The sequence below is a fragment of the Sus scrofa genome, chromosome 6 (genome assembly GCF_054392235.1).
Source record: "Sus scrofa isolate SSC_HxYL_T2T_F1_AM1 chromosome 6, Sscrofa_HxYL_maternal_Yorkshire_Landrace_v2.0, whole genome shotgun sequence".
NCBI lineage: Eukaryota > Metazoa > Chordata > Mammalia > Artiodactyla > Suidae > Sus > Sus scrofa.
The window spans coordinates 39,597,464-39,669,080 of record NC_139388.1 but is presented as its reverse complement, the minus strand read 5'-3'; the positions used below and the strand labels follow the sequence as shown (position 1 = coordinate 39,669,080).

At 41.9% G+C, this 71,617-nt stretch overlaps 2 protein-coding genes across 7 annotated transcripts; one reads left to right on the top strand and one right to left on the bottom strand.

Annotated features, from left to right (window-relative positions):
• Positions 1 to 24,923: 24,923 nt before the first annotated feature.
• Positions 24,924 to 57,895, bottom strand: VPS35 (VPS35 retromer complex component). 3 transcript variants are annotated; one of them, XM_021094246.2, is made up of 17 exons: positions 57,834 to 57,895; positions 48,509 to 48,607; positions 46,351 to 46,447; positions 45,704 to 45,827; positions 44,371 to 44,553; positions 42,811 to 43,024; positions 40,031 to 40,114; positions 39,234 to 39,343; positions 36,837 to 36,933; positions 36,585 to 36,733; positions 34,160 to 34,367; positions 33,625 to 33,780; positions 30,886 to 31,008; positions 28,473 to 28,652; positions 27,381 to 27,620; positions 26,778 to 26,921; positions 24,924 to 25,890 (listed from the first exon to the last, which is right to left on the bottom strand). In XM_021094246.2, exons 1-17 carry the CDS (start codon positions 57,834 to 57,836, stop codon positions 25,711 to 25,713), a joined length of 2,391 nt encoding a protein of 796 aa, XP_020949905.2. In that variant the 5' UTR covers positions 57,837 to 57,895; the 3' UTR covers positions 24,924 to 25,710. The 3 variants fall into 3 exon arrangements, 2 of the variants coding, with proteins under 2 accessions (XP_020949905.2, XP_084816476.1); XR_014805960.1 differs by having other exon boundaries at positions 25,521 to 25,890; positions 30,886 to 31,612; positions 32,433 to 33,780; XM_084960350.1 differs by lacking the exons at positions 45,704 to 45,827; positions 46,351 to 46,447 and having other exon boundaries at positions 44,371 to 45,445; positions 47,920 to 48,607.
• A 197-nt stretch (positions 57,896 to 58,092) lies between these two features.
• Positions 58,093 to 67,123, top strand: ORC6 (origin recognition complex subunit 6). Of its 4 annotated transcripts, XM_084960351.1 has the most exons (8): positions 58,093 to 58,303; positions 58,585 to 58,587; positions 59,858 to 59,987; positions 61,624 to 61,787; positions 61,982 to 62,071; positions 64,107 to 64,219; positions 65,034 to 65,102; positions 66,560 to 67,123. In XM_084960351.1, the coding sequence occupies exons 1-8, from the start codon at positions 58,167 to 58,169 to the stop codon at positions 66,685 to 66,687; spliced, it is 834 nt and encodes a 277-aa protein (XP_084816477.1). In that variant the 5' UTR covers positions 58,093 to 58,166; the 3' UTR covers positions 66,688 to 67,123. The 4 variants fall into 4 exon arrangements, 3 of the variants coding, with proteins under 3 accessions (XP_084816477.1, XP_020949906.1, XP_020949907.1); XM_021094247.2 differs by lacking the exons at positions 58,093 to 58,303; positions 58,585 to 58,587 and adding an exon at positions 58,311 to 58,466; XM_021094248.2 differs by lacking the exons at positions 58,093 to 58,303; positions 58,585 to 58,587 and adding an exon at positions 58,311 to 58,466 and having other exon boundaries at positions 59,816 to 59,987.
• The last annotated feature ends 4,494 nt before the right edge of the window (positions 67,124 to 71,617 follow it).

Genomic DNA, 71,617 nt, shown 5'->3' with positions numbered 1-71,617 from the left:
TCATAAAATGCCTGGTGGGAATTAGTTTATCCTGAAAGTTGGTAAAAAGGTCCATTCTGTACCCAGCAGATGTTTTGTGAGGCAGAGGCACCCAGGGACCCAGGCATGGGAGGACCCACGCAGAAACTGGAGAGAGGGTTCTGGGCTTCCAAGGGCTGTTGGATACAGGCTGTTCTCCGGAGGTAAGGGGCTGCAGGGGACATCTAATACGCACAGAGAGCTTGTCGTCTACTTGGAAAAAGAGATGGTGCTCTCTGGAAAACGTATCCTGGGAGTAAAAAGAGATAGATACGTCTCTCTCCATTCACCTGACTTATATCCTCTCTAAAAAACAGCACCATCTTCTTCTTTTAAAAGGAGTTCTGATGGACTGATGGAGGATGCAGAAGAAAAGCAACATAATACAACAAGAAAAAGTCAGAGCAAGGAAAATGGTTAGTGAATTGAAGAAAACACCCAGCCAGAGGTGTGGGCAAGTTGGTGGAGTAGGAAGCCCTGAGTTCACCTCCACCCATAAGCACACCCAAACTATAACAATTTACAGAGTAACTATCAATGAGAATGACCTTAGGACTAGTGGAAAAGATTTTCCACAACTAAATATACAAAGAAAAAACCATGGGATGTGTAGGAGGGGCAGAGATGTGGTATGGTCAAGACCCAAACCTGTAAGTAGGCAACACACAACTGGAGGGTAATCACAATTGCGGAGGTTATCCCCAAGGAGCAAGTGATCTGAGCCCCACTTTGGGATCCCTGGTCCATGGATCTTGCACCAGGAAAAGTCCCCAGCATTGTTGGCTTTGAAGGACAGCCAGACTTCATAGTGAAGAAGAGTCAGAGGGCTGTAGGAAACAGAGGCTCTGTTCTTAAGTCATAAAATGAATCTCACACTCTCTGAATTCCAGAAGAGATGTGGTAATTGGAAAGAAGCCTTAGTCAGACCCACTTGCTGATCTTAAAGTGCCGCCTGGACAGGTAAGAGGCAACCAGCACACACCTTGGGGACATAAATGCTAGTGGCAGCCATTTTAGGGAGCTCATTCTACCTTGAGGGCACTGGTGTTAGAAAGAGCCAGTTTGGGAGTTCCCGTCGTGGCGCAGTGGTTAACGAATCCGACTAGGAACCATGAGGTTGCGGGTTCGATCCCTGCCCTTGCTCAGTGGGTTAACGATCCGGCATTGCCGTGAGCTGTGGTGTAGGTCGCAGATGCAGCTCGGATCCTGCGTTGCTGTGGCTCTGGCATAGGCTGGCAGCTATAGCTCCGATTCGACCCCTAGCCTGGGAACCTCCATATGCCACGAGAGCAGCCCACAAAATAGCAAAAAGACCAAAAAAAAAAAAAAAAAAAAAAAAAAAAAAGAGCCAGTTTGGAGTCCTTCCTCTAGCCTATTAGCACCAAGGGCTTACTTGCTCATCAGTGGGATGGCTCCTGTTCTGGGACACCCAAGCTGCACAGCCCAGCCACATGAGAATCTGGGCCTATCCACCAGTGGATCAGCAGTCACTGCATGAAGCAGAGCCTGGCAGGCAACCAGGCTGGGAACAAGCTCCACTTACAAGTGTACACACAATAGTCAGCTCTACCACAACAGAAAGGCCCATGCAGCCCACATAGGGTTACCTAGCCCAGAGTATATAGCTCTGGTGATCAGATGGCAGTGTATTGTTGGGCCCCATAAAACATCTTCTTTATAAGGCCACTTATCCAGGAATGGGAAACATAGCTGACCTAATAAATTCATAGAAATAAACACAGATAATTAGGCAAAATGAGGAGACAGAAGAACATGTTCCAAATGAGAAACAAGATGAAACAACAGAAAAAGAAATTAATGAAGTGGAGGTAAGCAATCTGTCTAATAAAGAGTTCAAGGTACTGATCATAAAGATGCTCAAGGAACTCAGGAGAAGAATGGATGAACATTATGAGAACTTTAACAGAAAGTTAGAAAATATAAAGAAGAACCAAACAGAGCTGTAGAATACAATAACTGAAATTTTAAAATACTTTAGAAGGAATAAACATTAGATTAGATGATAGGAATAAGTCAAAGAATTTGAACATAAAGTAAAGAAAATCACCCAAGCTGAAGAAAAAAAAAAGGCATTTTAAAAATGAGCATAATTTAGGAGTTCCTATTTTGGCTCAGTGAGTTATGAACTAACTAGTATCCATGAGGATGTGGGTTTAATCCCTGGCCTCACTCAGTGGGTTAAGGATCCAGTGTCATGACCTGTGCTGTAGGTCACAGACAAGTCTCTGATCCCTAGTTGCTGTGGCTGTGGCCAGCAGCGGCAGCTCCAATTTGACCCTGGTCTGAGAACTTCCATATGCCTCAGGCACAGGCCAAAAAAAAAAGCATAATTTAAAAGACATCTGGGACAACATCAAGCATATTAATATTTGCATTATAGGAGTCCAAAAGGAGAAGAAAGAAAGAAAGCATCAAAAAATTATTTGAAGAAATAACAACTGAAAAATCCTCTAATCTGAAAAAGAAAACAAACATCTAATTAAAAGAAGCAAAGAGAGTCCCAAACAAGATGAACTCAGAGAGGACCACACCAAGATACATTATAATTAAAATGGAAAAAATTAAAGATAAAGAATCTTAAAATCGGCAAGAGAAAATCAACTAGCCATGTAAAATGGAACTCCCATAAGACTATGAGCTGACTTTTCAGCAGAGAATTTACAGGGAATAGCATGATATATTCAAAGTGGAGAAAGAAAAAAAATCTACAACCAAGAATACTCTATCAGCAAAGCTATTATTTATATTTGAAGGAGAGATAAAGAGTTTTACAGAGGAGCAAAAGCTAAGAGTTCAGTGCCATTAAGCCAGCTTTACAAGAAAAAATATTCAGATTTGGTATTTCTTGATTTCCTCTTTGATTTTTTCAGTGACTCATTATTTGTTTATTAGCATATTGTTTAACCTCTACATATTTGTGTTTTTTGAAGTTTCTTTTTTTCTTATAGATGATTTTTAGTCTCATACCATGTGGTCAATAAAGATGCTTGATTTCACTATTCTTAAATTTGGGGGGCTTGTTTTGTGGCCTATTGTGTGATCTATCCTGGAGAATGTTTCATGTGCACTTAAAAAGAATGTGTGTTCTGCTTATTTTGGAAAAATGCTTTCTACCTACTGTAGCTGGCATTAAATATTATGCCCCTGGTATGAAGGACATGTAAATTCCTAAAACAATAGAACTAGAAAGGCCCTTATGGCAGTATTAGTTGAATTCTCTTTTGTTTAAAGTGACAAAAATCCAACTCAAAATGCTGTAGACAAAATAACAGTATCAATTATCTCATGTAATTGAAAAGTTCAGGGGCCTGTTTCAAGACACATCTGCATCCAGGGACTCAGATTTCCTCCTGTTTGTATCCATGAGATGGCCCCAGAAAGTTCTACCACTACAAAAAGCCCAAAGAAAAGAGCTCCTCTTTCCTAAACATGGGATATCTGTTTCCAAAAGCATCCCAGATTGATTTTACTAACCCAAAAAACCACATTTGTAGGAGTTCCCATTGTGGCTCAGCAGAAACAAATCCAACTAGTATCCATGATGAGGACATAGGTTCGATCCTTGGCCTCGCCCAGTGGGTTAAGGATCCAGCATTTCCATGAGCTGTGGTATAGGTTTCAGACATGGTTTGGATCCTGTGTTGCTGTGGCTGTGGGGTAGGCCAGCAGCTGTAGCTCTGATTCGACCCCTAACTGGGGAACTTCCATATGCCAAGGTTGTAGCCCTCAAAAGCAAACAAAAAACAATAACAAAAACCAACAAAAAACAAAAACAAAACCCAAAAAACAAAAAAACAAAAAAAAACCCCACATTTGTAATCTCTAATTTAACAGTATCCTAGTACATATGCTCACCCCATGTACATGGACTAGGAGTAGAAAAACAATTCTCAAAAGGAAAATCAAGGTATAATTATTAGAAGAGGACTTGATGCTTAGCAGGAAAAATAAGAGATGTTCAGTATAGAAACCACCTAGTTATACTCTGAGGCCAAGAGAAATTTGGAGGCCTGCCTGAGGCAGCAGAGAAGCAAGAGTAGTGTGGGGACCATGTGTTTTCCCAAATTGTAGAGACAAGTGATTCAGCCTCCAGTGAGCAATGTGGGCCAGCACCATGGAGAGCAGACTCTCGTACGTTATCTCTGTGGTGGCCTTGTCCCAAGTCACATGGAGCCAGTGGCCAAATCAAAACTTCTGGACCTCTTTCCACGACCCTTTGCAGTCTCTTATTTACTATTCCTTTGTTTCTCAATCAACCCCTATTATAAAATGAGTGCCCCTTGCTGATTTTAAAATATAAAGCATCAGGGAGGCTTTATATTTTCAGGTCAAGTATACTGGAATCTGGAGTTGGTAGGAGTCATGAAAGCTGGGATAAATAGGGCCTCACCCTAGAGGGAGCCCAAACAGACTCAGGGCAAGCATGGAGTGTGGACATTCACCTCCATCAGGTCCTCACCTTCAGCCCCAACACAGGAGAGAAGAGAAGAGAGAAAGGGTTGCTACACTCTGGCTTACCACTTTTCACCTCCCACTCACTCAGTCCACTAAAATATGACATCTTGACCTGGCACTCCACCAAAAAATTCTCACCAAGTTCACCAGTGACCTCCATCTGGCTAAATCCAACTTCATCTGTGGTTTTCATGTTGTCTTTCCTTGCAGCAGTATTTGACTTCTTGGTCATTCTGTCAGGCTTAAAACACCCTCTTCACAGATTTCTGTGACACATTGCTCTCCAGATTTTGCTTCTGTCAATTTGGCCTCTCATGCTCAGGTGGCTGGCAGAGCCAATTTCTTCTACTGTATCATTAAATGAGGGAATTCGTCAAGGCTCAGTCTTAAAATCTTTTTTGAAGTGCAGATTTCTTGATATAACTGACATGAAAAACAACCACGACTATAAGGATGGGGATACAGGAATCACCAAGGATGCAGTCCAAGTGCACCATAGGGTCCAAGTGCACTACAGGATCGCCCAGGTTTGATGAGGTCTAAACTCCTCTCATCCTTTTTTGTGCAATCCATTCTATCATCTGTCATCCCTCTTACCCCCACTCCGTCCCACAAACCCATCGGTTCACTTGTCCTAGTTCTCTTTGTGCACATCCTTTCACTTCCAATTTTCAGTGACCAGAGGCATGTGTTGTCCGGTGTTGGCAGGTTTGGGGCAGTTCCACAGTTGGCAGCTCCCATGCAGAAGGACTGAGTACCGAGAGGGGCAGTTGTCAAAAGGAAAATTGCTTTACTTCACAGATTTGAGTTTTGGTGACCAAAGAATAGTGAATGTGAGGATTGTGATTTAAATTAAGTCATTTTCTTTTTCAGAACTAAGTCTTCTGGTCTTCCTTGCCTTATAAACCCCTATTCAATTTTCAAGGCCCAGATTGAATGGCATCTTATTCTCTGCAGCTTCTGCTATCATGTCTCCCCTAATCGATTGCCTCCTTATCTGTTTTCTACAGTGGCAGCATCATTTTGTATTCCCACTGGCAATGAACAAGAACTATAATTTCTCCACACCCTTACCTACACTATTTTCACTGTTTCAACATCTATTACTATGTTTCCTAGTAGATGTGAAGTGGTATCTCATTGTGGCTTGATTTGTATTTCCCTTGATTTGTATTCTCAGTGATATTGAGAATCTTTTTATATGATTATTGGCCATTTGTGCATCTATTAAAGTTCTATGCCCATTGTTGAATTGTAGGAGTTTTTACATATTCTGGATATTAAACCCTTATTAGATATATGATTTCTGAACAAAATCTCCCATTCTGTAGGCTGTCTTTTTACTATGTTGATGCACAAAAGCTTTTAATTTTAGTAAAGTCCAATATATATTTTCTTCTGTTGCTCATGTTTTTGATGTCACATCTAAGAATCCATTGCCAAATCTGAGGTCATGAAGATCCCAAAACCTCGTTCCTTCTGATTTTTCTTCTCTCTCCAAGAAATCTCATGTACATTCAAGTGACACCAAAGACCTATCTCCACTCCAGACTTCTCTGTTGACTGCATATACCTGAGTTCAGCTGCTCCCTGTCTTTCTACTCTGTAGTCTCCATGGTATCTCAAATTTAGCATGTGCAAGATCAAATTCATGATCTCCCCACCCTACCCCCAAAAGCTGTCCTCTTCCAATATATAGTATCTCAATAAATGGCATTTATGCAATTCCATTCAAGTCTAGGAGTCATTCTTTTCCTCTCCCTTTTCCTGAACCCCAGTATCCAATCTACCAGTGACGGCTGTCAATTCCACCTTCTACTCTCCATTGTCCCTGTCATTTTCCTAGTCCTAGCCGCTGTCATCTCTCACATGGACCATTGCAATGGCCCCTTCTAACTACTCTCCCCCCATCTACTCTGTGCTCACTCCAAATCTATTCTTAACCATTCAGGAAGTTCCCTTCTGGCACAATGGGTTAAGGATCCAGCATTGCCACAGCTGTGATGCAGGTTGCAATCACAGTGCAAGTTTGATTCCTGGCCCAGGAACTTCTATATGCCGCAGATGTGGGGAAAAACTTTTTCAACCAGATCATCATTTCGATATGCATATGTGATATTATTACCTCTTTGCTTAAAATTCTTTAAAGGTTTTTGGCAATGCTTTTTGGATATAAACCCAAGTCAGCTTGGATTGCCTTCCCCCTGCCCTCCTTGCTCTCTGACCATCCTCAGTTCCATACACACACACCAAGTCTTCCCTTACAGCAGGCTGTTATCTGTGCCAAAATAATCAGTGAGAATCCTGGCAGGAAACAAGTTGTACATTCAAAAGGATAACTGTCTTAGTCCATTCAGGCTGCTATAACCAAATACTACCAGAGATTGGGTGGCTTGTAGACAACAGAAATTTATTTCTCACAGTTCCAGAGGGTAGAAAGTCCAAGATCAAGGTGCCAGCAGACCCCATGTCCTGGTCACAGAAAGCTGTCTTTTCACCGTGACCTCAAATGATGGAGGGGTTCTCTTTTATAAGGGCACTAATCCCTCCCAACCCCACCTCCAATGCCATCACATTGAGGATTAGGTTTCAACACATGAATGGCGGGGGGGGGGGATATAAACATTCAGTCTATAGTGGTAACTTAGAGTTTAATGTTGGGACTTCTTGCAGAATTACAAGTAGGGCTAAGGGAAACACCACCTAGGGACCAACAACATCTGGAATCACAGCCAGGTCTAAAGAAGCAAGAGGGGGGGAGCCTTTCCCAGGAACTGACAGTTGAAGATGAAGGGCCTCTCAACAAAAGCAGTTTCAGGAGTTCTTTGGTAGCCTAATGATTAAGGATCCTCTGGCATTGCCACCACTGTGGCACAGGTTCATTCCCTGGCCCGAGAACTTCTGCATGCCACAGGAATGGGCAAAACAAAAAACAGGAAAAAAACAAACCCACAGCTTTGCCCTGAAACAAGAAGCAGAGCTGGGTAGGGGAGAGCAGTTTCTCCAAAAAGCAGATGCAGGATGAGATTAAACATGGTAGGATTTTACCAGGGAAAATGCTTAAAAGCGAAAACAGGGAGAGATCTCAGAAAGGCTGGGAAAACCATCAGCCATGATGTAATTCTGACTCCAAATGAAGACTAAAGGGCAGGAAGTATGGGAAAGAGCATCCTTAACTGCTGTGCAGACTAAGGAAGTTTTTTCTAGGTTGTTGGGAATCCTTGAGCCAAAATTGGCCATGTCTCCCAAGAATGCCTTATTGTCCCTACTGCACATAGTCATTGGCTGGAGAAACCCATGCAAGACATGGTCTTGGAGCAATGCAGGGATGGATTTCGAAAGCACAGCAGCTAGGCCCTTGGTTAATTATGTTTCCTGCCCTCAGAGGTTTGACTGATGGCTGACACAGGCCCTGTGGCCATAAGGTAGAGGAATGCCACCCCAGGCAGGGAGGGAGCCAAGGGAATAAACACCATCACCTCACCTGCTCCCTCCTGCTCCTCTCTTGGGCTTACCTCCCATTGGTCAAACCCAGTTGGAAGTAAGAGCCTAGAGAGGCAGTCCCTGGAGGTCATCCCTCTCTGGGCATAGAGATGGAGAAGGGTAGAAAATGAATCCTGAGGGGCAAACTGGAGATGGGGCATGAGGACACTTCCTCTTGTACTCTCCCCACTTGAACATCCCCCCAAAACTCAGACTCCAGCTCAAACATCCCTTCTTCAGAAAATCTCACTTGGACCCTCCGGGTGGACAAGTCTCTCTGGACCTCCCCTTATTTGCACTCACTTGTCTGTAATTGTACTCTGGTGGGTGTGCCTCTTTGTCCATGTCTGTTCTCCCTCCAGAGGATAAGCTGGAAGAGTGCAGAGGCCCCTTCCTGTATTTGTCACCACTGTATTCTGAGCATCTCATACTGTGCCTGGCACAAAGTAGATGCCCAATAAACATTTCTTTTCTTTTCTCTTTCTTTCCTTTCCTTTTCTTTCGTTCTCTATCTTTCTTTCCTTCCTTCCTTCTTTCCTTCCTTCCTTCCTCCCTTCCTTCCTTCCTCTCTTTCTTCCTTCCTTCCTCTCTTTCTTTCTTTGTGCTTTTTAGGGCCACACCTGCAGCATATGGAAGTTCACAAGCTAGGGGTCCAATCAGAGCTGCAGCCGCCAGCCACAGCCACAGGCAGAGCAAGTCTAGGGATCCGAGTCACCTCTGCAACCTACACCACAGCTCACAGCAACACCAGATCCTTAACCCACTGAATAGGGCTAGGGATTGAACCTATATCCTCAAGGATATTAGTCAGGTTCGTTTCCACTGAGCCACAACAGGAACTCCACAATAAATATTTCTTGAACAAAAGAATACATGAATAAGAATCCAGAGCTAAAATCTCCCCCAAGCCTCCAAACTTGTTCATTTACTTACCTGTAAAGAAACTGAGGCCTAGAGAGAGAGTGATTTCCCAAGACAACCAAGACCAGTGCTTCTCAGAATAAACGGCTGAAGCACCATGGTTCATATTTATTTGCAATTTGCTGCAGACCAATATTAATAATATACAATAAAAATGACTTACTAGAAAAATTAAATAAAAATACAAAGACCTACACAATATGAGCCCACATTCTTTATCATTAGATTCCGCAGAAGTGAAATTGTTCTGGCAAATCTCTAAATACTTCTAATGGCTAATTTAATTTCTATGCTTATTTTGCCTTGAACCAATAAGAGACACTGACATAAACCGTCAAAGAGGGGACCCAGTGAACTCCATCCCACCCCACCCTCATCCCTAGGTAGGACTTGGCCTCAAAGCTCTTCCATGTACGTGCAGGAAGGAGCCATCAGCAGGTGGCCCCTTTCCAGCCCTGGTCTCCCTGGAATTGGGTTTGAATGCTGTACCAGCACTGGAGCCAGTTTCCCTCTGTGGTAAGTCAGTAGGGACCTGGCAGCCTCCTAGATGCAGTGCTCTGGGAGTTGTAAGGCACAAAAATGCAAGTATAGACCTGCCATCTGCCCACTGCAGCCTTCCTCTCTCTTACAAACCCTAACTCTCTCCTCCAGAACAAGGGAGCTCTGCTGCCCTCTGGCCCCCAGCAGCCTGGGGGATCCTTTTCTTGACCCTGCAGAGAAACTTTTCCAGCCTCTCCGACCATGGAGACACTCATCTGTTCCTGAGAGATGCCTGGGGGCAGCCGATGCAGCCATCACAGGCTTGGGTGCCTGAGACTGGCAAAGCCTGACTTCACAGACCAAGGCTCATTCTCAATGGAGAGACCCAGGTCCACAGAGGGTAAGGCCACCCACATCCCATGTGAAAGTGAGCAGCCAGGAATCCCCTCTAGCCTCTTCTTCGTGGTGTCATTAACATTCCTGCTGATTGCCATGTGTTAAAAGTTGCCTTCACCTCCCAAAAGGATCTCCCACATTCTCTATGGCTCCCTTTTAATCTGTTCTCACACCTGAGTCAAAAGCAGGTCCCCCTCTGCTTGAAACTTCCAAAGGCTTTTCATTGCTCTCAGAAGCAGGTGCAATGAGCCAGCAACACTTGCATGCCTCATTGATCCACTTAACCCACAAACAAAACCCCACTTCAACGTCCCAATGGACCATGAGCTCATTATAACCGAGCTGAATTTGAGAACACCCCGAGATTTTTCCTCCTCCCGAGTTCCTCATCTTGCCAATGACACCACCTTCCACAAGCTGCAGCACAGAGACTCAAAAAGTTACTTCTGATAACTTCCTTTCCTTTACCCTCTGTAGCCAAGTCAGGGTCAAATGGGTTCTCTTCCTAAGTATATTTCAAACCCATCCTCTTCTCTCCATCTCTGCCCCATCACTCTCATGTCAAGGCACCACTGCCTCTGGCTATGTGACTGGGTTAAAGTCCCACCCAAAACCACACAACCACGGATCTACTCTTTCTCCTCACTGCAGCAAGTTCCAGGTCCAGTAATGTCTCCTCAAGCCTTTCAGAGCCTTCCGACTGGTCTCACAATCAGGCTCAGCATCCTTACCAGGGCCACCTGGACCTTGAGCCACCTGCTTTCTGCCTCCTCCAGCCTATCTCTGTGACTCTCCCCCTCATTTCTCTTAGAGGCTCAAACATCACACTCTCACTCACCTCAGGACCATTGTACTCCCTGCGCTCCCTTCCCTGTCCTCTCCTCCAGCCCCAGTAAATGCCTACTCCATCTGCAGAGCCTTAAAGAGAAGGGAATTTTGACAAGGTAAAATCCCTAATGCATGCATCCGCAGCACAGACAGATGGCTTTGTTCTAGATTTTGCTGTAGAGAAGAAGCCAACCGCCCACATGCCTCCCACCCCATCACCTCTCAGGCCCGCCAGCACCTGCAAAGCTCCTTGTTGCCTACACCTACCTCCAGAGGGCTCCTGGCAGGTCCTGGTTCTGCATGAGGGAGGTGGAGCTTAAGTCCATGAGTCAGCCCAGGAGGGGACACAGGAACTGTGTTCCCAGCTGGTACACACTGCAAACCCAAGAGTGGGCACACTGAACTGGATGTTACGACACTTGAGTTCCAAGCCCATGCCAATGGGTATTGGCTCTGTAACCTCAAGCAGATTCCTCCATCTCTTGGGCCTCTTTTCCTTCACTTAGAAAGTGAATTTCATAATCCACAACTTCATTTAACTGAGATTATACAAGCTCATATGTGGAAAAGCTTTGAAAAGCAAAAAGGACTGGTCGGTCATTCAACAGATATCGAGCACACATCCTGTGCCAGGTACAGTACAATGGTGGATGTCCTTGCTCTCACGGAGCTCTCGTCTTAGCTAGGGGAGACCACGAACAAGGGAACCAATAAAGATGAATATGCTCTGGGGAAAAAAAGGAACCGTCCTACATTGTTGGTGGGACAGTAAGTTGATGCATCCATTATGGAAAACAGTATAGAGGTTCCTCAGAAAACTAAGGAGAGGTACCATATGATCCACCAATCCTACTCCTGGGCATATATCCAGATAAAACTATAATTCAAAAGGATACATAAACCCCTATGTTCATTGCAGCAGCGCTATTCACAACAGCCAAGACATGGAAACATCTTAAACATTCATGATTGGATACAATGTAGTATGTATGAGTGTGTGTGTGTGTGTGTGTGTGTGTGTGTGTGTGTGTGTATACATGGAATATTACTTAGCCATAAAAAGTCAAAATAATGTCGTTTGCAGCAGCATGGGTGCAACTAGAGATTACCTTACTAAGTGAAGTAAGTCAGAAAAAGACAAATGCCATATGATATCACTTATATGTGTATAAACGTGGAATCTAAAATATGACACAAATGAACCTATCTACAAAACAGAAACAGACTCACAGACAGAGGACAGACTTGTGGTTGCCAAGGGAGAGGGGGTTGGGAGAAGGATGGAGCGGGAGATTGGGGCTAGCAGATGTAAGCTATTATACATGGAGGGGATAAACAAAGTCCTATTCTATAGTACAGAGAACTATAATCAATGTCTTATGATAAACTATAATGGAAAAGAATACTTTTTAAAAAGAGTGTACATATGTGTAACTGAATCAGTTTGCTGGACAAAAGAAATTAACACAACATTGTAAATCAACTATACTTCCATTTAAAAAAAAAATTTCACATTGCCAAGCAGATTCAAAGAGGGAAGAAAGAGACTCCAATTACTGTCAGTGCTATTTGCTACATTACATAGTAAAACAAAGATGATGCAGGAAGCAGAAGAATTTATGACCAGATTTACAATCTACTGTAGGATGGATCGTATTTTATTCATCAATATGGGAATAGTGATGAATATTTAAGTTGCTTCCAACACACTTCATAATTACAAGAAGTGTCAGACATTTGACATACATCATTATAAATTCTAGAACTGAAATTGCTAGGTCAAAGAATTTGAGAATTTTACATTTTGATACTAGTTTATATTACCACCGCTAAGAGAGTACCCATTTTCCTGCATTTTTCTCAACCACAGCTATTGTCAATCATTAAAAAAAAAATTCCAATTGTCATGGACAATAGAAGCTATCTTTTTGTTTGCATTTTCATTTAACTTGATTAATGGTGAATGCGACATAATTTTACATGTCTACAAGTCATGCTTAGGTCTTCTATAAATAACTCTTTCTTATTCTTTGGATATTTTTGTTTGTTGCAGGTTTGGTCCCTGGCCTTGCTCAGTGGATTAAGGATCTGGCATTGCTGTGAGCTGTGGTGTAGGTCTCAGATGCAGCTCGGATATGGTGTTGCTGTGGCTCTGGCATAGGCTGGCAGCTACAGCTCCGATTCAACCCCTAGCCTGGGAACCTCCATATGCCGAGGGAGTGGCCCTAGAAAAGGCAAAAAGACGAAAAAAATAAAAATAAAAACAGTTCATGATTTCTTTTTCTTTTTTGTAACCAGATTTGGTTTCTCAGTTTTGCCTCCCTAGGGCAAATTTGAAATACCTGTGTTCCTGGGAACACTTATTGGGGCGGGGGGTGGGGGGGTGGGGGGGGTGGAGGCTGAGAAGTGCTGAGGAGCAGGAGAGAATGAGCCGAGGATTTCAAGCCTCCTGCTGATAATGCGCCAAGTGGATAAGGTAACCGTAACAGCTCCCACTTACTGAACACTTACCTCCATGCCACAAGTGCTTTCTACATAGTCACCAATTCCTCATCGCAACCCTATGACAGAGGCCCTAATACGGTCCCCTTGTATATATGAGGAAACTGGAGCCCAGAGAGGGTAAACCTTGGCCAAGGTCTCCATCTCTCACTTGGCGAGGGGTGAACCTGTATATTAGTCTGCTAACCATAGCAATATTGTTATAACAAGATACCACTGACCTAGACAGACTTAAACAGCAGAAATTTATTTTCTCACAGGTTTGGAGTCTGGAAGTCCAAAATCAAGGTGCTGTCAGCATTGGTTTCTGGGGAAGGGTCTCTTCCTGGCTTGACACCCACCTTCTCACTGTGTCCACACACAGCTTTACCCCTGTGCTGCTGGAGGGCAGGGTGGTGGGGAGATACCTTGTCTCTCTGTCCTCTTTTTTTTTTTTTTTGTCTTTTTTTGGGGGCCGCACCCACGGCATATGGAGGTTCCCAGGCTAGGGGTCAAATTGGAGCTGTAGCCACCAGTCTATACCAGAGCCACAGCAACTCGGGATCCTAGCCACGTGTGCAACCTACACCACAGCTCACGGCAATGCCGGATCCTTAGCCCACTGAGAGAGGCCAGAGATTGAACCTGCAACCTCATGGTTCCTAGTCGGATTCATTAACCACTGAGCCACAACGGGAACTCCTCTCTTCATCTTCTTAAAAGGACACCAGTCCTATCAGATCAGGGCCTCACCCTCATGACCTCATTTAACCTTAATTACCACCTTAATGGCCCAATCTTCCAATATAGTCACATTGGGGATTAGGGTCCTCAATATATATTAAGGGGACACAATCCAATCCATAACATTCTACCCTCTGGCCTCCCAAAATTCATGTCCTTGCATGCAAAATACATTCACCCCCACCCTAACAGCTCCAAGAATCGCCCCTATTCCAGTATCAACTCTAATATCCAAAATCTCATCTAAACATCGTCTAAATCAGGTATGGGTGGGACTCAAAGTGTGGTTCATCCTGAGTAAAATTCCTCTCCAACTGTGAACCTCTGAAACCAGACAAGTTATGTGATTCTAAAGTACAATGGTGGGACAGGCATAGCATAGACATTCTCATTCTAAAAGGGAGAAATTGAGAAGAAAAAAAAGGGGTGATGGTTTCCAAGCAAGTCCAGAACCTAGCAAGGCAAATTCCATTGGATATTAAGATTTGCTATGGACTGAATGTTTGGGTCTCCTTTTTCCTCTGCTGCCAAAATTCACATGTTGAACTTCTAATCCCCAATGTGAAGGTATTTAGAAGTGGAGTCTTTGAGAGGAAATTAGGGTTAGATTGGGCCATGAGGGTGGAGCCCTCATAAAGGAATAATGTCCTTATAAAAGAGGAAGAGACACAATGTCTTTGTCTCTCCAACACATGAAGAGACAAGAAGACTGCCATCTGCAAACCAGGAAGTGTGCCCTCACCAGCACCTTAACGTTGGATTTCTCAGCCTCCCAAACTGTGAGACATGTATGTTGTTTAAGCTACTCAACCTATAGTATTGTAATTATTATAGTAGCCTGAACTAAGACAAAGCTTAAGAATGATCCTCTGGGAGTTCCCATTGTGGCGCAGGGGAAACGAATCCAACTAGGAACCATGAGGTTGTGGGTTCGATCCCTGGCCTTACCTGGCATTGCCATGAGCTGTGGTGTAAGTCGCAGATGCAGCTTGAATCTGGCGTTGCAGATGCAGCTTGGATCTGCCATGTGGCTGTGGTGTAGTCCGGCAGCTAGAGCTCTGATTGGACCTCCATATGCTGCAGGTGTGGCCCTAAAAAAAAAAAAAGAATGATCCTCTGGTTGGATACTACCTTCCAGCCCATCGAGGCAGCTGTGTCAACCAGGGGCTCTTTATATCAACTCCATCCCTGAGGCACTGGGCTGGTGAAACAAACCCAGCGTAGACATAACAAAAAAGGGACTAACTCTTAAGCTTGGTCTCCTAGTTACTTAATATCTGATGGGGAGGGAGAGATGTATGCCTGCTAGACCCATTCGCCTGCCTTCCTACAAATAGACAACAGTACTACCTGTGTTTCCACCTGACCTGCCATCACCTTTCCTGGTGAGGCTGGTCTAGATGGGAACCAGCTGCAAGTGTCATTTCCACCAGCTCCAAAGTATCTTTTCAGCAAATGAAGAGGCAGTTAGAGGACAAGAAAGGTGATAAACGCTGGCTTGCTCCTTCCTTCTTCAGCTGTCAGAGTTGTTTCCAGTCCTGAACATCAATGTCAGCATGAGAAAGACAGTCATCTCCCAAATGGCCTGATCTGTCAGCATCAGTCTGAAGCCAGAAGATCTCACTTCTAGGGATCCCACTTCCAGAACACCCCAACTCCCTGGATGCCCTCAGGTGAGTTCCCATTCTGGCCTGTTTCCCTACATGTAAAATGAGTAGGTTCAACTAGTTGACTATTTCTCAAATGCAGGTTAGGAGTCAGTTGAGGATCATGTAATAAATAGAGTGGGTCAAAACCAGCATCCCAAACTGGAAGTTCCTGTTGTGGCACAATGGAAACAAACCTGACTAGTATCCATGAAGACAAGTGTTCGATCAGTGGGTTAAGGATCTGGTGTTGCCACAAGCTATGGTGTAGTTTTCAGATGTGGCTCAGATCCAGTGTTGCTGTGGTGTAGGCTAGTTGTTGGGGCCTACATCGAGGGCTCTTTTTTTTCTTTCTTTTTTTTTTTTGCTTTTAGGGCCACACCTGTGGCATATGGAGGTTCCTAGGATAGGGGTCTAATGGAAGCTACAGCTGCCAGCCTATGCCACAGCCACAGCAACACCAGATCTGAGCTGCATCTGAGACCTACACCACAGCTCACAGCAAAGCCAGATCCTTAACCCACTGAGCGAGGCCAGGATCGAACCTGCAACCTCATTGTTCCTAGTTGGATTCATTTCCGCTGCACCACGACGGGAACTCCAGCATGGGGGCTCGTTGTTAAAATGGCTCGTTATGCTGACCCATGAGACCTTGCTCAAGCGACATCCTGTTTTCGCCTCTGGTGCCTACTTTCCCAAGACTAGGAGATCCCCCTACCGTAGGACACTACACACCTCCAGCTTTCTCAAGATTATGAGAACACCCTACCATGACTTTGTCAGGACTGCATGACCACCAGAGTCCAGCTGCAGGCGAAAGATAAACTAACAACCCCCCAGCTTCAGGAAATTCAATTTCCCATCTTCAGGTGGGGGGCTGACTCTTCTCAAGGGTCAGTAACCCTCTCCTTTCCCTTTAATAAATTTTCTTCTCTTTGCCTGAATACCCAGCTCGTTCTCTTTTTCTCCACACACGCCTTACACTGGCAGCTGCAGCTCTGATTTGATCCCTAGCCTGGAAACTTCCATATGCCTCTGGTGCAGCCCCCAAAAGCAAGAATAAAAACAAAAACAAACAAATAAAAAAAAAACTAACAATAGTGCTCACTTAGGCAGCACATACATGAAAAACTAATAAAAACAGACCAGAACCCAAAGTATCAGAATGCAGTAATTAAGGGCAATTACTGTTTTCGTGAAACTTTTCTTCACATATGTGTACATGCACGTGTGTGTGTGTGTGTGTTTGTGTGTGTACACAGGGTTATAACACAAACAGTATTTCCCAGGTTAGCTGTGATTCATAAAGTTTGAGAGTTTACTGTGCAAAATGATCCCCAAGGGTCTGCTCCTGCTCTGTGGTCCAAGAATATGCATCCATGACACTGGATCCCTTTTCCCATCGAGGGGGCAAACAGGTCTGCAAGAGGCAAATAACAGGACAGATAAAGCAACCAACATTTGGTAATTTACACAGCTCCCCCTACTCCCAACACACTCAAACCACAGCAGGGGAGCTACCTGGCAGATTCCCCCAAGCAACCCAAGAGATAAGACTGTTAAGTGCAGCCCCCGACCAGTATATCTTCCTGCCCCTCCCTGAGGGGTCATTATTGGAAAGGCCATCTCCCTCATCCCAATTCTGTGATCCTGACAGTTGGTCCACTCTGAGTCAGCTCCCCACAGGGAAGGACATTCTATGCTAGGGAAACAAATGGCCAGGCTCAGAGGCAGAGGGATCGGGGAAACCAACACTCCACACCATCACCACCCCCTGCGAAAATACAAGCGGCTGTCTCAATCATAAATTAGAACAACTTTTCTGGATGGTAACCTGGCAACATGTTATAAAATAGTAACTGCGCAGTTCTCTTTGTCCCAACATTCCTGTTTCTATCAATTTCTCCTGAAGAAATTTTGGCACAGGTGAACAAAAGATACGCAAACCAAACCAAACAAACAGAGAGTTCCCGTCGGGGCGCAGTGGTTAACGAATCCGATTAGGAACCGTGAGGTTGAGGGTTCAATACCTGGGCGTTGCTCAGTGGGTTAAGGATCCCGCGTTGCTGTGGCTGTGGTGTAGGCTGGCAGCTGTAGCTCCGATTCGACCTCCATATGGGAACCTCCATATGCCGCGGGAGCGGCCCTAGAAAAGGCAAAAAGACAAAACAAACAAACAAACAAACAACAGTTAGTGGTCGACAGATTGGTCAAATATGCTCTTCCATACAAAGGGAAAACGATGGGGGCATTAAATACATGATGGTGACCCACGTTCTATATGGATGTGGCGGAAGGTGAGGAAGAGTTAGTGGAGGAAAGCCTGATATCTGGAAGAATTTAAACCGAAATATTTAAAGTATCTCTGGAAGGAGCTATGGTAGGAAATTTTACTTCTACTTGGTGACCCTCCGTATTTTTTAAAGCAAATGCACATGTTACTTTCATGATTTAAATAAATCATAAAACTATTCCTATTTGGGAAAGCAGTAATAACCTGCTCAGGCGATTCTACCGCAGGCGGAGCAGCGGGGCTCCAGCTCTGGACGCCCCGCCCCGCCCCGCCCCGCCCCGCCCCGCCCCGCCCCGCCCTCGCCCCGCCCCTTCTCGTCTCCCGCCCTGACCCCGCCCCTCCGCTGTACTCTCTCCCGCTGTGTCCTCAGCTGCCCGGCCAAGCGCACCTTGTCCCAGCCTCCCTACTCCGGCCTCACGACGTTCAGCCACAGACCGCTTGGGGCCCAACGCGTCCGGCAAGACATGCGCCCCAGGGCTGGCCACTTCCCGGCGTCGGTGGCCGAGCTGCTAGGCAATGCACAGGTCTTGGCAGCCTTGGCTGTGGACCATAGTCTGCGCTCCCTCTGCAACTATTCCGTTGCTTGTGGCAACACCCTCTGAGCAAGGCCAGGGATCCGACCCGCATCGCACAGAGACAACATCCGATCCTTAACCTGCTGAGCCACAACAGGAACGCCCTTGAAGTGGCATTTTCTACATTTCCAGGCACTCAGAGTAAGCATTGCTTAGATCCCCTCTTAGAGACTAGGTTTTCTTCGCTCTGAATTAAAGGCTTCACATACATTGCAGATATATACGGTGAAATCACCTAATTACAGTGTTAAATGTTCTGCCTTGACTCACATGAAGAATGGGTGTTCTCCACCAGTGACTCACACTCTGAAAGCCCAGTTGGAGGGAAATGGCCATCTTTAAAGAGCTTTTCATTTCTCCAGTTATCTCAGAATTTTTTCCACATACCAAAGATACAGAGCTGTGGGAAGCCAAGAATTTTTATTTCCTGCTTCTTCCTTTATACCCAGTAATAATGATAGCCCACGTTTGAAGGCTTATTTTAAGCCAGACACTTTTCCAAGAACTTTACGTGAGATTGATGTGCATCAGGTCATGACAACCCTATGGTAAAAGTGTCCCAGTTTACACATGAAGAAACTGAGGCCCACAGAAGTTAAGTACATTGCCTAGGACAAACTGCTAGCCAAGTGGTACTGGGCATTTGAATCCAAGCCACCTGACTCAAGACAGAGCCTCTGCTCTTAGCCATTGCAGTTTAGTGCCACCTGCAGGAATTATAGTGGAGCCTGAGTTGAGCAAGAGTAAAAATATTGACTGAGCACATAAAGTTGTAGGATGTACTTAGAGTTGAAAGAGGAAGATGGTATATAACACAGTGCTGTTTCACATGTGGATGTTGAGTGAAATATGTATATAATGTATATATGTTCTGGGAGGTATTGAAGATATTGTTTTCATACATGAAAGAATACCACTTATGTCCAAAGGGATAGACCTTTAGGGAGAGAAGGAGCTCCACACCCATTGCTGGGTGGCTACCTGGAGGGGTAGAGTATGGCTGGGGAAGATTTGGCTGATAGGAAGTAGGACCCATCCAACGCCCACACACTGGCTCTCTTAAATAATATTTGGCCTCATCATTGATGCCATGCTGTACCAGCCTTGGCTGTCCCTGGGACTAAAGATTTACTGCCTCTGCAGATGGACATCTGAGGCAAAGCAGTGCACTGGCGGAATGGGAGAGCATCTGTAGTACCGGGAGGCAGCTAGACCTGTCCAGCATTGAGGCCAGCAGCTTGCGGCTCTCCTGGAATTAAGCCAGTGATAAGTTGCTAGCCATCATCGAATATGTGCATGTGTGCATGTGTGGGAGTATGTGTGTGTGTGTTTGGCCTGTGCTGAGCCCCCTATATTTGCTCATGATAATGTGAGCTGCCTGCCATAGGATATGTGTCCAGTACCCTCTCTAGGAAACGTCCTTCTGAGTCCTCTGGTTGAATTCAGCTATCAGCTCTATTCTGTACCCACTTGCTCTAACACCCGAGTTTCAGAAAAGCATTCACCCGATTGCTGTGCCCTGGGGAAGCCAAGATCCACCATCATATAGTACATGGCAGAAATGCCTCCTATACTGGATTGCCTAAAACCCCTTATACTCCACAGAGGAAAGGCAGCCCCCAAACCACCCTAGGCCTTCTCATTCCCTTCTCCTTAGTGTTTGCTTTGAGGAAACATGAGAATCATCTAATAAACAAATGAAACAAGTTATTGCAAGTATGTTAAAGTGTTGTCTATGGAGCTTCCATCTAAGGCTTTTTTACTCAAAGTGTGATCCCTGCACCAGCAATATGAGGATTACCTGGAGGCTTATTAGAAATGTAGTCTCTGGAGTTCTTGTCATGGCTCAGCAGAAACAAATCTTGCTAGTATCTATGAGGATGCAGGTTCGATTCCTGGCCTCGATCAGCAGGTTGAGGATCTGGCGTTGCCATGAGCTCTGGTGTAGATCGAAGACACGGCTCAGATCTGGCCTTGCTGTGGCTGTGGTGTAGGCCAGAAGCTGTAGCTCTGATTTGACCCCTAGCCTGGGAATCTCCATATGCTGTGAGAGTGGCCCTAAAAGATGAAAAAAAGAAGGAGGGAAGGAAGGAAGAGAGAGAGAGAGAGAAAGAAAGAAAGGAAGGAAGGAAGGAAGGAAGAATTCACCGGGCCTGGTGAATTCCAGAATCTACATTTTAACAAGACCCCTATGTGATCTACATGTTTAATAAAGCTTGAAGATCATTGGTCCAGGAGATGAGTTAAGAGATAAAAATTGTTGACAAAAATGGTTTTGTGATGCTCATCGCCTGTGAAGTTTTCCTACTTAAGCCTTAAAATCACTGTGTCTCAAGTTTATGTAATTTTACCGAATTTGCACACATTATTCTATCAACCCACTTTACTCCTTGATAAGGCTCACTTCTTCTATGTGGAGTTTTATATGTGAATATTCATATAAAGTTTGTGTACATAATTAAAGACAATAGGGCTTGAAAAAAGAAGTGGTGGAACTTGTTTTCAAAACACAGCAAACACATTTTACATTTACAAAAACATATCAGACGAACGTGTGAGATTATACCCAGTGGTCAGGAAGCCATTCTGTTTTTGCATTTAGCCATCTCTGCTGAGTGAAAATGGATTTAAGTCACAGCGTAAGAACTTTCTTAGTCATAGGAAGACATTTCTGATCTGAAGTTAAACAGTGAGTGGTAAATTAGACAATCCACCTAGCAATCTTGGAGGTTTGGACCCAGTTTTCTTGGTACTCGGCAGGGTGACCTAGAAGAGTGAACAGCAGTAGAAGGTCGATTGCAGCCCACTTCCAAATGACTTATTTTGAATTATCGAAGGCCAGGAAATCATATATTTAATCAAACTTAGGGCAGGTCACTCAAGTATGTAGCAAATGGATAGAACTGTGAGGCTGAGTGTCTGCTGTCTGTCCCAAGGCCTCTCCCCAGTTCCAACCCTAGCCAGCAGGAAGCCCTCCTCAGATTTTGTCACCTGGCACCTTGCATTTATGGTATGTGGGCTGGAATTCCCATCATCAAAGACGTTTGTTGGGAAAGCCTTATGGCGCCATTTTACTTGAACTACTTCCCTTGTATTCTCATAATGAGCAAGCAAACGTATTGGAAGAGCCCTCTGAAATCTAGACTGTTTTTGATTTTTGTTTTGTTTGTTTGTTTTTTGTTTTGTCTTTTTAGGGCCGCACCTGAGGCATATGGAGGTTCCCAGGCTAGTGGTCGAATCAGAGCTGTTGCTGCCAGAGCCACAGCAATGCCAGATCCAAGCCGCGTCTGCAGCCTACACCACAGCTCACGACAATGCCAGACCCTTAACCCACTGAGTGAGGCCAGGGATGGAACCCGCAACCTCATGGTTCCTAGTCAGATTCGTTTCTGCTGTGCCACGATAGGAACCCCTAGACTGTTTTAAGATCCTCTCTCAGTGACTATGATGGTACATTCATTCCTTACGGTCTTACATTTCTCGGTGGCTCTGAGAGTGGCACATGCACTTCCTATGACTGCTCCTTGTTCCTCCTCAAAGCACTCTGAGATGCCTGACCGAGTCAAACACCTCTTTTATCTACACTGATACACGTAATCAGCCTGCAACCTTGCTAGGGTAGGGTGGTATTGCAGTTCAACCACCCCCAATCTCATGGCTAGAGGACAGTCAGAAGCATGTGTTAAGCAAAGGATCACCTAGATTCTGAGAATTGCCAATTCCCTCCCTGAGAGAGGAAAGGAAGGGCAGGATGTCCTAACACAGAATGTATCTGAGAGTAAACAGGCCTGGGAGTTGCCATCATGGCTCACTGGTTAACGAATGCAACTGGGAACCCTGAGGTTTTGGGTTCGATCCCTGGCCTTGCTCAGTGGGTTAAGGATCCGGCGTTGCCATGAGTTGTGGTGTAGGTCGCAGACACGGCTCGGATCTGGTGTTGCTGTGGCTCTGGTGTAGGCCAGCGGCTACAGCTCCGATTAGACCCCTAGCTTGGGAACATCCATATGCCGCAGGAGCAGCCCTAAAAAAGGCAAAGACAAAAAAAAAAAAAAAAAAGGAGTAAACAAGTCTACTTGTATCACCTTCCTGTGTGTCCCCTGGTCCTAGAGTTAGTGCCATTCAACACCAGGCCTGCCATAGGCTTAGTGCTTCTATCCCACCTCTGAAGGAATTCTTCCCCCAATAAAGAACTGGCACTCTTTTTTTGGTAAGATACAGTAAACACTACTAGAAAAAGGATGGGGAGAAGACATACAAAACACAAGTCCCAATTTTTTGCTAGATTCAATACATAAAACCACCAAAGTGCTTTAAGTGTTTTTAAATGTTGCCTTTTTTTTTTTTTTTTTGGCATTTATCTTATTACAGATAGGCAAGAGTTTAACTTGCTTCAGTCCATGGATCACTCTCTGATAACCTGGCTCTAGCTATAAACAGATTGCAGGTCAAGCATTAGTCTCACAAGGCTAGACAGGCTGTGAGAACTCAGATAACCCTCTCCAGGCTTTCCCCACCCCCCAGCTCCAAAGCTCTTCTGTGTGCCCCTGGGCATACCCTTATCATCTGTAACTTGTTCCTTGTTCCTCCTCAAAGCACTCTGAGATGCCTGACCGAGTTGAACACCTCTTTTATCTATACTGATACGGGTAGTTACTTTACACCCGACCAAAATCCTCAAAGCTAAGATATAAAGTGTATAAAGTATCTAGGACCCATGTCTTGCATATAGTAAGTGCTCAATAAAGAAATCTATAAATTAAAATTAGCAGAGTTTTGGTTATTTTTAAAATTTGGTGTCTTCACCTCAACCAAAAAAAAAAAATATTTTACACTCTGTACTGACATCTTTTTACCTCTGACCCATCCCATCCTCTCCTGAGCTCAAACTTGACTATTCTCTTTGAATAGTCTACTTTTCCAGCTGTATTTCACAGACCATGTGAATGAAGATGCACATGGCAACCTCTATTCCATAATCAGATTAATAGAAAGTAAACACCTGCAAAATACAGTTTGCTGGATTAACAGTTTCCACAGGAAGGCTTAGTGTACTTGATAGATTTTAATAGTACTAATTTTTTGACTTTGGAAACATTTGATCCTATAAAACCTAAGGTCTTTGTTTGGGCTGCTATAACAAAACATCACAGGCTGGGGAGCTTATAAACAACAGAAATTTACTTCTCACAGTTCTGGGGGCTGTAAGTCCAAGACCAAGGAACCTGGGGTGAGGGCCCTTTTCTGGGTTTCAGGCTGCTAATCTGTGACTACACGTAGTGGAAGGGGTGCTCTCTGAGGCCTCTTTTAGTTTCATTCATGAAGACTCCATCATGACTTAAGAACCTCCCAAAGGCGCCATCTCCTGGTATTTTTGCAGGTTAGGATCTTATGAATTTGGGGGGAACACATTCAGACCATTGCACCTAACAGGGGCTAGACCTCTATTAATGGGAGGGGCAAATGGTGAGATGGTGATGTGGTCGTTCGAAAATGTCCATAAATTCCTTGTAACTTCTCCCTTCAAGAGGTGGAGTTTAATTCAACCCTTGCCCTTGAGTATGACCTAGACTTAGTGACTTCCTTCTAACAAAGCAATAAGGCAAAATCAGTGGGTCACTTCCAAGGTCAGGTCATAAAAAGGCCTTGTGGTTTCCTCCTTATTCTCTCAGGTCACTCACTCTAGGGAAGCCAGCTGCTACATTTGAGGACACTTGAGCTGCCCTTGGAAAGGCCCACCAGAGAACAGTGACCTCCAGCTGGCTAACAGCCATGTGAATGAGTTTGGAAGTCAGCCCTAATGGGGCCTGCAGGTGACTGTGACCTCAGCCAAACTTTTTTTTTTTTTTTTTTTAGGGCCTCACCCACACAGCATATGGAAGTTCCCAGACTAGGGATTGAATCTGAGCTGTAGCTGTCAGCCTATACGACAGCCACAGCAACTTGGGATCCAAGTGGTGTCTGCAACCTACACCACAGCTCACTGGCTAGGCTGGATCCCCACCCACTGGGCGAGGCCAGAGATCAAACCCTCATCCTCACAGATACTGGTCAGATTCATTTCCACTGCACCACAACAGGAACTCCTCAGCCCAAATCTTGACTGCAACCTCAAGAGACAACCTGAGCCACAACCGCCAGCTAAGCTGCTCCAGACAAATGTACAAATATTCGTTTTAAGGTTTGGGATAATTTGTCAGGCAATAGATAATATAGGTGGGTGAGCCTTTTGGGAGTTGATGTGGAGGAATCGTGCCTCGGACAGCAGCATAAGGCTGAGGAGAACAAACGAGTAAGCATGACTAAAAGAGCAGATGGTGCCTTGCTTCATAAACATTTAAAACGAGCGAGACGTTCCCCGGTGGCTCGGCAGGTTAAGGACCTGCTGTTGTCACTGCTGTGGCACAGGTTGGATCGCTGGCCTGGGACCTTCTGCATGCTGCAGGTGTGGCCAAATAAATACATAAAACAAGTGAACAGTTGAACAAGTGAGCGCTGTGAACATGACGATGCCTATTAAATTCCATACTCATTCTACCAGTTCCTTTATGAATCAAGATAGTATGAAAGGGAAAAGGTCCACAATTGTTAATAGCAACTTTATTGTTTCACTGGTGGAAAAAAAAAAAAAATCATAATTGTATGATGCATTTCCCCCTAAATTTACAACAATGAAGGTTATACATAAATTATATAGATCACAAATTTTCTATTTTATACTATTTAGAACAAAAATTATTTTGATAAATATGACCAAAGGACAACAAAAGTTCTTGATGGATGGCTGAGTCCAAATATGCAAAATATAGCTTCTGGTTGGGACCATGGTGCTTTAAAATTCTCAAAACATGCATTAATATACTCTAACTTTAGGGAAAATATTACACATGGCCTTATCTTGCATTTCTGGAAAAGCCCAAGCTGAATTTCACATACAGTATTCCTTTTTCTAAATTAATCTCGGAACAAAGAGACAGACACTTCCGGGTTAGTACTCCCAAGTAATGAAGGAAATCACACACTCAACGATGGAACGAAACAGAAAAAAAGGAAGGAGAGCTTCATTAGTAACAGAGATAAGTGGGGTTTTTTTGGCTTTTTATTTTTTTAAACAGATCACGGGAAATTTAAATAGCAGATCCATCATGCTACTGAGGGTGATCAGACAGACCTGAACACTTATGAAGTGAATAATTTTATTAAGGTCTTGAAGGTGAGTGTCCGGAGGTGCTGGGTAAAACACACCACAGGTAAGAAACGGGAAACCTACCTCAGCATTTCTGAAAGGCACAATCTATGGAAGGGAAGCCTAGTATAATAAAACCCTTACTGGATGTACATGGAAAGGAGGGTAGTGAGCCTGTTTCCGTTTTTAAAGGATGAGCCCCTCATAAATTGGCCCCTCAGATTCTGGTGATTCCCGCCTCAAGCGCAAATGCTCCAGTGTGTTATGAAAATGTTTGTTAATCTGCTCTGTTTCTTCGCTGGACTCAAGATTTGGGAGGTCTTCTCGAATCTTTTGGATAAGCTGGTTCAAAACCTGAATTGTGACCTACAAAAGATATGTACAATTGCACAGTCAAGCATGTACCACAAAAAAACCCCATAATTTAATAAAAATGTTTTGAGGAGTTTGTGTTACTCTTATCAAAATTACCAAAAAAAGAAAAGAAAAAAAAAAAAAAAAGATGAGAATACAATCCCTGCTTTGAGCAACAGCTATTGGCTATTCACCTTCAATTTTTTTTTAAAAAACCCAACCAACAAACTTGTAGAAAAATATAGAACATCATGAACCAGTAAAAGAACAGAAGCAAAATTTTATTTAATCTATAATTTTTTTTTTCTCTTTTGTCTTTTTGCCTTTTCTAGGGCCGCTCCTGCAGCATATGGAGGTTCCCATGCTAGGGGTCTAATCGGACCTGTAGCCGCCAGCCTACGCCACAGCCACAGCATTGCAGGATCTGAGACGCGTCTGCAACCTACACCATAGCTCACAGCAACGCTGGATCCTTAACCCACTGAGCAAGGCCAGGGATTGAACCTGCAACCTCATGGTTCCTAGTCACGACGGGAACTCCTAATCTATAAGTCTTGATCAATCTTTTATTTAGGAATTACTCTAAATTTATTTGTGATGACAAATGGGCTTACTATTCAGCATTTATAAATTATTTTGTATTTTTTAAACAGTGACACTTTTATTATATACTCATAAGCAAAAAAGATAACAATTTTCTTGGACATAGTTTTTCTGTTAGAGAGCTCCATCTATATAGACAGAGAAGAATTTTGGAGAATAAAAGAGACCACTTAGGTAGATTCTCCAAACTCTGATCCTTGTAAACCAAAAAGAAAGTATTGGGATGAAAAACTTTTGTATCTATCAAATCTAAGAGCAAGAACGGAAAATATGAGTTCACTAACAAGTTCACTTACCGCATCATTTTCCTTTTCATAAAAATAGATATATCTGTTCAGAATTTCTATAAAAAGTTGCACTTGTAGAGAGGGGTCCATGCACTGATTTGCTATTTTTAGGGCTTTCTTTAGGCATTCCATTACCCTCTTGCCTCCATGAAGCTAGAAGGGAGAGGGGGGAGCATGAAAGAGATTAATGAATCACAAACGTCCCATTTCACACCAAGAAATAAACACACACAGCGGCTCTTTCATATTTTCAAGAGACACAATAAATTTAAATCCTCTTCATTTGCTTACGTACACAGCTACATTTTAAAACAAGAATGGTGCTTTGTATATGTATATGTTAAGTGTTTTGTATTTACTGGATGAGGTATGTTCTTTAAACGTAGCGGTACAACTTGCTCTGTTAGAATATCCTCAAAGTGGAGGCCTCACCACAAGATGGAACTCTCCATACATTACTCCATTTCATTCCTTTTAACCAAAATTGTTCTTTGTCAGGTTGCCCGGCCCTCCACATGTTTCACCTCCAAGGCACAAGGCCAAGACAGCATTCCCTATTAAAGGTCCCTTCGGTAACCCTGTTGGTCAGAAGGACCACCCCTGCCACCTTACCTCCTCCCCATTTTTGTCTGTGTTTCGGCCAGACCAGAAGAGATGTGCGCACGTGCTCACAGCTCGGCCCTGATCAGGTTTCTTCAGAAGTTTGGATGCAGCAAGAGCGCACTGCGTCCTCAAGGGTTCATGATTCTCTTCGCTGAAGCACTTCATCCTCTCAAAAGTACCAATGATCAAGGTGATGGCAGCCAGCTGTGCTTTGGAATCACTGATCTCATCCTCGTACAGAGAAAATGCCTGGTGCACGCAAAGCCAGAAGTGACCTTTAGGGACCAACCGTCTGCTAGAGCATTTTCCAAAGTATTTCCCATCAAACCCCCACCCTCTCCAAGAGATACAGTACCCTCTCTTGGAGGGGCACAGGACAAAGAGGGTGACAAGCTGCAGTAAAGACACTTGTATGAACTTTTGTTAAATCCAGGGTTCTTAAACTGGATTAACAAAGGAAATTTTTTTCCCCATGAAACAGTTTTACCATGACTCACTTGAAAATATTAAATCTTATTAGCACCCAGTAACGGATCAATTTTCCTGCTCCAAACCAGTCAATAATTTGGGAGTTCCCTGGTGGTCTAGTGGTTAGGATTTGGTGCTTTCACCACTGTGGTCCTGGTTCCAGCCGTGGTCTGGGAACCGACATCCCACATCAAACCACTGCATGCCCAGCCAAAAAAAAAAAAAAAAGGCATAGCATTTCCCATCAAGATGGTGGGAAAGGGGTAGTTAAAATTCAGAGAAGAGTAAATCCATATGTACCATCACCACTAACTACAGGTGACTGAACACAGCAAATGAATTTTTTTTTTTTTTTAAAGGGCTGCACCAGCGGCACATGGAGGTTCCCAGACTGAGGGTTGAACTGGAGCTGTAGCCACCAGCCTACACCACAGCCACAGCAACACGAGATCTAAGCCAGGTCTGTGACCTACACCACAGCTCATGGCAACGCCGGATCCTTAACCCACTGAGCGAGGCCAGGGATCGAACCGGCAACCTCATAATTACTAGTTGGATTTGTTAACCACTGAGCCACAACAGGAACTCCTAGCAAATGAATTAAAACCACCCAGAAAGAAAGCAGATCATCACCTGGGACATAAATTCATATGCTACTGTTTCATGATTTTCAAAACCGATTTCTCCAGCAGCTAGAGCACCCTGAAGAAAAAGTCTTAAGGGTAATTCTGCCAGCTCTGCCTTGATCAAAGCACTGATAGTCTGGTGAGCAAATGAAAAAATCTTCTGGCATTTCTTTTCCCATTTGTCATCCTAAAATAAGAAAAAAAATAGTTTCAATGACCTTACGTTCAAGATTAACTTGCTCAAGAATGTTCATTTTTCTATAAAACTTCTATATAGAACAGACAGAGTGACTAAGTGGAGTTCACAGTTTCCTTCTATCTTGTCTCATTTTCAGAGCACACAAATGTCTTCTCAAAACATCTATTTGAGGTTAGCAGCTTTGCAGTTTTTACATGTTTGGTATTTGTTTTTTTGTCATCAGAAAAGTGACACATTCCTAAATTGGACAAAATTAGGAAAAGCCACAAAAGAATTTCAAAAATTAAAATCTTCCCTAAATCTATCGCCCAGCAATAATCACTGATAATATTCTGATGTTAATGTTTTTTCTTTTCAAATATGATGTAACTGGGATCTCTCTGTATAGTTTTGTTTTCCACTTTAAAGTACTCACTGAAAAGACTATGTTCATGCTGTAAATAATTTGCATTCAACTTCTTTTCTGTCACTTATTTTGTCATAATTTTCCTCATGATACTAAAAGTTATTAAAATCACTTTAATTGCTAGAAAATATTCCATTGACAAGACAAGATAATTCACTTAACTGCTACCTTTTGGAAATAATTTTAATATCATAACAAATACTCTATAAACACAAAATTTTATTGAATATCTAATTTTTTTCCTTAGTATAAATCCTTAGAAGTAGAAATATTGGATCTTTTAAGGCTCTATTTATATACTGCCAGGGTTTTCTGGAACAATTGTAGTAATTCACATTCCCACCATTACTAGATAAGAAGGAACTCTCATCACACCACTGCCATTGCTGAACCTTACTTTTTTTTTTTTTGTCTTTTTGCCTTTTCCAGGGCCGCGCCCGTGGCATATGGAGGTTCCCAGGCTAGGGGTCCAATCAGAGCTGTAGCTGCTGGCCTAGCCAGAGCCACAGCAACGCGGGATCCGAGCCGCGTCTGCAACCTACACCACAGCTCACGGCAACGCCGGATCGTTAACCCACTGAGCAAGGGCAGGGATCGAACCCGCAACCTCATGGTTCCTAGTCGGATTCGTTAACCACTGCGCCACGACGGTAACTCCTGAAGTTAAATATTTCACTCATGTTTGACTATCTAAATTTTCTGTTACAGCAATCAGTTCTTTTCTTTCTTTTTTTTTTTTTTTTTTTTTTTTTGGTTTCTTTAGGGAGGGCCACACCTGTGACATAGGGAAGTTTCCAGGCTAGGGGTCAAATTGGAGCTACAGCTGCCAGCCTACACCACAGCCACAGCAACAGGGGATCTGAGCTGTGTTTGCAACTTATACCACAGCTCACAGCAATGCCAGATCCTTAACCCACTGAGCAAGGCCAGGAATCAAACCCATGTCCTCATGGATACTGGTTGGATTCATTTCCACTGAACCACAACAGGTGCTCTTAGCAGTTGCTTTTTTTATTGTTACATTCACAGATACTTATCCACAAAATGCTAGGAAAAAAGGTCCAACGTGAAAGACTGGCCAAAGGCATGCTACGTCATGCTGGTAGGGCTACAGAATACATCTTGCGTCCCCATTATTAGAAAATCATTTACTGACATTTGTTCCTTTACATAAACCTGTCTGCCCAACTTTCAGGGACATTAGACTGGGATATTTTCAACAAAAGTACACCACTGAAGACTTAAGCCATGATTCTGATTGTAAAAGGGATAAATAAGCTCATTAGAAAATGTACACAACTTATAAAATTATAGGCTTTTAGAAAGCACTGGTTATGTAATTCTGGGTCCTTTCATTAAGCAAAGCTAACCTGAATTAGATCTTTCTTGTTATGTATTGCAACCTCTGAATGAGATTACTGCATCACTTTAGAACTGGTACTTAATAAAGATTCCAAGAAAATAAAACCATTGTTGAAAAATTAAAGCATTCTGAGCCAATTTTGTAATAAACTTATCAATGTCTCACACTGATAAGGGAAAACTTGTAAGCATAAATTTAAACTGTTTTAATCTTTCATTTCTAAGTCTTTTCATGTGATCCCTCAATACGTATGCAATTTACTAACTAATCTAATCACTGTAAGGAACACCTAACACAGGATGAATAATGAATTGAGAGTTACTGAAACTGGGATTTTATTATACTACTGTCTCTTTATTAAGTTTGAAATTTTCTATAATAATAAACTAAAACACACACACACACAGAGGAAAAAGGGGAAAAAGCAGTGACATACTTAAAAGTAAACCCACCACTTTAGAATTCTCTTTGTAGCGAAAAGCCAGCTGGTAGGCTGCAAATACCAAAGGTGGCAGTGTGAAGCGAATCCGTTGATTTCCACCAGCTCCAAAATGTTTTCGTGCTGTGTTTAAAATCTGACCAAACAAACAAACAAAACCCATCAATCTTTTCTATAATTATAGAAACTATAATCAATCAATCATTTATACAATTACAGGGAGGCTGTAATCATCATCATTGCTACCATTTTTTTTAATATATACAATATACCTGCCTTCGTGGTATACTTTGACATTTCTTCTCTTACTGAGTCATCACAACTACCTGAAACAAATACTAACCCCATTTTACAAATGGAGAAGCTTAAAGTTCGGAGAGGTTGTATAACCTGCCCAAGGTTACACAGCCAGTAAGGGGTAAGCAGATGTTCATATGCACATGTACAAAGTATGCTGTATTGATAAAGAGTTCAGGCTCTGAAAGGATACTCTAACACTTGTGTGACTCTGGGCAAACTACTATTTACTTTCTCTTAGTTGTGAGTTTCTTTTTTTTGTTTGTTTGGTTTTTGTCTTTTTGCCTTTTCTAGGGCTGCTCCCTTGGCATGTGGAGGTTGCCAGGCTAGGGGTCGAATCGGAGCTGTAGCCACCGGCCTACGCCAGAGCCACAGCAACGCGGGATCCGAGCCACGTCTGCAACCTACACCACAGCTCACGGCAACGCCAGATCCTTAACCCACTGAGCGAGGCCAGGGATCGAACCGGCAACCTCATGGTTCCTAGTCAGATTTGTTAACCACTGAGCCACGATGGGAACTCCAGTTTTGAGTTTCATTTGAAAAATGGGGTAATATATTTCTCTTAGGGTTGTTGGGAAGATTAAGTAACAGATGTCCAGTACTACTGGTACTTACACAAGGCATGTACTCAGCAAATACTGGCCATTATGATACAAAAAATTACGTAGGAGTTCTTGCTGTGGCTCAGTGGGTTAAGGACCTGACACTGTCTCTGTGAGGATGCAAGTTCAATCCCTGGCGTTGCTGTAAACTACAGTGTAGGTCACAGATACGGCTCCAATCTGGTGTTGCTGTAGCTGTGTAGGACACAGCTGCAGCTCCAATTCAACCCCTGGCCTGGGAACTTCCATATGCCACAGGTGCGGCCATAAAAAGGAAAAAAAAAAGTTATGTATAGTGATGGTATATCATATAATTTCAGAAAAACCACAAGAATTTATGAAATATTTTCAAATAAGTGTAAGAAAACGTGTGACATATTCACTTCGTGAATTTCTGATAATGGTAGATGGATAGGAAAGAGAATGCCTTCCTCCTTGGGAAGTCACGGCTTAAGATCCTCACCTTAAAGGTTTCTCTGTACATGGCAGACTAACACTTAGCCTCATAGTTAAACTACTCTGTCCACACAGTATTAGGCAGTCATAGGAGTTCCCATTGTGTGGCTCAGTGGGTTACGAACCCAACTAGTATCCATGAGGATGTGGGTTCCATCCCTGGTCTCAATCAACGGGTTAAGGGTCTGGCATTTCCGTAAGCTGGGGTGTAGGGAGCAGATGCAGCTCAGATCCTGCATTGCTGTGGCTGTGGCGCAGGTTGGCAGCTGCAGCTCCAATTTGATCCCTAGCCTGGGAACTTCCATATGTTGCCGGTGTGGTCCTAAAAAGAAAAAAAAAAAAAAATTAGGCAGCCATCTGTGCTATCTTTCATTAAAACAAGTTATCCAGTATCAGTCACCAACAATCCTACTCAAGCAGCACATTTTATTCACATCACAAAGACTTACTGAGGACTACCTATAAAGAAAGGGAGAATCTCATCTGATTATTCTTTGCCAGGAAAGAGGGGCTAAGACAAAGGCAATTTTAATCTTCAAGTCCTCACACATTTTCAATGTGGCAAACACATAAAACTTCTGTTTGCAAACCTTGGAAACATAAACATGATTGAATATAAGGATCATTGCTTATATTTTAAATTTATTATGGTAAATCACTAAACAGCTCTAAAAGCAGCCCAGAGTTCAAAAAGAAAATGAACATGGAATGATTACTGGACACCAACAAAAAGAAGACAGGCTTTTCTATAATTCTTAAGAAACTAAGAATAGACTTGTGGTTGCTTGGGGGGAGAAGGAAGGAGGGGGAAGGAGTGGGAGGGATCGGGAGCTTGGGGTTAACGGATGCAAACTACTGCTTTTGGAATGGATTAACAATGAGATCCTGCTGTGTAAAAAAAAAAAAAATTAAAATTAAATTAAAAAAAAAGAAACTACAGCCATCAATTTGTTCCTCATAAGCTCCAGAAGTTTACAACAAATTATGCATTTATTTAAAAAGTAAAAGTCCACGTAATCTCTTTTGTTTTCCCTAGCATGGCACATGGAAGTTCCAGGCTAAAGGTCAAATGGGAGCGGTAGCTGCTGGCCTACGCCACAGCCACAACAACACCAGATCTGAGCCACGTCTGTGACCTACAACACCAAAGCTCGTGGCAAGGCCAGCTCGTGGCAACACTGGACCCTTAACCCAGTTAGTGAGGCCAAGGATTGAACTTGCATCCTCATGGGTTACTAACCCCCTGAGCCACAATAGGAACTCCGAATCTCTCATTCATTTGCAATTCTTTCAAAACTTTCCAGTACCCCAACCTGCAGTAGAACATTTGAGACACATATACATGTGATTTCACTAGAAGTTGCTGAAGGGGCACAGTTAGAGTTAATTCATACCAAGTACTGCTGATCAGGGTCCTCGGACCGTAGAAGGTGAATGAATCTGCCCACAAGGCTCTGCTCATCGGCAAAATCCTCTGGGTCAGGGTCTTCTGCGGGTTGATCTGGCTGATCCTGAATCAACGTGGATACCAAATTCATGATGGAATCCACCTGCAGCACGGGAGACACAGAAACCACCGTGGTGAAACCATCAGTTGTGTCAAGTTACAAAACAGTATCAATGACATAATTCTTTTTTCTGTAAGAAAATATATGCCTATTGGTACACATATAGATTAAAGTCTAGAAAAGAGATGCACCAAATGTTAATCAATCGTAGTTATTCCCTTCCTGGTGGAATTACAGTTATTTTACTATTTCTTCTTTACACATCTCCAATTTACTCATTTATATTATGAATAAGCTACTTATAACTTTTTTAAAATAGTAAACTACCACCCCCTCCCAATATCATATGTCTTTCTCAAGGTCTAAAGCTGTAACAACATTATCTTGGTTTTCCTATTATTGCATGTCAATATTTTCTTACCTGGTCTTGAGAGACAATTTCTGTGTTATAATCCAGAACATTACTAAGCACGTAACAACTCATGCTCTTTCTGGACTCATAGTCAAAGTACTCAAAGAGTGGGTGAAAATGTTTTAATTTCAAGACCGTTAAAATATTGTTGTAAGTGTCAATGGGTATCTTCAAAAGTCTGGTGAGCTCCTTTGAAACTGCACTACTGGTAGCAATACTGCAAAAAGAAAAACAAGAGCCCTTTAAAAATAACATTCTATATATACAAACAGTACTTGATACATTAAAAATTTGAAAATTTTCATTTATACATTAATGGAAATGGGTCGAGTGAATCACACCACCCCAAAATACCCCAATGACTTCCACGAAACGGCTGTCAGATGTCTATCTAACCACAAACACTTATTCATCCATTAATGTCCTATTGATACAACAAACTATATATGAGTCCCAATTCATGAAGAGGCTGTATAGTGAAAGTTAAAATGACTATTTAGAGGAGTTCCTGTTGTGGGCTCTGGTTGGCAAACACGAGGATGCGGGTTCAATCTGGCTTCATTCAGTGGGTTAAGGATCTGGTGTTACCATGAGCTGTGGTGTAGGTTGCAGACGTGGCTCGGATCCCATGTTGCTGTGGCTGTGGCTGTGACTGGCGGCTTCAGCTCTGACTGGACCCATAGCCTAGGAACCTCCATATGCTGCTGGTGGGGCCGCAAAAGACCAAAAAAAGCCAAAAAAAAAAAAAAAAAGGAGTTCCTGTCATGGCACAGCAGAAACGAATCTGACTAGGAACCATGAGGTTACAGGTTCAACCCCTGGCCTGGCACAGTGGGTAAAGGATCTGGTGTTGCTGTGAGCTGTGCTGTAGGTTGCAAATGTGGCTCGGATCTGGCATTACTGTGGCTCTGGTGTAGGCCAGTGGCTACAGCTCCAATTAGACCCCTAGGCTGGGAACCTTCATATGCTGCGGGTACGGCCCTAAAAGGACAAAAAAGACAAAAAAAAAAAAAAAAAAAAAAAAGACCAAAAAACCCCTAATAAAATGACTGTTTAGAATCTAGTATTTCTAAGGGAAGTGTTTTTTAAGTGGTGGTTAGGGCAGGCAGCCAGTAAGTCCTGTAGAGTCAAGATGAAAAATCCACACAATTTAACTATTCAACAAAATAGAAAAATACACAAATTATTTCTTCTGCATCAGTGTTAGTGACTAAAGAAAAGCAGGATGAAACTGGAACATTCTACGGAGACCGAGACATATCCAGGCATTTATAAGACCTTCAGAGATTGGGATTTCTAATTATTTTGCCTAATTTTACCATAAAACTCACTGTGTGAGGGAAGACAGATATGTCACTTACCAATTCAAGATCTGGAATTTTTTTTTTCTTTTGTCTTTTGTCGTTTTAGGGCTGCACCGAAGCATACGGAGGTTCTAGCCTAGGGGTCCAATCAGAGCTTTAGCTGCCAGCTTACGCCACAGCCACAGCAATGCCGGATCAGAGAGCCACGTCTGTGACCTACACCACAGCTCATGGCAACACTGGATCCTTAACCCACTGATCGAGGCCAGAAATGGAACTCGAAACCTCGTGGTTCCTAGTCGGATTCATTTCCGCTGCGCCACAATGGGAACTCTCGGAATGTTTTTCAATTCACAAAAAAATGGCAGTGACCAAAAGGAAAAAGGAGGCTAAAAAGAAGTAAAAGAAAGAAGAAATCTTCCAGATGCAACTAAACTACTGAGAGAGGTAAAAGAAAAAGATAATGTGAGGTGAAATGAGTAATATAGGGCAAGGAGAGACCTAGCTTGACTAGGATGTTCAGAAACAGTGGAGGATGGGACCGTAAGGGGGTTTCTGGGAAAAGACAACAGGATTAGAACTGCCCACAGCAGCCACTAGAGGATGTTACAGGTCTGGGACAGCATAGCTGAGGAAGATCCAAACAAGCAAAAGAATATGCTTTCCTTGAAGGTATCAAAGCCAAAGCTCAAAATAGAAAAAAATTTAAACCCATTTAATTTCCACATCTCAAACGCATACATGCTTCCCTAATTTTTCACAACTTACTCATCTGTAGGAAACCACTTATGGAAATACTGCTTGACACAAAGAGTTTCCTTACTAGTTTTAAAAACAAAACTCCTGCATAAATACAAAGAGGTCTAAATTGGAAGACACTGGTCCCTGAAGGTTGCTATGGTCCATGAGTGCCAAGACCCGGTCAAAGTACACAACCAAGCAATTGGTTGCCACTCTCTGCCCTGGTCAGTACCAGGCATGTCAATTTAACACATGCTTATAACGAGACGAATGCAAGCATTTCAAAAGGGAATTGTGAAAGGAAAACAAATCTGGGACAGAAAATTTTTTTTCTTTTTAGGACCATACATGTGGCACATGGAGGGATTTTACAAAAATGACTGACTTACTGTTCAAGGTTGAGCTTATTAAATATCTCCACTGTTGTTTCTAGAACTTTATCAACATAGTCCACACGATCAGGATAACACTTCATAGCAAGATTAATGAGAGAGACTTGTAAAGATACAACATCCTCCGAAGGCATGTCTTGTCTAGACTGGAATGTTTAAAAAAACATGAAATTTATTTTCAATAATTACAAAAGGATTCACCAGCTAAGTTTCAAAGTGTTGAGAACTTAGGAGAAAAGCCATACAAACCTGTATTACTGTAGCCACCTGCTGTGAAAATATGTCAAAAAGTTTAATATCTGCCGGGATTCCAGGTCCATCTTCACGATGAGCAAATAAAGCTAATCTGAAAAAGAAAATATTTTTTATTTAAAAAGATACAGGGACCTGGGTAGTGGGATCACGAATGACAGTTGATTCTTTATGCTTTTCTGTCTTTTCTCCAAGTGTACTTCTCCCAAAACATTAAAAAAAGGTTTAAAAATAAGACATGGAATACAGCTGATCATTCTCTCGATTCTTTTTTTTTTTTTTTTCTTTTTAGGACCGTACTTGTGGCATATAGAAGTTAGGGGTCAAACTGGGAGCTGCAGCTGCCAGCCACAGCAACAGCAACCCGGGATCTGAGCCACGACTGCGACCTACACCACAGCTCATGGCAACACACTATCCTTAAACCTTTTAGGTGAGACCAAGGATCGAACCTGCATCCTTGTGGATACGAGTTAGGTTCGTAACCTGCTGAGCCACAACGGGAACTCCCTCCAAATTCATTTTTAATGGAACAGTTTTACCAACAATGCCTTATTTCACTGCATTCTTACTTTATACCATACCCAAACAGATATTTATCAGGCCAATTTTGCCAAATTCTTTGAAGCCCAATTAAATAGATATGGATAGAAATTCATTAACTGGACAAATGTATTCAACAGCCACGATTATAAAAAATAATCTCTAAAAGAGTAAAAACTACATAGGCTATTTTAAGATAATGCATTTTTACTACTGCAAGGTTTAAAACACAATTAATTCTAAAGGTAAGGTTAACTTCTATTTCCCACCTCTTAAACTATTCAAAATAATGTTCTGTTCCATTATCACTGTCATGATTACAACTGAATTCATATTTTTTTAAAGCACAGAACCACTACTGACAGAAATGGTTAAGTGACATTATGCCCAACATAGGAAAACACAGTTATTAGCTTCCACTAAGCATATACCCAATTAGGGAGTTCCCTGGTGGTATAGTGGTTAGGATTTGGTGCTTCATGTGGTGAACCACTGTTGCCCAGGTTCAATCCCTGGTCTGGGAACTAAAATCCCACATCAAGCTGCAGCTCAGCATGGCTAGGGGGATAGGGGCGGGGGGTGAGTGGGGGTGCACGAGTGTGAAGAGTATATACCCAATTAACTTACAATTCTTAATGCCCAGAATTGAGCTGATTATTTGGAGAATTTTGCTATATAAATTCTCAGATTTTAAAACTTAGATTTTTAAAATATAATAAAAAGTACTTGCAGAAATAAATGTTCGCCTGGGTTTCTGGTTTCATTAATATCAATGATGAGAATGCTCACAAGCAGCACACATACTGTGTACCAGCAGCCAACAACCACTCATTAAAGCCATTATTGGACACCAAGCTGTATTCTTTTAATCAAGATCAAGGGCTAAAGAAGTAAAACTTCATCTCAAGGGGATTTATGAACATTTTAAGACTTGAAAATTCTTGGAAGTTCCCATCGTGGCTCAGCAGTAGCAAACATGACTGGTATCCAAGAGGACATGGGTTCAATTCCTGACCCCACTCCATGGGTTAAGGACCTGGCATTGCTGTGGTTATAGTGTAGGCCAGCAGCTGTAGCTCCAATTTGACCCCTAACCTGGGAACTTCCATATGCCTTGGGAGAGGCCCTAAAAAGATCAAAAAGAAAAAGGAAAATTCTTCTTAAAAAAAAAAAACGTGATGATAGAGCGATTATTTGAACATTCGTAATTATCTGTATTTATGGCTACTTGATAAAGAAGTCAAACTGGTTCCCACTGAAAGATAACTTTCACCATGGTAAAAAATGTTTTATTCTTTGGTGATCTTTGGATTTATAAAATTTAAGTGTTTGGTCTGTATAATACTAAACACTTAAATTTTTTTAGGGCCACAACTGCGGCATATGGAGGTCTCCACGATAGGGGTCCAATTGGAGCTACAGCTGTCGGCCTACGCCATAGCCACAGCAACGCCAGATCCGAGCTGCATCTGCAACCTATACCACAGCTCAAGGCAACGCCAGATCCTTAACCCACTGATCAAGTCCAGGTATCGAACCTGCAACCTCATGGTTCCTAGTCAGATTCGTTTCCGCTGAGCCATAATGAGAACTCCTGCACAGTATCTTTAAATGCCAATTAAATTCAGAGATTAAAAGCATTTTCCCCATGCTTCCTGCATAATTAAAAGCTAATTTTCTTTCATGCCTAAACTAGCCAAGCACTTAAGATACTTATACCTACAGAACTAGTTTAACTAAATCAAAATCATTAACATAATAAAGATGTAACAGAAAAAATAATTCACAGAAATGTTTTAAACTCATTAATCCCACATTAAAACACTGCTCTCCAGTGTTGGAAGTTCTTACCTATCAATTAAAGCAATGATTATGTTTTTCACATTTACATTTTGGTGTAACTCAGCACAGGCCCGAAGAAAAGGATTCAAGGTTTGAAGGTGGAACTCATCAGGGAAAACCTGAAAATCAATAATAATTAATTTATATAAGTAAAAGCATTTCACACTATGTTCTGGACTTAGTATTTCAAGTTGCTATTTGTGGAAAAAATCATTTTCATCTTACACGACTAAATTCAAATACATCACTTTTATTTTTTTCTTTTTACGGCCCCACCTGCAGTATATGGAAGTTCCCAGGCTAGGGTTCGAATCAGAGCTGCAGCTGCCAGTCTATGCCACAGCCACAGCAATGCCAGATCCCAGCCACATCTAAGACCATATGCTGCAGCTCACACCATATGCTGCAGCTCAGTGGATCCTAAACCCACTGAGCAAGACCAGGGATCAAATCCACATCCTCGTGGATATTAGTCGGGTTCTTAACCTGCTGAGCCACAAGGGGAACTCCTAAATACATCACTTTTAAGCCCCTCTAAACAAAAGCCCAGAAAGAATTATCCTATTAACCAAAGTATACCTAAACTAAACTAGTTTAGTTTTAAACTAAAACTACTGATACTCTAGAAAACTGGGAGGTGATTTACTCTTTCCTACATCAATACAAAGACCAAATTATTATATCAATAGGAAAAAGGGATTTCTTCAGGAAAGGTTATTTTTCTATTCTATCAAGAATTTTTCCAAAACAATGAAAATTAATAAAACACAGTCCTTTAAAAAAAAAAATGGAATGTTCTCACCTACCTGAATAATACACTCCATGAGATATTCTTGAGCCAAAGCATCCCTGCAGTTTACAACTTGCTCCAATATCCCCGTCAAAACAATCTAGGAGGAAAAAAATTTAAGAGTTAAGATTATTTTCAAAAACTTAAGTCACTCCTCTAATAACACACTTAAACTATTAATTTTAGAATCATATTGTAAATTTTTTCTGGGCCATATTTTATTTCCAAATTAAACTTAAAAATTTTGGGGGGTAGTTCTCGTTGTGGCTCAGTAGGTTAAGCATCCGACTAGTATCCATGAGGGCCTGAGGGTTTCCGGGGGAGGGGGTCACATGGGAATTTCTGTATAGTTTTGTTAAAATTGTGTGCCTCTCCTGTATATTCTCCGTAGTTTACAATTTTTTTAATGTTCAAAAATAAAGAATTAGGAGTTTCCACTATGGTCTAGCAGATTAAGAACCCAACATAATTTCTGTGAGGATGCGAGTTTGATCCCTGGCCTCAATCAGTGGGTTAAGGATCCAGCATTGCCACAAGCTGTGGCATAGGTTACAGATGTGGCTCGGATCTGGTGTTGCTGTGGCTGTGGTATAGGCTGGCAGCTGCAGTTCTGATTCTACCCCTAGCCTGGGAACTTCCATATGCTGCAAGTAGGGCCATAAAAAAGTTAAAAAAAAAAAAAAAATTGGGACGCAGAAGTTCTGGGCCCAGGGATCAAATCTGCGCCAGAGCAGTAAACCTGCCACAAGCAGTGACAATGCCCAATCCTTAACCCCCTAAACCACCAGAAATCCTAAACTTTAAAATTTTACAGAAGAATATTTTTTTTTTGGCTGCGCCCACAGCATATGGAAGTTCCCAGACCAGTGACTGAATCTGAGCCACAGGTGCAGCAACACTGAATCCTTAACCCACTGTGTTGGGCTGGGGATTGAACCCACACCTCAGCAGTGACCCAAGACACTGCAGAGACAATGCTGGATCCTTAACATGCTGTTCCACAGAGGAGACTCCCAGAAGAATTTTTAAATAAAAAATTGGGGGTTTCTATTTCATAAAAGGCATTTATGATTAAGTCTATTTTATCAATTTTTTTTCTCTTTTAGGAAGGTTTGTAATTTTGGTATCCTAAGAAAGCTCTGTCTAATCCAACGTTATAAAAGATTTCCTTTGTGTTTTTTTCTAAAAGTTTCAGAGTTGCAAATTTCACACTTATGACTCTGATCAGTGTTTTTGAATTTCCCTACATAACATGAAGATGAGTCACAGTTCAGGGCTATGTTTGCATATAGATGTCCAACTGTTCCAGAATCACCTGTGGAAGAGGTTGTCTTTGCGCCCTTATCAACAATAATTGATTACATACACATAGGTCTACTGTGGACTGTCTCTTCTAGGGGTCAGCAAATCTGGTTTAATGCCTGTTTTTCTTTTTATATATATATGTGTGTGTGTGTGTGTGTGTGTGTGTGTGTGTGTGTGTGTGTGTGTGTGTGTGTGTGTGTGTGTGTGTGTGTGTTCTATCATGGTCTATCCCAAGAGATTGGATATAGTTCCCTATGCTGTACAGCAGGAACTCACTGCTTATCCATCCTAAATGTAATAGTTTGTATCTACCAAGCCCTAACTCCCCATCCACTACCTCCCCCTCTGCCCCTTGGCAACCGCAAGTCTGTTTTCCATGTCCATTGAGTCTGTTTCTGTTTTGTAGATAGGTTCATTTGTGCCGTATTTTAGATTCCACATATAAGTGCTATCATATGGTATTTGTCTTTTTCTGACTTACTTCACTTAGTATGAGTATCTCTAGTTGCATCCATGTTGCTGGAAAATGAATGCCTGGTTTTGTAAATTGATTCCACATTGTCTGTGGCTGCTTTTGCACTACACTGGCAGAATTTAGTAGCTAAAGACCATATGGCTTGCAAAACCAAAAAATATTTACTATTTGATCCTTTACAGAAAATGTTTGCTAATTCCTGATATAATGTCCACTGATTTATATATCTATCCCCTTTACCAATACCATATTACTATGGCTTTAGAGTAAATCTACAGTAAAATATACTAAATCTCAATTGAAAGAAAATAGGTATCTTGATAGTTTTGAATGAGTCTTCCAATCCGAAAACATAAAATATAGCCTTTTTTTTTTTTTAGGGCCACACCTGTGGCATATGGAAGTTCCTAGGGTAGGGGTCAAATTGGAGCTACAGCTGCCGGCCATAGCAACAGCCACAGCCACTCAGGATCTGAGCCGTGTGTGCAACCTACACCACAGCTCACGGCAACACCGGGTCCTTAGCCCACTGAGCAAGGTCAGGGATCTAACTCCAATCTCATGGATCCTAATCAGGTTCGTTAAGTGCTGAGCCACGAAGAGAACTCCATAAAATATAGCTTTTGGTTTATTTAAGTCTTCTTTGACTGTCAATGCTTTTGCTTTTGCTTTTGTTTTTATTTTTAGGGCCGCACCTGTGGCATATGGATGGTTCCTAGGATAGCAGTCGAATTGGAACTGCAGCTGCTGGCCTAAACCACAGCCGAAGCAACATGGGATCTGAGCCACATCCACAGCTTGCAGCAAAGCCAGATCCTTAACCCACTGAACGAGGCCAGGAATCGAACCCGCATCCTCATGGATAGTAGCCGGGTTCTTAACCCGATGAGCCACAATAGGAACTCTGTCAATAGTTTTCAATGCAACATTATTTAACAAAAATGCTCAACTTAAAAATTCAGACTTAATGTGTATGTCATGACCTAAGAAAAGATGACAAGTAAAAAGATATAAACCTGTTTGTAGCGTTCCACATTTACACCTTCCAACTGACTGAGACGCACCAGATTTGTTCCCACTAAAATCCTCAGTTCTTGTCTTTCTCGTTCTCTTTTTTCCCTATCTCGGCTATGTCCCTGATGCTGCATTCGAACCCAGAGCTTGTTCATTTCTGCAAAGTTGAGTAGTACAAAATCCATGGAATCACTGATGTCACCAGTTATCTCTTCACTGAAAAGAAACAGTTGGAAAAATCTTTACATACAGTATTTAAATTATAGGAACAACTTTTTACTATTCCTCTTCTTTGCACACTTCCTTCTTAAGTCTCTTTAATACACCAATGCGTTTTGAAAGTCACTTTCCACTTCACTGGCTTGGTATGCCATTTCAAGGGGAGCAGGCTCGAGAAAAAAAATACCAGGGAGAGGACCAGTTCAAGTTTAAAGGGACAAAACTTTCCCCTCCCTTTTTGCTGAGCTAACTAAACTTGTTCTTGGAGTTGCGCTCCATTAATTCAAAAAGCCTAAAAAACCTGACAGAATGTACTGTTACCTCATCATTTCATTGTTGAATATTTTAAGTTTTCAATTGGGATGTAAGCTTTGTAAGGGAAGAGACCAGTATTTCCTGCTTATGTTTATAGCTCCTGAGATAGGATACTTAGTAATTTTCAAAATTTTTTACTATTTGCTTAATTAAATGCTCAACACTGAGTCAAATCATAATAAAGAAAATAACCTCACCATTTTCTCTACACTGTTAAATCTTTTTCCTTTCTATACCATGCACAGTAAAATTTCCATTAGTCTTTCTTTTAAAAAGGAAATAATGCAGATTTACTAAAAATTACTAAATTGTACGCCTTACAAATAAATGAATAACCTTTAAAAAAAAAAAGGAATGAAGTTCCCCCATCTAGGGAACCTGTAATGTGAATAGTTCACCAAGGTGGGTGAAGACCACAGCAGGCTGACCATTTGCCATTTTTGTGGGATGAAAGCACAATGGACTTGGATACTGGAACACTGGTCACGGACAAGACAGGACTCTCTCTGATTGGCTTTTGGTTTTTTTCTGTTTTACAATTAATATTTATGTGGCTAGATAATTAAAATCACTTATACTCTAAGGTAACTAGAAGCTGATAAATTACGAAAACTGATAGATATTCAAGAAACAATATGAAATCTGGCTAGCTCGTGGAAAAAGTTAAGTATACTTCATGAGTTCGTCACAATACAATTTTCGAAAAGTCATTCAAAACATCAGATTTTCAAAGAATATCTAATGGAATGGAAAAATGCTCTCAATGATGTTCAATGAAAAACACAGGTTCAAATAATCCAGACATATTTTTCATAAGCGTACATTTTTGTATCACACCACATACACTGAGGAATTTTATGTCTCAAAGGAAATCTATACACAAAATGCTACTAGTATCTGACTCTGGGTAGGAGGATTATTAATATTTACTTTCTTCTTTATACTTTATACTTTTCTATACTTTTAACACCTTTTACAACAGCAGAGAAAAACACATTAGAACTAAATCAAGAAAGAAAACCACTCACTCTGTGGGCTCTCCTTCATCAGGTAAGATGTTTCTGGTACACTGAAGAAGATAATTCCGAAGAAAGAGACCTCTCAAAGGATGCTGTACACCACGGCACATTTCTACCAAATCTTTCAAAATATCTTTCCTGGACTGAGGAAATGACTTGACATATACAACTCCAACTGTGATTAGCAGGTAACTAGGGGAATTATGAGAAAACATTTGATTAGAAATATATAGAATATATTCAGGTAAAGAATTCGATTATATCCAAATACACTGTACACAGACGTTAAATAAACAAGACAAGAATCAAGTTTTCCCTTGCATGATGAAGAAAATATCATTTGATTTAAAATATAACTGTTGGGAGTTCCCATCATGGCACAGCAGAAATGAATCCAACTAGGAACCATAAGGTTGCAGGTCTGATCCCTGGCCTTGCTCAGTGGGTTAAGGATCTGGCGTTGCCACCAGCTGTGGTGTAGGTAGAAGATGCGGCTCGGATCTGATGCTGCTGTGGCTGTGGTGTAGGCCAGCAGCTGTAGCTCCAATTTGACCCCTAGCCTGGTAACCTCCATATGCGGTAGGTGCGGCCCTAAAAAGCCAAAAAAAAAAAAAAAAAAAAGCCAAAAAAGAAAAAGCAAAAAAATAAAATAAAACTGTTCACTGACCTCCCCCAATTTCTTTCTCTCTCTCTCTCTCTATATATATATTTCTCTCTGTGTGTGTGTGTGTGTGTGTGTGTGTGTGTGTGTGTGTGTGTGTATTTATATTAATGTATCTCATTATCACCTTTAAGCATGTTTGGTCTCCTATAATTATCATATTAATTTTTCTAATAGTCAAGAGATTTAAATATGTCCATTTTTTCTACTTCCAAAGTTCATCAAAAATCTATAAAAAGTAAAAGTAATTATACTCTAAAACCTTAAAAAAAATCACTAACAGAATGTTAATTTCTATTTGGTAAGAAATTAAATAACCTTAAAATTTGTTTTTAAAAAGCTGCTGATTTTGGAGTTCCCGTTGTGGCACAGTGGTTAACGAATCCGACTAGGAACCATGAGGTTGTGGGTTTGATCCCTGGCCTCACTCAGTGGGTTAAGGATCCGGCATTGCCGTGAGCTGTGGTGTAGGTCGCAGATGCAGCTCGGATCCGGCATTGCTGTGGCTGTGGCTGTGACACAGGCCGGCAGCTACAGCTCCGATTAGACCCCTGAGAATCTCCATATGCTGCTGGTGTGGCCCTAGAAAAGACAGGAAAAAAAAAAAGCTGCTGATTTTAAAGGATATAAGATAAAGTACGAAAGGCAGAAACAAAAGCCCTCAGATTCTTAATAACTTACAGCCTTGGAATAATGTTTCCAGCATACTGCACGAGTTCATAGAGATCTGCCACCTTTCTTCCTTTAGCAAACTCATCTGTCAGGTAGACTTCCAAGTAGTGCAGTTCATCAGAAATAGCCATATCTTTTAATTATCATTAAGGACTCAAAACTAAGCCAAACTAAGCAATACTCTGCAACTTGTTGGACTCATATTAAATTACTGGGCAAATGTCCTAAATGTTAGTCCTGGAAGAGAGCATGTTTAAGTGAAGACAGAATTTCAGTTGGGCTTTCCTTACTTTAAAATAAGGGTTTTTAAGATGTCTGATGAAGCCTGACAGACGATGAAAAGGTTTTGAAATGACAAATCACTGAATTCCTTTCCGTTCCAGAGTCCTGAATGACAAAATTGTAGCAATATCCTTCAGGAGGGGTGTGAAAAGTGAAATATAACAACCTGCTTAAAGAAGTTAAGCATAGAAAAAGGGTTTCTGACACTAAATTTTTCTTTTTTTCATTTAGCACATCTGCATGGAGAATGAATACTATTTGATTAAGACAATGAAGAACAAGAGAATTTCAGAAAAATAAGGAACAAATAAAATATGGCCTTATCAAGAAAAAAGTATGTTCAAAATGATCATTCTTCAACTTTCAAAAGATACAAAGTTCATAGTAGCTCTTTGGTGATAACATAGAAGTCCGGAGTTCACCAAGCATATTAGAAGCATGTTTCAGAGCATCCATAAGCTTGTTTTTGTCCTACAGAAATACCAAAAGAATTGGTAAGAACGCTTAAATTTAAATAAACATTGAACTTGGTTATATAAACTCTTTCATCAAGGACCTGTTACACAGTTTAAAAGTATAAAGCACCTTTAATTTAAACAGTATAAATTGTTTTAATCACGTAAAAATCGAGTTTGGTTTCACCTTGCTTTCTCTTTACTGAAAAGAAAAAGATACATAATTCCTCACCAGGGCTTCAAAGCTTAGCAAATCGTACATATCTAAGACCATGAGCTTCCTGGCATAACACCAATCTCTACAACCTCTAGCAACTATGAAACTAGCAGCTCCACTAATTCACATTTTACCTGAAATCAAGAAAGCTGGGAGTTCCCGCTGTGGTGCAGTGGTTAACGAATCTGACTAGGAACCATGAGGTTGAGGGTTCAGTTCCTGGCCTTGCTCAGTGGGTTAAGGATCCGGTGTTGCCGTGAGCTGTGGTGTAGGTCGCAGACAAGGCTCAGATCCCGAGTTGCTGTGGCTCTGGCTTAGGCCGGCGGCTACAGCTCCAATTCGACCCCTAGCCTGGGAACCTCCGTATGCCTTGGGAACGGCCCTGGAAAAAGGCAAAAAGACAAAAAGACAAAAAAAAAAAAAAAAAAAAGAAAAGAAAAGAAAGCTGGCACACTGATTCTTTTGAAGATACTAAACTAACAATAGCTTAGTCATAGGTTAAATCATCTTCAGATATGTCTGGAATGACTGTTCCTATAAGTATGCTTTCCTCCTCACAAAGACCCTGTTCCCAGTTAACAGGTAAATGCAGACAATTCCTTTAGACGCAGGAAGCACTAGTCATACACAGAAAGAGACAGAAGCAAGCAATAGCAAGCTCCATGCCCACCCACTTTCTCCAATCAATGACTTTTGTTTTTGCAAATTTGTTTGGAAGAAAAGCAATATAAGAGATGCCAGCAGTTAAAAGAGCATATTACTAAGCTTTAGAAACTCTAGGACAGTTAACAAAGGTAAGATATTACTATTATCATCAACACAGTAACTTATAACTTGAAGTACCAGCCTATTTGGTTCCATTTCTTTTCTTTTCTTTCTTTTTTTTTTTTTTGGCTGCACCTATGGCATGTGGAAGTACCCCAGGCCAGGGATCAAATCTAAACCAATATAGAGCAGAAACCTAAGCTGCTGCAGTGACAACACCGAATCCTTAACCAGATGGAGAACTCAGATCCATTTCTTAATTTTTTGCCGTTTTTAGGGCCACACTTGCGACATATTTAAGTTCCCAGGCTAGGGGTCGAATCGGAGCTGCAGCCACCGGCCTACACCACAGCTACAGCAACTGGGGATCCAAGCTACGTCTGCGACCTACACCACAGCTCATGGCAACACTGGATCCTTAACCCACTGAGTGAGGCCAGGGATCAAATCCGCATCCTCATGGATCTTAGTCGGATTTGTTAACCTCTGAGCCATGATGAGAATGCCCTCATTTCTTAAATTTTAATCCAGAGAATCTACAGTTTCTACACAAATTATTTCCCACCCAACCTTTCAGAATATGAAAACATATAAATAGGTGTAAGTTTAATTTTTAGCTAGTTCCTACAAAAAATATATCTATTCAGGACAAATAAAAGCCCTCGAGATAGGGGGAAAAGCTAAATAATTCAAATAGAAAGCCTTTAAGTGCATTTGTTCAATCAGTGTTTATTAAGCATCCATTTCATGCCAAGTACTCCTCAGGTTTGAGGTTCAGAACCAGTGAGGCTGGTAATTCAGGTCAGATATCAGTATGGTGATAACACAGTGATGTGTAAATAGAAAGCAGGGTCTCTTATCCTCATTGAGCTTACATTCTGGTAGAGAAGACAGACAATCCCAAACCATAAATATAAACGTAAGTAAATATTTCAACAGTGCTATCTGTTGCAATTGCTCCATGCAGTGCTTGCGCAAGCTGGAAGTGAAGATTAGATTTTCCAGAAGCAGTGATGCTATGTGACTTTAGAAAACACAGCGGGCGTTCTTAGGAACACGCAGATGCAACTGTCTCCCCCACGCTGTCATTCTTACCAGGCATCTCTTCATCTGGAATGACTGGACCTTCACAGCCTGTATGGCTTCATCCAAGAGCTTTTCTTGCTCATCCTGAGGTGACTGCTGTGTTGTAGGCTGTAAGAATTTTAAACCCTCCCATTAGTATCTCATTAGCACTCTCTTCTAGCACATCTGCTATTTCTACAGTTCCAGCCATGGTTCATGCTTCCAAGGCTTTCATACAAGGTTCATTCCAGTTTTACATCTCAAATTCATGTATCAATTTGTGACAACTGAACAGAGAGCTGGGCTGTCACTGAAAAGTAATATGCAGAGAATTTCTTCTCTCTCAGAAACGGACTCAACATTCCTATAGCAGACTGGCCTCGAAGAAACATAAAGTGGTAGTTAATGGTTGCCTGCATTCCACTAATACACTCCAACTAGAACATAACTCCAACTAGAACATAACCAATCTGTTGCGACGCAGAGTCTAACCCAAATCTCTAAAAGACTCCTTTTCTCTAAACTACTTTTTATCTGCATTTTAGTATATTCTTTGACAGACCAAGGAACCAGTTAATGAGAACACAGATCCCCTTAGGAAGGATATAACAAGGGACCAGACAGCTTAGAAACAGTTGAAATTAGTGTGACGCATAGTGTAACACCATAAACAGTACTCTCCTCAAGAACCGATCTTATCATTTCAAATACAAAGATCTTCAGTCATACTGGACAAAATATATCTAGTCTTCTCTTTGCCATCAGAAAAAAATCTGCTTGGGAGTTCCCATCGTGGCACAGTGGTTGGCGAATCCGACTGGGAGCCACGGGGTTGTGGGTTCGATCCCTGGCCTTGCTTGGAAGGTTGAGAATCTGGCGTTGCTGTGAGCTGTGGTGTGGCTCGCAGATGCAGCTCGGATCCCGCATTGCTGTGGCTCTGGTATAGGCTCTGATTCGACCCCATGCCTGGGAACCTCCATGTGCCACAGGATCGGCCCTAGAAAAGGCAAGGAGACAAAAAAAGAAAAAGAAAAAAAAAGAAAAAAGAAAAAAATCTGCTTGGAAAATGAATTAGATTTACCTGCCAAGCAGAGTTAACCACTCCATCTCTTAGGTTGTATAAACACTGTGTTTATACCACTTCTATAGCAGGTATCACATTTTAATTATCACTGATGGCCATTTTTACATCCTGGGACCCAATACATTGCCTGACACATAATGGATCCTTCAGAAATGTTCACTGTATGAATGAATAAGCTGGTTTTAGATGATGTATATAATTTTTTTTAATTTTTTTGTCTTTTTGCCTTTTCTAGGGCTGCTCCCCAAGAATATGGAGGTTCCCAGGCTAGGGGTCGAATCAGAGCTGTAGCTCCCGGCCTACGTCAGAGCCACAGCAACACAGGATCCAAGCCGCATCTGTGACCTACACCACAGCTCACGGCAACGCCACATCCTTAACCCACTGAGCAAGGCCAGGGATCAAACCCTCAACCTCATGGTTCCTAGTTGGATTCGTTAACACTGAACCACAATGGGAACTCCAAGATGATGCATATAATTTTTAAAAATGAAGAATCAACAGATGGATGAATAAACAAACTGTGGTACATACATAACAATGGAATATTATCCAGTCATAAGGTCTGAGGTATTGACACATGCTATGTGAAATAACCTAGAAAACATTATACTAAGTAAAAGAAACAAGACACAAAAGACTACCTGTTGTAGGATCCCACTGATATGAAATATAGGCATATCTCAGATACTGCAGGTTTGGTTCCAGACCACCATAATAAAGTGAATACTGCAATAAAGTGAGTTACACAAACTTTTTGGTTTCTCAATGCATACAAAAGTTATGTTTACCTTAATCTATTAAGTGTGCAATAGCATTAGTCTAAATAAACAATGGGCATACCTTAATATTAAAATAATTTATCGCTAAAAACTGCTAACTATCACCTAACCCTTCACTGAGTCATTATCTTTTTGCCGGTAGATGGTCTTGCCACAATGTTGATGGCTGCTGACTGATCAGGGTGGTGGCTGCTGAAGGTCAGGGTAACTGCAGAAATTTCTTAAAACAGTGAAGTCTACCGAATCGACTGACTCTTCCTATCATGAACAATTTCTATGTAGCATGTGATACTGTTTGATACCATTTACCCACAGTAGAACTGCTTTCAAAACTGCAGTCAGTCCCCTTGAATCCAGCACTGCTTTATCAACTAGGCTTATGTAATATTGTAAATCCTTTGCTGTCATTTCATCAATCTTCACTGCCATCTTCACCAGGAGGAGTTTCCATCTCGAAGTTCCCCCACTGTGGCACAGTGGAAACAAATCCGACTGGGAACCATGAGGTTTCGGGTTCAATCCCTGGCCTCACTCAGTGGGTTCAGGATCTGGCGTTGCCATGAGCTGTGGTGTAGGTCGAAGGCACAGCTCAGATCTGGCTTTGTTGTGGCTATGGCTGTGGCTGTGGCATAGGCCGGCAGCTGTAGCTCCCAGCTGTAGCTCTGATTAGACCTCTAGCCTGGGAACCTACATATGCTGCTGGTGCGGCCCTAAAAGGACAAAATACAAAAAAGTGTAGTGTCCATCTCAAGAAACCACTTTCTTAGGGAGTTCCCTTCATGGCTCAGCAGAAACAAATCTGACTAGCATCCTAGCATCCATGAGGACACAGGTTCGATCCCTGGCCTCGCTCAGTGGGTTAAGGATCTGGTGTTGCCAAGAGCTGTGGTGTAGGTTGCAGATGTGGTTTGGATCCTGCATTGCTGTGGCTGTGATGAAGGCTGGCAGCTACAGCTCCAATTCAACCCCTAGCCTGAGAACCTCCATATGCAGCGGGTACAGCCCTGATAGAAAGAGAGAGAGAGAGAGAGAGAAGGAAGGAAGGAGGGAAGGAGGGAGGGAGGGAGGGAGGGAGGGAGGGAGGGAGGGAAGGAAGGAAGGAAGGAAGGAAGGAAGGAAGGAAGGAAGGAAGGAAGGAAGGAAGCAAGCAAACAAATAAACAAATCACTTTGTTTACTCATCCGTAAGGTCCATTAAAGGAGATTACAGGAATTCAGCCACATCTTCAGGCTCCACTTCTGATTCTAGTTCTCTTGCTATTTCCAGCACATCTTCAGTTACTTCCTCCACTGAAATCTTGTACCCAGGAGGGTCATCCATGAAGGCTGAAATCACCTCTTCCAAACTCCTGTGGATGCTGATATTCTGACCTCTTCCCATGAATCACAAATGTTCTTAATGGCTTCTAGAATGGTGAGTCCTTTCCAAAAGGTTTTCAATTTACTTGACCCAGATTTATCAGAGGAATCACTACCTGCCATAGCAGCTATAGCCTTATGAAATGTATTCCTTAAGTGATAAGGCCTGAAAGCTGAAATGACTCTTTGATCCACAGCCTACACCATGGATATGTTAGCAGGCATGAAAACAATATTAATCTTGCTTGTATATTTCCATTCATGCTCTTGGGTAACTAATGTGCACTGCCACTGAGCATTACTATTTTGAAAGGAATCTTTTTCGGAACAGTAGGTCTCAACAGCAGGCTCTAAATATTCAGTAACCCACGTTGTGAACAGATGTGCTGTCATCCAGGCTTTGTTTTTTCATTTACGGGCACAGACCCATAATTCATAAGGACCTCAGGATTTTAGGAATAGTAAATGAGTGTTGATTCCAACTTACAATGTTACCAGCTGCATTAGCCCCTAAAAAGAGAGTCAGCCTGAACTTTGAAGCCAGACGTTGACTTCTCCCCTCTAGCTACGAATCCTAGGTAGCATCTTCTTCCAATATAAGGCTGTTTTGTCTATAATGAAATCTGTTTAGTGTAGCCACCTTCATCAATTATCTTATCTAGACCTTTTGGATTATAGCTTCTGCATCAGCACTTGCTGCTTCACCTTGCACTTTTATGTTATAGAGGAGCTTCTTTCCCTAAACCTTATGAACCACCCTCTGCTAGCTCTGATTTTTCTTCTGCAGCTTCCTTACCTCTCTAAGCCTTCAGAGAATTGAAGAGAGGGCACTGGTCTGGATCAGGCTTTGGTTTAAGGAAATGCTGTGGCTGGTTAAACCACTTATCCAGACCACTAAAACCTTCTCCAGAAGGCTGTTTTGCCTTATCACTCATGTTTAATGAAGTAGCAATTTTAATTTTCCTTCAAGAACTTTGCTTTGCATTCATAACTTGACTAACTGGTGAAAGAGACTGAGCTTTTAGCTGATTTCAACTTTCACATGCTTTCCTTGCTAAGCTTAATCATTTATAGCTTTTCTTTTTCTTTTCTTTTTTTTGTCTTTTTGCTTTTTAGGGCCACACCCACGGCATATGGAGGTTCCCAGGCTAGGGGTCTAATCGGAACTGTTGGCTGCTGGCCTTCGCCAGAGCCACAGCAACCCCAGATCCAAGCCGAGTCTGCAACCTACACCATAGCTCACAGCAACAGTGGATCCTTAACCCACTGAGCAAGGCCAGGGATCAAACCCGAAACTTCATGGTTCCTAGTCAGATTCACTTCCGCTGCACCATGACAAGAAGAACTCTACTTCTAGCTTTTGATTTAAAGTGAGAACATGCGACTCTTCCTCTCACTTGAACACTGAGAGGCCACTGCAGGGCTATTAGCTGAACCAACTTCAATATTGTTGTGTCTCAGAAAATAGGGAAGCCAAGGAGAGGGACAGTAACAAGAACAGCTGGCAGTGGAGCAGTCAGAACACACACAGTACTGATCAATTAAGTTCGCTGACTTACACAGGCAGTTTGTATAGCCCAAAAACAGCAACATCAAAGATCAATGATTACTGTACCAACTATAATAATGAAAAAGTTCGAAATATTGTGAGAATTACCAAAATGTGACACAAAGACATGAAGTGAGCAAATGTTAGAAAAATGGTACCAACAAATCTGCCAGATGCACGGTTGCCACAAATCTTCAATTTGTTTAAAAACACACACATACATACACACACAACAAAGCAAAGCACAATAAAATGCAGTATGCTTGTATTCAAGATAGGTAAATCATCCACAGAAATAGAAAACAGGAGTTCCCTTGTGGCATAGCAGGTTGAGGATCTGGCATTGTCACTGCAGTGGCTTGGGTGCTACGGTGGCACAGGTTCAATACCTAGTCCAGGATCTTCCAGATGCCACCCTCTCCCCCAAAAAAGCAGACCAGCAATAAGTTACCAGGAGGGAGAGTGAATGACTAACTGCTTGATGGGTACAGGGTTTCCTTCTGGGTCATAAAAATGTTCTGACACTAGACAGAGATGGTAGTCATACAACACTGTGAATATACTAAATGCCACTGAATTGTTCATTTTAAAGTGGTTAATTTTATGTTATGTGAACTTCACTTTCTTAAATAAAATGACTTATGATAGAATGCCTCATAAAATAAACTGGGAAAGCTGGAAGGCAAGGACTTATAAACATGAAAGTTAAATCTGATCTGCTCCATTATGAAGATACTCAAAACAACACTTAATTTCAAGATTAAAAAAAAAAAAAACATTAAAACCCACTTCAGAACTAGAAGAGTTTATAAAAATTGAATACTTGCTGGTCTAATTTTGGAAAGCGAAAACATTAATTGAATAGGCAATGCTAAGCATCTCTTTATTTTTTCCTGTAGCAAACTCTATTAAACTGAGTTTCTCTGTGACCACACTTCTTCATAAGCATAGATAAGTTTCGAAGAAACAGTCAAATTAAAGAGAAGACTAATTTATACAACAAAACTATAAGTGTAAAATGTTGGTCTCAGAGACAAGGAGGATATGAGCACTTAAGGATTCTGACTTAATGAAATTCACTATTCATCATGGGGTGGTCCTCTGGGAACTTCAGTGAGACCAAGCTATAGTTTTGATTTTTTTTTGCCTTTTTACCTCTAGATGCAATAGATTTAACAATGATCAGAATCAATGGATTTCATTAGGCTTAGGTGGACAACTTAGAGATAAGCAGTAATACTTAACAATACTTAATACCTAATTTCATTAGGCTTAGATGGACAACTTAGAGATGAGCAGGACATTTTTATAATTTTTATTCTGGAAAAACATATATAACGTAAAATTTGCCATCTTGACCATTTTTAAGTGTACAGTTCAGTGGCATTTGGTACATCCACACTGTTTTACAGTCCTCATCATCATTTATCTCTAGAACTTTTTCATCTTTCCAAAAGGAAACTCTGGGCCCATTAAACAGTAACTCCCCATCCCCCCACTCCCATCCCAGGCAACCACCATTTTACTTTCTCCAGGAGTTTGACTTCTCTAGGACTTCATTTAAGTGGAATACAACATTTGTCCTTTTGTGCCTGGCTTATTTTACTTGGCATATCCTCAAGGATCATCCATGTTGTAGCCACTGTCAAAATTTCCTTCCTTTTTAAGGATAAATAATATTCCATTGTGTGGATACACCATTGGGTTTCTCCATTTATCTGTTGTTTATTATATAGCAAATAAAACTGTGGTTATAAAGAGACTGCAAACAATTCAAAAATGTTTATATAGAATTGACTAGAGTCAATCTTCTATAAACAAACACTAGCAAAAATTTTCAACTTTGTATCAACTGGGTTTAAAATTAATAGAAACATATATAAAAAGTAGAAAATTATAGATTTATTAGTAGGCTTCAAATGAAGAGATAACGCTATGATAAATAAATGTATTTTTACTTATTACTTTTTAAGACAATGTAGTTATTGGACAAATGGCTATTCTAAGGGAGCATCTAGACACATCCTGGGAAGTGTCACACAGAACAGTGTTAGTCATAACATGAACATACTCTCACTAACATGAGCCAGGAGTTTCCTTGTAGCTCAGCAGGTTAAGGATCTGGCATTGTCACGGCAGCAGTTTGGGTTGCTGCTGGTGTAGGTTTGATCCCTGGCCCAGGAACCTACTTCCACATGCTGAGGATGTGGCCAAAAATACCCCCCAAAACCACACATGCCAGGTACCCAATGTGGTTCTCCATTTACAAAATGACTCTGTATGTAGCAGCAACATACATCACAGAAAAATGGAAATACTACAGAGTCAAGGCCCATCTGAGCTTGAGACCCAAGCCAAACAGCCCTTCCAAGTTTACAAAGTTAAAAGGTGCAAGAAAACAAAGGTCAAAAACGATTCTCCATTCAATGTGCTTTCCTTTCCTCTTGTATCATATAGGAATAATATGAGCACTTCTATCACTGTTATGAGTAATAAATGAAATGACACAAACAAAGCCCCAGAAGTGCTTAGCACTTGGTAATAAGAACTTCCCATAAGTGTTACCATTATTATTATATTCCCCTTAGATACCAGCAATTATCCCCACCCATCCTAGAAACTTTTTTGTTCATCAATCCCTCCGCTATATGCTGTAGATGTAATCTAACAACGCAATGCAAATCAACTGTAAAATGAAAATAGTCTCACTAAAGTACAGAATTTCATTATGTTAATGAAAGTATTATTTTTAAAATAAGGCACCAAAATAGCAATTGAACTACTGCTAGGGAGAACTAAGGATGATGAAGGGATGAGAACATCCAAACATAATTTTAATACTCAAGTGTCTCCAATTCCATTTACCAGTAAGTTTCCCCAGGAATACACCATGAGCATTCACTTCTCCAGCTTGCCCTACTGGCAATACACTTTCTTCTCCACCTGGAGAATTTCTGCTCACCTTCTTCAGGGTCTCAGAAGATGAGCTCCCCAGGTAGAACTCTCTTCCTCCTTGCCCTCACAACACTAAGATGACAGGGCTAGTAATGACTGTATTACATTAAATTCCACAAGCATGTCTTCCCTGCTAGACTCTTAAGTTCTTTGAAAGCAAGGGTTAGTTTCCAGTGCCCAGCCTGGAAAGCATATAAGATGAATGAGGAATTGAACTGGATCCTAAAATTTTAGGATTGGGAAAGGCCCAAGAGGCCAACATTTGTTTTCAGATATAAAAGTGAGACTCAAAGAAGATCGAGTGACTTGCCCAAGTCACAAAGACAGTGGCTATGACGAGTCTGCTCCTCAAGTTTTTGTTGCCCATAAAATTCATGAGGACAGAACTCTGTGTCTGGCTCATTGCTTCAAATTGGTTCATCCAACACATAACCAAGACCTATAGTAGAACATCAGTTAAATACTCTGATTATGAAACCCTATAAATGTCGTAGATTGAGTGTTGAGAAACAAACATTTGTCCTAATTTAATTTTTGCAGCATTCCTATATCAATTCCCAACTAAAAATTCTGAGAAATAAGCAAAATCACTTTGTATGACATCAAATTATATGAAAGTAATATATGTCAAACATTTAATACTGCTTTTTGGAATTGACACATTTAAAGTGAAGCCTGTCTCCAGGCTTACAGGTTTCCAGAAGCCTGACTATATAAAGTGAATAGTGAGATAATTAAACCTGACATACTGTACACCAACATCCAAAAACATTACTTACATGGTGCAGACTATGTCAAGCGTTAATAAAATGCAAGTGACAACTTGCCTTTGTGGAAACTAGACACAAAGATTCACATTTTGAGGAAGTTCAAGCTCACGGGCCAAAAGCCAGACTTGATGCCATCACGGAGAGGCGCTAAGGAGAATGCCCACTTCCAGTAAGTAAAATACTTGGATTTCATCAATGGGGAACTCAGAAAGAGAGCCAGAGCGCCCAATGAACAAATGTTAAAGGAAACAACAGTCTCCTTTCCGTCTCTCAGAATGAAAGCATATCAGATAGCATGAGTCCTTCCAGGAAATTCACGTAAGCGAGTCCCTAGAATTCGCTAACATACACTGCAGGGGGCTATGAGGCCGAGAAAGGCCAGGGCACCATCATGGCCCCTCCGGAAGGTATTCCTTGCACACGAAAGGGACAAGAAAGCACTACCAGGCACAAAGGTGGAAACGCCAGCAAGGAAGCAGCCTTTGGGCGGGTCCCAACCCCACCTTTGAGCCTCAGGCCCTCCGCACGCCCCCGTTCCACCCAGACTTCCAGACCCGGTATTCGGGATCCCCTCAAGGCGGGGCGGTGGCCTTCCGGGACCCCCACAGGCAAGGAGCTGAGACAGCCCCTCAAAGAGCAACGGCAGCGGCCAGGCGCCGCACCCACCCACCCGGGCCCGGATCAACCCGTCTGCGGCCTTCCCCGGGCTGTCCCCTATCCCACAGGCCAAGCCAGGCTGGTATTAGCCCCGATCAGGCCGCGGGGCCCCGACTGAGCTCGCAGGGCTCCAGGGTGGTGGGAGCGAGCAGGGGCTGGGAAAAGGGTTGGCCCCGGGCCCGCTGCCCCTCAGCACTCACCATGGCGACTCCCCTGAGCCTGCAGCAAGCAGCACCCACCCCGCGCGGAGCCTCCCGCGGTCAGGTGACTCTGCGGCCCCTCCAAGCCCCGCCCCCTCCAGCTCCGCCTTCGAACCCTACAGGCGGCTCCTCTATTGGCCGGCTTCTAGGAACCTCGAGTTTCGCGTATTTATTGGCCCTTGTCACTTTACGCTAGACTGATGGACTTAGGTTCCAGCCAGTCTCTCCACAGTGTGTGGCGGGCGGGGCAGTGCAGAGTAGCGGGGAATCTCTCCTGCGGGAAGGAGACAGCAAGAGTGAAAGGCAGGGTTTGAGTCTGTCAAGAAGGGAGGAATGGAAGAAGTGGGAGCCGCCCGACCTCATTCACTTTCTGCCTTGGAGCGTGCACTCGCAGCGCGCATGCGCAGAAGAAATACCAGGATTGGCGTGCGAGGCGGCCTTAACTGTTCTTCTGGACCAATCCAGATGCAGCGGGGCGCTAGGGCCCGGCCCCCACAGGCGGGCGCGGTGTCTGCGCGCGGGTTTCGTAGTGTCGCAGCTGTTTGCGGGAGTGGTTCTTGTTGGCGCCATGGACTCTGGTCTTATCCGGCGCTTAGCCCCGCGCCTGGGCATTGCCGAGCCGGAGGTGCTGAGGTGAGTCCAGCCGCGCACGCCCTAGAGGCCCTGCGCTCTCCTCGGACCAGGCCCCGGCCTTTCTCGCGCGAAGGCGGGATTTAGGCCCTACTTCAAGAAAAGCCTCCCGGCAGTGGAGGTGGCCGGAAGGGCGCGAGTGTAGACGTCCTGGATCTGGGGGCTGCACAGTGGGGAAAAGGAGAGAAGCGGAGAACTTGGGTCGTTACGCAAACTTACGGAGGGTCTGTTGACGGCGTTGAGGCAGGTAGACTGGATACAGAACCCATGGAGGGCTGTGTCTTTATTGGCAACGACAACGCCGAAAACGAAGCTGGCGGTGGGGCGGAAAACTTGCGGGAAAGCCACGGAGGGATGTCATTTGCGCTGAGACCCAGACCCGAATGATAGAAGGTGCCGGCCCCGGGAAGATGTGGGGAGAGGCCGACAGAGGCAGCAACCTGTGCTAAAGTCCTCGGGTGGGAAGGATTTTAGCGTGATCCGGAGTTGGAAATAAAGTATGGTAGCTAAACTGAAGGGCCCGACTAGGCCTAGTTCCTGGGCTGTCAGTTAGGTGAGGAAAGGGAAGGAGGACTTATTAAAAGATTAAAAGTATGACCTCCTGGACTCGTAATCATTTAGCACAGTGGTTCTCAAAGTGTGGTCCTTGGACCAGCAGCATCAGTATCTTCTTGACGCTTGCCTCTCCCCAACCCCCCCCTCCCCAGGCCTACTGATCAGAAACTCTGGGTCTGGGATCCAGCAGTGTGTTTTCATAAGCCCCAGGGTGGCTGACTTGTACACTAAAGTTTGAGAACTACTGATTCGGAGGAAGGCAGAACCCTGGCCTCACCTGCCTGTCTCTGTAACAATTCATGCTTTTTCCAGAAACGGAAGGCTGAGAGAAGTGTTGTTTTTTGGAGGATTTCAAGAACTTTTACCTGAAAGAACTTCAGCACAGTCGTGTCTGTAGTCAGAGAGCTTGTTCTGTCTTATAGAATCCTGTCCTCCCCTAAAGGATAGGACTTTCTTTCCCAGCCCCAAATAAACTCGCACAGGACTTAGGCTCACAGCGAAGTCACCAGGCTGAATTCATTGTTTACCAAAGTGCAGGGCCAAACTTCTAGATAAGAATTTTAGTGAATATGTTGCTCAGGAGGCAGTTCTGTTGTGGCTCAGCGGGTTACGAATCCAACTAGTACCCATAAGGACGCAGGTTCAATCCCTGGCCTCACTCAGTGGGTTAAGGATGCAGCGTTGCAGTGGTGTAGGTCACAGATTTGGATCCCATGCTGCTGTGGCTGTGGTGTGGGCCAGCAGCTGCAATTTGGGTTTGGCCCCTAGCCAAAAGAACTTCAGAAGTTCTTCCATAGGCCACAGGTGCGGCCCTAAAAAATAAAAAAAATGTTGCTCAGGAAAGCAGAGGAGTACTTGCGACTGTCCCACGTGAAGTGTATTGGCCTGTCTGCACATACCACAGAAACCAGCAATGCAGTCATGTGCCTGGACCTTGCAGCTTCCTGCATGAAGTGCCCCTTGGACAGGGTAAGTAGGTCCCACTGCATGTCTGAATGCTCTAGTGCAACACTGAAGTTTAACCATACTTTGTAATTTTTGGTTTGACTAGATCCCATCAAAACTTGTGTTTTAGAATTTTCTTGGCTAGTCACATATGTTATTCTAGATGAACTTTAGAATCATTTTGTCAAGTTTGGGAAAAACTAGTTTTTGTCATGTGCTCTTTACTCTTTACTATCTAGTTTCCCCGAGCACCTCTTTACGCAAAGCCATCTTCTACACTGCCACTGGCATCATCCTCCTAAAGCACATACTTTAAAACCCATGTATTATTTTTGAATGTCACAGTGAGTGAGAGCACAAGCTGTGGAGTCAGCAAGGCTTAGAGGTTGAGACCAAAACTCAACACCACCAGTTACCTGCTCTGAGTCTCCAGTTTCCTCATTCATAAATTGGGGGTAAGAATATCCATTTCACTGGATTACTGTAAGGATGAAACACATCCTTACAGTACTATATGTAACACCTGTAACACAGTACCTGTTATATAATGGTACACTGATTAAATGGTGCCATTCAAAACACCATTGGCTTGGAGTTCTCTTGTGGTGCACCAGGTTAAGGACCTGGCGTTGTCCCTGCAGCAGCTGAGGTAACTACTGTGCCACAGGTTCAGTTCCGGACCAAGAACTTGCATATGACACAAGCATGGCAAAAAAAAAAAAAAAAAATACCAAACACCATTGGCTCTCAAAGGGTTGGCTCCCCATCACAATCCAGTTCTCCCACCCCTCTTAAACCCTATCCTGAAGCCACACTATTCATTAACAGACCATGCACTTTAATGAGTTATGACTTTGTAAATGCAATCCCCCCATTTTTTCAACCTGGAATTCTTTCCTTGCAAGCTCCTGTTTGTCTTAAAATGACCCTGTTACATCCTTCATTAAGCTTTGTCTGCCCAGGCATAGCTGGTGTCCCTCAATTGTGGATCCTCCCGTTTCTCTCTCAGGGTCCCTCTCCTCTCCCTTTCCTTGTTCCACACACCCAACCACCCACTCTGGCAACTTCCCTCCTTCATTTTCCAAGTGAATTGGCACCATTGCTGAAACAAGTGACCATATATGCACCTCCTATTTTTTTATTCACAGCTTGGCTACACTGGATTATAGTTTAAATTATCTGTGCACATGCATGACTGCTTTTTATAGTGTGAGTTTCTTGTGAGCAAGCAGTACTTAACTTGCCTGACATGATTACTAGTTTTTGACTACATGAAGCTAAACCTTTAGGTAGAGCGACTTGCCACAGAAATAATTAATTTTAAAAAGTTTACTTATGGAGTTCCCATCGTGGCCCAGTGGTTAAAGAATCTGACTAGGAACCATGAGGTTGCGGGTTCCATCCCTGCCCTTGCTCAGTGGGTTAAGGATCCGGTGTTGCCGTGAGCTGTGGTGTGGGTCACAGATGCGGCTTGGATGCAGCTACAGCTCCAATTGACCCCTAGCCTGGGAACCTCCATATGCTGTGGGAGCGGCCATAGAAAAGGCAAAAAGACCAAAAATAAATAAATAAATAAAAGTTTACTTATTAAAGGAGTGTTTGAAGGTACTAATATAGAGCACTTATGATTTTTATGATTCCTGTTTTTCCCCTTTCTAAGGCTTATTTAATTAAACTTTCTGGTTTGAACAAGAAGATGTATCAGAACTGTCTTAAATCTTTTGAGTATTTACTTGGCCTGAACTCAAATATTGGAATAAGAGACCTAGCTGTACAGTTTAGCTGTACGGAAGCAGTGAACATGGCTTCAAAGATACTGCAAAGGTATGAGGCATATAATTGAAAATCAATACTGATACATAAAGCAGAATGTTAATTGTCAGTCTTAAGAAATAGCTAATATGCTAAAGTGACAGAATGCATCTCTTATACATTTAAATAGTTTATAAGTTCTTGTTTGCATTTTCAGTCCCTTTGAAATATTTTCTAATAACTCAGCACATACTGCTTTCTCTTAGCTATGAGTCCAGTCTTCCACAGACACAGCACGTGGATCTCGACTTATCCAGACCGCTTTTCACCACTGCTGCATTACTTTCAGCATGCAAGTAAGTTTTCCTTTTAACATTCAGAGAAGTCCATATTTATAAATAAATTTCTCATTTCCAAAGAATACCTCTAATTTTGTTGATTTCAACTCAGAGCATATATTCCTAAATAACATTAGGAGTAGTGGCCAAGCGACTATTCTTCCTCCTACAGTAGAGCCAGTAACTTGGAACTAGTGTTGCCTGAAGTCCACATGCCAAGTGTGAGCTGTATATATACGTTATATAAACAGCTGTGTGTGTGTGTTCATGTGTATATGTATATATCACATATATATGGATATTCTGATTTCAGGGTCTGCCTTTTATAAGCAGTGAAATTTGTCATTAAAACAGTGGTTTGCAATTTTCCAGTTATATATATTTTTTAAAGTACTGATTGCTACTTTTTTTTAAGTAACTTATAAAGCCTTTAGATAAATTCTTACTTTGAATCTTTGGGGTTTATCTATGTGTTTACTGAAATGTTACCCTGGAAATAGTAGTAATTGTTATTTTTGTCTGAAATTGTCTTGTTTTTTTTTTTTGTCTTTTGTCTTTTTGTTGTTGTTGTTGTTGCTATTTCTTGGGCCGCTCCCACGGCATATGGAGGTTCCCAGGCTAGGGGTTGAATCAGAGCTGTAGCCACCGGCCTACTCCAGAGCCACAGCAACGCGGGATCCGAGCCACGTCTGCAACCTACACCACAGCTCACGGCAACGCCGGATCGTTAACCCACTGAGCAAGGGCAGGGACCGAACCCACAACCTCATGGTTCCTAGTCGGATTCGTTAACCACTGCGCCACGACGGGAACTCCTGAAATTGTCTTGTTTTATCTTGCCAGAAAACACTTGAGAAAACAAAGTGTAGCTGGCCCTTAAAGAATAGGTTTCTTACTACCTAACCACTCATTTTGGTATGTTTGGCTCTATTAGCTACTATTAGGGATTAATTAGCCTCCATAGAAAATGTCCCTTTAATTCAACAAAGGTGTGTGGAGGGAGTGTGGCTGTTATTGTAGAAAACAGTATTGAAGTTTCTCGGTGGCTTAGCGGGTTAAGGATCCCATGTTGTCACTGCTTTGGCTCTGGTTACTACTGTGGCATGGGTTCAATCCCTGGCCCCAGGAACTTCTGTATGCCACAGGTGCAGACAAAATAAAAAGAAAACAACAAAAACAGTATTGACAAATAACTTCACTTTTGAAACCAAGTTTCACTAAGCAAAAAAAAAAAAAGATTTGAATGGGGCTGTTATTGTGAATAAGAAGTTTGTTTTGAATTTTTCATGAGTGGTTCTCGTAGAGTTTTGTTAGGGATTTTTTTTTTTTTTTTTTTTTTGGAGGAGAGGATGGTTTATATTCATGTAGTATAAATGTAAATATCATGGGTAAAAGCAAGTTGAACACTTAAAAATGCTATAATTGTCATTCAGCAATTAGTAACATCTGAGATTTACTAGAAAGAGCTCTATAAGGCATGAAGCACTATAGCAAATGTCTTTTATGTAGCCTGTTTGTTTGGGTGGTTTTTTGTTGTTTGTTTGTTTTTTGTCTTTTTGCCTTTTCTTGGGCCGCTCCCACGCATATGGAGGTTCCCAGGCTAGGGGTCCAATCAGAGCTGTAGCCACCGGCCTACGCCAGAGCCACAGCAACACGGGATCCAAGCGGCGTCTGCGACCCACACCACAGCTCATGGCAATGCCGGATCCTTAACCCACTGAGCAAGGCCAGGGATCGAACCCGCAACCTCATGGTTCCTAGTCGGATTCATTAACCACTGCACCACGACGGGAACTTCAGTGTAGCCTGTTTTTTTCATAACAGATCTCATGTGCATTTTACTCACAGTCCAATAAATACCTAAATAAATAACTTTAAAAGGCAAATTTGCATGGTTGTAGCTAATGATATATATGTTTAAAGTAAAGGAAAACTAGACAGTTGTGGGCTCTTCATAAAGCATGAGTTGAAAGGAAACAAGTTGATAGCTGGTTGCACAAAGAAGATAACTGTACTGATCTTAAGAAGATTAATTTATTAAATTCTTTCATAGGATTCTAAAGCTGAAGGTGGACAAAAATAAAATGACAGCCACATCTGGTGTAAAAAAAGCCATATTTGATCGACTCTGTAAACAATTAGAGAAGATTGGGCAGCAGATCGACAGTGAGTATTTATCCCATGGTTCGGATCATGTCATCCGAAAATGTAAACCTGCTGGTAAAAGTCAAATATTTTCAAACCTATAAATAGCTACATTCTTTCTTTTTTTTAATGGCCGTACTCATGGCATATGGAAGTTCTTAACTGACTGTGCCACAGTAGGAACTCCACACTAGCTGCTTTCTGAATTCTAAATTTAACCTAGATGAGATAGAAGTTCCCTTCATGGCTCAGTGGTTAATGAACCCAACTAGGATCCATGATGATGCGGGTTCAATCCCTGGCCTCGTTCAGTGGGGAAGGATCCAGCGTTGCTATGACCAGTGGTGTAGGTTGCAGACACGGCTCGGATCCCATGTGGCTGTAGCTATGGCATAGGCCAGCAGCTGCAGTTCGGATTCAACCCCTAGCCTGGGAACTTCCATATGCCACAGGTACAGCCCTAAAAAGCAGAAAAAAAATAATGTAGACAAGATAAATTTTTAGTGAGAAAATTGTTTTTTCTATTTTTCAAATAAAGTAGCTTAATAAATTTTAAGAAAAGCCCTGTGATTCTGTGAATTCATGCTAGAAAATAGATTCTCTGTTAATATGCTCCAATGTTAAATGCCAGCCTCCGTGTACTAGAATAGAAATGATTCTTAAGTCTGATAAGAAAAGCTGAAGAAAAGAGAAGAACAAGATCATTTGCCTTCTCCTTATTCTAGTATTTGGTCAGTCAAAATATCTAATTTCTATTCGTGACCCAAAATATGCCTCCAAACTAAAATTGAAAATAGGAAAAAAATGAACGCTGATGATACTTTTTTCCCTAAAGGAGAGCCTGAAGATTCAGCCACTCCCCCACGGAAGAAAAAGAAGACAGTGGTTGAACCTCCAGCAAAGGGTGAGCATGCTAATACCAGATGAACATTGAAATTAGTACAATGGGATTAATGTACAGTGAGTTTAATGCAGTGAACCACCCTGTGCTGCTTTAATAGCTTGCCTTGTCAAAGAGTCAGATTTTAACTAAATCCTGACAGTTAATCATTTGATAAGACCAGTTTTCCAGTCTTCAAGTAGAAGTTTATAGAAGTATTGTGTAGTTAAGAATACATCTAAGGAGTTCCCCTTGGGTGCAGTGGAAAGGAATCTGACTAGCATCCATGAGGACTCTGGTTCAATTTCTGGCCTCACTCAGTGGATTAAGGATCTGGCATTGCCGTGAGCTGTGGTGTAAGTTTGCAGACGCAGCTCAGAATGTGGCTGTGGCCTAGGTTGGCAGCTGCAGCTCTGATTAGAACCATAGCCTGGGAACTTCCATATGCTGCAGGTGTGGCTCTAAAAAGACAAACAAACAAAAAAAAGAATACATCAGAGGCAGGGTTGTGGTGCCACAAATTAAGGATCCAGTGTTGTCACTGCAACAGCTGGGGTCACTGCTGTGGCTCAGGTTTGAATCCTGACCTAGGAATTTCTGTATGCAGGGAGCAAGGCCAAAAAAAAAGAATACATCAGAGGCCAAACTGCTTCGGTCCTGCTTTACCACCTACTGGCCACTTGACTTTAGGAAAGTGACGATTTCTATAAACTTTATTTTCTTAATCTCTACAAGTGAGTAACACCTATTTCTCAGTTGTGAGAGTTGAAGTACTTCGTTCAGTGCTTGGTAAATGTTTGCTATCATCACAATGTCTTGGATGCTTGGAGTGTAAGCGAGAGTGAAAAACCAATGTGTTAGCTTCTGTTTCCACTTTTCATTTTGGTGTCTTATTCCCTAGTCCCTTAATTAAAATAGACATTTTAAAGTAAACCAGCTTAGGGAGTTCCCATAGTGGCTCAGCAGAAACAAATCCGACTAGTATCCGTGAGGATCTGGGTTTGATCCCTGGCCCTACTCAGTGGGTTAAGGATCCAGCATTGCCATCAGCTGTGGTGTAGGTTGCAGATGTGGCTCGGATCCCGCATGGCTGTGGCTATGGCTGTGGCTGTGGCATAGGCCAGCAGCTATAGCTCTGATTCGACTCCTGGCCTGGGAACTTTCATGTGCTGCAGGCGGCCCTAAAAATCAAAAAATTAATTAATTAAATAAACAAGCTTAGGTTTTTTCTTAATGGCGACACCTGTGGCTATGGATGTTCCCGGGTCAGGAATTGAATCCAAGCCACAGCTGCAACAATGCTGGATCCTTTAACTGCTCTGCATCAGGCCAGGATTGAGCCTGTGCCTCTTCAGTGACCCAAGCAGCTAGTCAGATTCTTAACCCACTGCACTACAGTGGGAACTCCAACAAGCTTACTTTTTTCTTGCTTATTAGTAAACATAAGGATTTTGAAACATTAAAATTTTTTTCTCCCATAGAAACAGAGAATATAGTAGAGATCCCACATAAATCACAAAAAGACGAAGATGTGACACAGGATTATGAAGAATGGAAAAGGAAAATCTTGGAAAATGCTGCCAAAGCACAAAAGGCTACAACAGAGTAATTTCAGCTTCCAGGCTACCTTGTACGGCAAACCGAATGCATCTGCCACCTCAAGGAACATGTGGAGGGCTTTGGAATTTTCTTTGAACTTTTAGAACAAGGATCCTAAGACTCTTGCCTTAATAGCAAAGAAGCCAGCATTAGGGCTGAGCAGGCTGGTTCTGAAATGAGCAACAAATTCATTAGCTCAGCTGCAGTGCCTGGTTAGGTTAGCCTTGGCTCCGCACAGGTCTGTGCTCTCCTACAAAATGTAATGGGAGCCATTTTGCTTTTTTGCTTTGTTTTAAGCCAAAGATAGTTTGCTGTCCTATCCAGAATGTGAAATTCAGTCTGAGTGGAGTCTTAAAGATTTTACTTAAGTTTTTGTGTAAATCTCTTGGTTTGACTAAATCAATATATGGTACAACCTAAGTTAATAAATGTTATTTTTATATGCATTCAGAGTGCTCTTGTTATGATTTTGGGAGAATCCTTGCTATGCCAAAAAACCATCGCAGGAAAACCCAGTTCGCTGAACACTAAACCACACTGCTCACTAGAGCACAAACTCTTAATTCAGACTTTCTGGATTTAAAACCCTGCCCAGCCATTTACTACCTGTGAAAACTTGAGCAAATTAATTAGCTTCTTTGTGCCTCATCTATAAGTAGGAATTAAATTGGCGTCTACCTCATAGAATAATTTGGAGGCGTATCCGAGCTAATTGATGTAAGACATTTAGCACAGTTCCGGACATAAGTATTTAGTAAGTATTGAAATGTAGAGAGAAACACATAAAGAGGTCTCACGTAGTGAATTATATATTAGCATTATATTAAAAAATTAAGAAACAGAACAAACAGACAACATGGATGAACCTAGAGGATGTTATTCTAAGTGAAGTAAGTGAGACAGGGAAATACGTATGATCTCACATAGGGAATCTAAAAAACAAATGAATAGACGTAAAACAGAAACAGATGCATAGATATAGAGAACAAATTGGTGGTTACCAGAAGGGATGAGTGAAAAAGGTGAGGAAGATTAAGGCGTACAAACTAGCAGTTACAAAATGAATCACTCATAGGGATGTAACAACATAGGGAATATGGTCAATAATATTGTAATGACTGCATGATGACAGATGGTAACTATACAGGTGATCGTAAAGTACAGAAATCTGGAATCTCTGTATTGTACACCCAAACTAATAAAATATTGTAAATCAATTATACCTTAAAAAAGAGAGACGAGTTTCCGTCGTGGCGCAGCAGAATCAAATCAGATTCTGTGGGTTAAGGATCCGGTGTTGCCATGAGCTGTGGTGTAGGTCAGAGATGTGGCTCAGATTTCATGTTGCTGTGGCTGTGGTGTAGGCCAGCAGCTGTAGCTCCGATTGGACCCCTAGCCTGGGAACTTCCATAGGTCTTGGATGTGACCTTAAAAAAGCAAAAATAATAATAAAAGAATTCACAACCTGGAGTTTTTCTGTGGCACAGTGTGTTAAGGATCTGGTATTGCCACAGCTGTGGCACAGGTTGTAGCTATGGCTCAGATTTGAACCCTGGCCCAGGAACTTCCATGTGCCATGAGTGTGGTGAAAAAAAATTACCTAATAGTTCCATGAGGAGTACAATAGAGTGATTGCATTTAAATTTTTAAAACCTATTCAGAATGTTATCAGTAATGATAGTGGTTGCTTTCTGTCTGCTACAAATAAGGCATAATACCTGCTGCATAGAATGGGAGTGACTGAAAGAGTGATTTCTCTTTTTCTGCCCCCATTTTAGTCTACAATTCAGCAAGCTAAGGCTAGAAAGGTGCAATAATCAAATGATCTCAGCACAGGCATAATGCCCCGCAGTCCTGAGGTAGAGAGGAAGGACCGTGAGCTTCGTGAGCTTTGGAACCACACGTACTTGCATTTAAATTCAGAGTCTGCCACTTATGCCCTAAGGAAATTTCACAACCATAATGAGCTTCAGTTTCCTTGCTCATAAAATGGAAATATCTACCTTGTGAGAATTAAAGGTAATGCTCTAAAGTATGTGACACATAGAAGGCAGTCACTAAATAGTGTTTCTTTTATTATTTTGATCTAGATAAGTGATTCTTTTCCTCTTATATTTTAAGAAGGTATATAATTTTGGTGCCAAGATTTAGATTCTAGCATTGGGTCATCACCAGGTAAAGTTAAAGCATATTCACTTTTTTTAATAGTGGTAAAATACGTATTAAATTTTTACCATCTTAAATTTTTTCTTTTTATTGGCCACACCCATGGAATGTGGAAATGCAACCTGCGCCACAGATGCAGCAACACTGGATCCTTAACCCACTGTGCCACACAGGAACGTCCATTTTAATTTTTTTTTTTTTTTTTTTTTTTTTTTTGTCTTTTTAGGGCCACATATGAAAGTTCCCAGGCTAGGAGTGGAATCAGAGCTGCAGCCGCTGGCCTACACCACAGCCACAGCCACAGCAGATCCAAGCTGCATCTGCAACCTACACCACAGCTCACGGCAACGCCTAATCCTTAACCCACTGAGCGAGGCCAAGGATCAAACCTGCATTCTCATGGATGCTAGTCAGATTTGTTTCCACTGAGCCACGAAGGGAACTCCCCATCTTAATTTTTAAGTGTACAGTTCAGTAAAGTGCATTCATCTTGTTATGTTATCTCCGGAACTCTTCATCTTGCAGAACTGACTCTATGCATGAAACCTATTAAACAGCTCCCATTCCTCCCTCCCCCAGCTCCTGGCAACCACCATTCTAATTCCATCTCTGAATTTGACTAAGTACTTCATCTAAGTGGAATCATACAGTATTTTTTTGTAATTTGCTCTTCTCATTTAGCATAATATCCTTGAGGTTCATGTATATTATGACACATGTCAGAATTTCTTTCCTTTTTAAGGCTGAATGATTTTTCCATTGTGTGGATATAACACACTTTATCAATTCATCTACCGATGAACATTTAGGTTGCTTTCATCCCTTGGCTGCTGTGAATAATGCTGGATTAAACATAGGGATATCTATATATCTATATCTATATATATCTTGGAGACCCAGCTTTCTATTTTTTTGGGCATTTACCCAGAAGTGACACTGCTGCATCATATGGTAATTCTATTTATGAATTTTTGAGAAACCACCATATTGTTTTCCATAGCAGCTACATCATAGTACATTCTACCAACAGTGCAAAAGGGTTACAATTTCTCCACATCCTAAGCAACACTTATTTTCTGTTTTGTTGTCAATAGCCATACTAATGGGTATGAGGTGGTATCTCACTGTGGTTTTGACTTGTATTCCCCTAATGCTTAACTGAGCACTTTTTCATGTGCTTGCTAGCCCTTTGGAAAAATATCTATTCAAACCCTTTGCCAATTTTTAAAATCTTTTTTATTATAGTTGATTTACAATGTTGTGTCACTTTTTGCTTTACAGCAAAATGACCCAGTAATTCATATATATATTCATATGTATATATATACACACACACACACACACACACACACACACACATTCTTTTTCTCATCTTCCATCATGTTCTATCACAAGAGATTGGATATAGTTCCCTGTGCTCTAGAGTAGGACCTCATTGTTTATCCATTCTGAATGTAATAGTTTGCATCTACTAACCCCAAACTTCCAGTCCATCACAATCCCTCCCCCTCCCCCTTAGCAATCACGGGTTTGTTTTCCATTTATGAAGTCTGCTTCTGTTCTGTAGATAGGTTCATTTGTGTCACATTTTAGATTCCACATATAAATAATATATGATATTTGTCTTTTTCTGACCTACTTCACTTAGTATGAGAATCTCTAGATCCATCTATGTTTCTATAAATGGCATTATTTTGTTCTTTTTTATGGCTGAGTAGTACTCCATTGTGTATATACCACATCTTCTTAATCCATTCATCTGTCAATGGACATTTAAGTTGTTTCCATGTCTTGGCTATTGTGAATAGTGCCGTTATGTACCTGTATGTATCTTTTTGAATGAAAGTTTTGTGCAGATATATACCCAGGAGTGGGATTGCTGGATCATATGGTAGTTCTATATTTACTTTTCTGAGGAAACTCCATACTGTTTTCCATAGTGATTGTACCAATTCACATTCCCACCAACAGTGAAGCAGGGTTCCCTTTCTTCCACACCCTCTATGGCATTTGCCATTTGTAGACTTATTATGATAGCCATTCTGACTGGTGTGAGGTGATACCTTATTGTAGTTTTGATTTGTATTTATTTCTCTAATGATTACTGATGTTTAACATTTTTTCACGAGCCTATTGGCCATCCATATATATTCTTTGGAGAAATGTCTATTTAGGTCTTCTGCACATTTTTTAATTGGGTTGTTTGTTTTGTTATTGTTGAGTTGTTTGAATATTTTAAAGATGAAGCCCATGTCAGGTGCATCATTTGCAACTATTTTCACCCATTCTGTAGGTTGTCTTTTCATTGTTTCCCTCCTCCCGCCCCACCTTTGCTGTGCAAAACCTTGTAAGTTTGATTAGGTCACATCGTTTTATTTTTGTTTTTATTTCTATTGCTTTGGGCAACTGACCTAAGAAAACATTTGTAGAGTTGATGTCAGAGAATGTTTTGCCTGTGTTCTCCTGTTGTCTTATCTTACATTTAAGTCTTTAAGGCATGAGTTTATTTTTGTGCATGGTGCGAGGGTGTTTTCTAGTTTCATCGATTGACATGTAGCTGTCCAGTTTTCCCAGCACCACTTTCTGAAGAGAATGTCTTTTTCCCATTTTATATGCTTACCTCCTTGGTCAAGATTAATTGACTATAGGTGTCTGGGTTTATTTTTGGACTTTCTATTCTGTTCCATTGATCTGTATGTCTGTTTTTGTACCAGTACCACACGGTCTTGATTACTGTAGCTTTTTTTTTTTTTTTTTTTTTTTTTTTTTGTCTT

Bases quoted from the DNA above. Each gene is read 5' to 3' on its own strand.
- ORC6 (XM_084960351.1), top strand. From the start codon at position 58,167: ATGGAAGAAGTGGGAGCCGCCCGACCTCATTCACTTTCTGCCTTGGAG. The intron at 61,788-61,981 runs GTATGAGGCATA...GCTTTCTCTTAG, and splicing joins GCTTCAAAGATACTGCAAAG to CTATGAGTCCAGTCTTCCAC. The intron at 62,072-64,106 runs GTAAGTTTTCCT...ATTCTTTCATAG, and splicing joins GCATTACTTTCAGCATGCAA to GATTCTAAAGCTGAAGGTGG.
- VPS35 (XM_021094246.2), bottom strand. The intron at 45,828-46,350 runs GTATCTTTTGAA...GATAATTAAAAG, and splicing joins AAAGAGCTACTATGAACTTT to ATATGGCTATTTCTGATGAA. The intron at 27,621-28,472 runs GTGATGATCTGC...TGCGTGCACCAG, and splicing joins CATATGAATTTATGTCCCAG to GCATTTTCTCTGTACGAGGA.